The sequence below is a fragment of the Prosopis cineraria genome, unplaced genomic scaffold (genome assembly GCF_029017545.1).
Source record: "Prosopis cineraria cultivar Desert tree isolate PC_DT_omini unplaced genomic scaffold, ASM2901754v1 PC12, whole genome shotgun sequence".
NCBI classification, from domain to species: Eukaryota; Viridiplantae; Streptophyta; class Magnoliopsida; order Fabales; family Fabaceae; genus Prosopis; species Prosopis cineraria.
Genome location: NW_026555343.1, coordinates 34146052 through 34218140, shown reverse-complemented (window position 1 = coordinate 34218140; position 72089 = coordinate 34146052). Strand labels below are relative to the sequence as shown.

At 31.3% G+C, this 72089-nt stretch overlaps 6 protein-coding genes across 11 annotated transcripts; 2 read left to right on the top strand and 4 right to left on the bottom strand.

Moving 5' to 3' along the window:
- The first annotated feature begins 1499 nt into the window (after window positions 1-1499).
- On the top strand, window positions 1500-8744 carry LOC129288803 (uncharacterized). 3 transcript variants are annotated; one of them, XM_054925548.1, is made up of 17 exons: window positions 1500-1577; window positions 1773-1963; window positions 2660-2914; window positions 3031-3155; window positions 3742-3786; window positions 3882-3963; window positions 4039-4107; window positions 4214-4384; window positions 4466-4531; window positions 4999-5067; window positions 5161-5289; window positions 5447-5517; window positions 5733-5963; window positions 6447-6559; window positions 6718-6815; window positions 7685-7750; window positions 8385-8744. In XM_054925548.1, the coding sequence occupies exons 2-16, from the start codon at window positions 1778-1780 to the stop codon at window positions 7709-7711; spliced, it is 1737 nt and encodes a 578-aa protein (XP_054781523.1). In that variant the 5' UTR covers window positions 1500-1577; window positions 1773-1777; the 3' UTR covers window positions 7712-7750; window positions 8385-8744. The 3 variants fall into 3 exon arrangements, 2 of the variants coding, with proteins under 2 accessions (XP_054781523.1, XP_054781524.1); XR_008588070.1 differs by lacking the exon at window positions 1500-1577 and having other exon boundaries at window positions 1594-1963; window positions 7685-7768; XM_054925549.1 differs by lacking the exons at window positions 1500-1577; window positions 7685-7750 and having other exon boundaries at window positions 1594-1963.
- Window positions 8745-21638: 12894 nt separating this feature from the next.
- Window positions 21639-25399, top strand: LOC129289273 (uncharacterized). Its single transcript, XM_054926052.1, has 9 exons — window positions 21639-21837; window positions 22101-22175; window positions 22344-22400; window positions 22502-22659; window positions 22792-22932; window positions 23079-23181; window positions 23308-23407; window positions 23556-24782; window positions 24932-25399. The coding sequence occupies exons 1-9, from the start codon at window positions 21688-21690 to the stop codon at window positions 24946-24948; spliced, it is 2028 nt and encodes a 675-aa protein (XP_054782027.1). The 5' UTR covers window positions 21639-21687; the 3' UTR covers window positions 24949-25399.
- Window positions 25400-28380: 2981 nt separating this feature from the next.
- Window positions 28381-29937, bottom strand: LOC129288707 (uncharacterized). Its single transcript, XM_054925432.1, has 2 exons — window positions 29559-29937; window positions 28381-28873 (listed from the first exon to the last, which is right to left on the bottom strand). Exons 1-2 carry the CDS (start codon window positions 29767-29769, stop codon window positions 28668-28670), a joined length of 417 nt encoding a protein of 138 aa, XP_054781407.1. The 5' UTR covers window positions 29770-29937; the 3' UTR covers window positions 28381-28667.
- Window positions 29938-44631: 14694 nt separating this feature from the next.
- On the bottom strand, window positions 44632-54729 carry LOC129288159 (ribulose bisphosphate carboxylase/oxygenase activase, chloroplastic). Its single transcript, XM_054924582.1, has 12 exons — window positions 54141-54729; window positions 53967-54052; window positions 53395-53404; window positions 52952-53014; window positions 50108-50221; window positions 49653-49714; window positions 48368-48422; window positions 47961-48162; window positions 47536-47642; window positions 47214-47269; window positions 45992-46084; window positions 44632-44948 (listed from the first exon to the last, which is right to left on the bottom strand). The coding sequence occupies exons 1-12, from the start codon at window positions 54454-54456 to the stop codon at window positions 44841-44843; spliced, it is 1272 nt and encodes a 423-aa protein (XP_054780557.1). The 5' UTR covers window positions 54457-54729; the 3' UTR covers window positions 44632-44840.
- A 469-nt stretch (window positions 54730-55198) lies between these two features.
- LOC129288160 (E3 ubiquitin-protein ligase RSL1-like) lies at window positions 55199-56700 on the bottom strand. The gene is made up of 2 exons (XM_054924583.1): window positions 55727-56700; window positions 55199-55534 (listed from the first exon to the last, which is right to left on the bottom strand). Exons 1-2 carry the CDS (start codon window positions 56608-56610, stop codon window positions 55462-55464), a joined length of 957 nt encoding a protein of 318 aa, XP_054780558.1. The 5' UTR covers window positions 56611-56700; the 3' UTR covers window positions 55199-55461.
- A 3245-nt stretch (window positions 56701-59945) lies between these two features.
- Window positions 59946-63282, bottom strand: LOC129287981 (E3 ubiquitin-protein ligase RSL1-like). 4 transcript variants are annotated; one of them, XM_054924283.1, is made up of 4 exons: window positions 63023-63282; window positions 62377-62654; window positions 61406-62139; window positions 59946-60815 (listed from the first exon to the last, which is right to left on the bottom strand). In XM_054924283.1, the coding sequence occupies exons 2-4, from the start codon at window positions 62500-62502 to the stop codon at window positions 60746-60748; spliced, it is 930 nt and encodes a 309-aa protein (XP_054780258.1). In that variant the 5' UTR covers window positions 62503-62654; window positions 63023-63282; the 3' UTR covers window positions 59946-60745. The 4 variants fall into 4 exon arrangements, with proteins under 4 accessions (XP_054780258.1, XP_054780256.1, XP_054780255.1 ...); XM_054924281.1 differs by having other exon boundaries at window positions 61406-62502; window positions 62577-62654; XM_054924280.1 differs by having other exon boundaries at window positions 61406-62654.
- Between the last annotated feature and the right edge of the window lie 8807 nt (window positions 63283-72089).

Sequence of the window (72089 nt, the reverse complement as noted above, 5' to 3'; positions counted from 1 at the left end):
GTACATCAGAAAGTAAGATTTCCCCTCGGCCTTTGATCTTTCTATATATAAGTTATCTCTAGCTACTTATTGAAATTAATGAAAGGTACTTCCTTTAATTCTTAATGTAAGATGAAGTTTAAAATTTTTTCTTAATATAAGATAATTCAAAATAATTAATATTTTTTTAATTTTACTCCCTATTCATTAATTGTCATTTGAGTTTTTAAACAACAACTTATTATGATTATTAATTGCCAAAAAGGATAAAATTGTAAAGTTATATATATATATATATATTGATATAATTTTAAAGTTGTAACTAACATTTCTTATAAGTATAAAATTAATTGACTTTGTCTTATATTAAAAACAAGAATAAGTAGTTAAATAAATTGTTAAAGCTGTTTGAAAATAAAGACACAATTTTACAGGAAAAAATAATAATAAAATCCTTTGAATTATATAAATAATAATATAGTCCCTTAATATGTTATAATTTCATTAAAATTTTTAAAAACTTTCGTGTCAATAAATTTTAAATTAAAAAGGTCATTTTGTCCTTATTGATAAAGTTGTGATTTCTTATTTAATTATTGTAATTTACAAAATAAAAGTTGTTATTTTTTTATGAAAATTGTGATTAAAGCTTATTTTTTAATAATAAAAATTACACTTAACAAGTTATTTTTCAATTTATAAAATAAAAGTTCTTATTTTTTAAGCAAAATTATAATTAGATCTTGTCATTTTCAATAGGAGTGGAGTGGATTTTTTACTTTAAAATTTATTAATAAAAAAGTCTCTAAGTATTTTAATGATATTATAACATTTTGAGAGAGTTAGATTATCATTTATATAACTTAGAGGAATTTTATCATTATTTTCTCTAATTCACAACTTACCCTTGTTATCTTTAAAAATATTTTTTTTTCATAGTAACTTTTTATTCACTTGTAAAAAAAAATAGAAGAAAGTGATTAATGATAATATCAATTATTTTTTAAGAGGTGACTTGTAAAGTATAAAATTAACAGAAAAATGTTAGATAAGTATAGAAGTAATCCAAAATTAGTGACACAAAAATTTAAAAAAATTACATTTAAGAATCACTTAAAAATTATTTACAAATAATAATTAATATAACATAGATTATTATTAAAATGAAAAGGTAATTAATTTTTATTTATGAATAATTTATTTGAGTAGTAATTAAACGTGAATCTCCCATAAACTCTATGAAAAACTTGGAAATCTTCAGTTTGATAAATACAACAGAAATTTGACCAAAGTAAGATTTGCAGTGTTGACCAATCAGAGAGCGTGAAAGCCACGTGCCCGTTCGTTGAGCTTGCCAGCAAACACGTTAACTATAAACTGAGCTCACCGTCCCCTGTTTCTCCGATCTCTCTTCTCTATCTTGATTATCAGATATCCGCGTAACGGAAAGTTTTCTGAGAAATAAATAAAATAAAAATTAAATTAAATTAATTCATGAAGAAGTTTCTCCCCCAATTCTGTTGCGTATGTGCATCTTCACGAGAAATCTGGGCTTGAGACGTCGGCGATAACCTCAACCCGCGCATCCTCATCTCTCCGTATTCACTCACCAATGCTTTTTCTCTCTCCTCTCTATCTTTCTTCCCTTGAGCGTTTTTTTTTTAATCCTTCGTTCTGCTTTTTCTCGTTGGAGAATGAAATTTTTGCTTCTGGTTTTAAGATTTTTACCTTTTAGCTAAAGTGTGATCACTCTCTTTTCAATCTTGTTTTTTGCATCGCTTTTGGATTTGAAGGAAAGATGAAGAAGAAGCATCACGTTGTGGAGGTGGAGAAGAAGAAGTATCCAATTGGTTCCGAGCATTATGAACTCTACGAGGAGATTGGCCATGGCGTGAGTGCCACGGTACACCGTGCTCTTTGTAAACAGTTAAATGAGACTGTTGCCATCAAAATTCTCGATTTTGAACGCGACAATGCTAATCTGGTAACTCATTCTTATTCATTCATCATGATGAGTATTGCTTAATTTATTTACTAACTTATTTTTGTTAGAAATCAGTTGCACTGGTGAAATTAGTCCATTGTTTAATGAATGATTGAATGAATAAAAAGCATAAAGTTGGAATACGGACTATGGAAAAAGCAATTGGTGTTTTTACTGCAACAATTTTAGAGAAGGAAGGCTGTGGCTGGCCATACAGCAACTTAAGTAGTCAGAAAAGTTTTTTCTGGATCCTGTTCTAGTTGGTTGGAGAAAGTTACGAACACGCGTACCATGTCCAACGTGTTGCTGAAGCTTTTGAAACTGCAAAAAAGGATGAACAAGAAATCCAGAGAACGAGATCTTTATTCTCGTCCTTACTCAAGCTTTAGCTTTCAGTATTGAATGAGATGAAGAAAGCATTGAGTCGCTTATATCACCAGAAAAAAACAAGAACATTATAAGAATGACAATCTTATTTGATCTGAGTAACATCTCTCTTACAATTAAATTAAAAATCGTTAGCAATTGAACAATAGTTAAAAGGTTTCCTATTAATTTTGTGTGTACTCTGGGACCTGGGCATTAGACATTTTTTGTCTTGCATGGCTTCAAGTTTCTTATATGTTTATTTGCCTACTACTAACTTCTAAATTGCTGTATAACACATGCCTTTGTTCATTTTTTCCCTTTTTGCAGAATAACATTTCTCGGGAAGCGCACACAATGAACCTAATTGACCACCCTAATGTCCTTAAATCACACTGCTCATTCGTTAGTGATCATAATCTGTGGGTTGTTATGCCATATATGGCTGGCGGTTCCTGTCTTCACATCTTGAAAGCTGCTTACCCTGATGGTTTAGAGGAGGTTATAATAGCCACAATATTGCGAGAGGTTTTAAAGGGTTTAGAATATCTTCATCAGCATGGGCATATACATCGAGATATCAAAGTAAGTACTGATGACTCTGTTGTTTTTAATACTTCAACAGTAATTTCATACTTCATAAAAATTTGCAGGTATATAGTCTCACATTCCTTCCCTTCATGTGATATAATGTCCTATAGGCTGGGAACATTCTAATTGATAACCACGGGGCAATCAAGCTTGGAGATTTGGGTGTAGCTGCTTGTCTTTTTGATTCTGGTGACAGGCAACGCACACGGAAAACATTTGTGGGGACACCCTGCTGGTAAGTTTAAAGTTTCCCCCTTACAGTGAACATTGATCTAATGGTCATATCATGTTCTATTCCTCTTTAAAATGTTGATATGTAATTTAAAATTGTTTTTACATTTTTGAGGAACTTGGTGCACTTTTAGATGTCTTTATGAATTAGGAAAGGCAGTCAATTAGCCAGTAAACATCTTCAATAGCTGTTCTTTCTTTTCAAAATAAATTATACGGACCATCTACTCAAATTATAAAACTTCTATTGTATTTTAGAAATATACACATTAGTCCAGTTTTAATTTTTTTTTTGGTCCAAAATGCCTGTGACCTAAACATAGAAATATGAATTTATATCCAAATATGCACCCAAAAAAAATGAAGAAAAATGTTCTTTGATTGAATTTAACTACAAAAATTGAGTATTAAGATTAATGAAGGGTACTTACAGTCAAAACATCTAAATTGAACTAAAGAGTGGTGCAATTTTTATAAGGGGAAGTCTAAACAATTTCAGCAAAACTTGTAGGTAGATTTGTGTTATTTACTCATTTTTTACTTGTTGCTTGTTGAATAACATATAATTTAGTTTAATACTTTTGTTCCAGGATGGCACCTGAGGTCATGGAGCAACTACATGGTTATGACTTCAAGTGAGTATATTTTTATAGGGCAATATCTTTTTTCACTTCCTCTATGGAAAGCCTGATCTTAATATGCAGTTGAAAATGGCTTTCCCTATTTGCAGGGCTGATATCTGGTCATTTGGCATAACTGCGTTGGAGCTTGCCCATGGTCATGCTCCTTTCTCTAAGTATCCACCAATGAAGGTATGGATGTTATCTTCTCAAACCATAATGGGCGTTGCCAGGAGTCAATTATGATGCAATCTTTTACATAAACAGGTACTGTTGATGACATTGCAACAAGCACCGCCTGGCCTTGATTATGAAAGGGATAAGAAGTTCTCTCATGTCAGTTCTCAAGGATATATATTAACACTTCTTATTTCTATATTTTCAACAAATAAGTATCCTTGAATTCTTTCTTATTTTCACAATCTTTCTTCTCTGTTCTCAGTCATTTAAACAGATGATTGCTAGTTGTTTAGTGAAAGATCCTTCAAAACGACCAACTGCCAAAAAGTTGTTGAAGCATTCCTTCTTTAGGCAGGCTCGCTCAAATGATTATATTTCACGAAAACTTTTGGAGGGTCTGCCTGCTTTAGGTGATCGTATGAAAGCCCTAAAGGTTCCAAATTATCAAAATGACTTCTCTTTTGTCCCCTGTAATTATAGAAAATATATTCATAGAGTGACTTTTCTATTGCAGATTAAAGAAGAAGACATGCTTGCTCAAGAGAAAATGCCTCATGGGCGAATGGAAGAAATATCTCAGGTAGATGAAGCTTATTCCTAATTGCTGAGCCCCTATTGTCACCATTAAGTTATGCAGTTTAAAATGTGTGTGTGTGTGTGTGTGTTAGATTATTTTTCATGCACTCCTTAAATTCAACTGGTGCTGTATCTTCCTGTTAACAACTTTTCAGCTTCCCCCCCCCCCAACAAACCCCCCCCCCCCCCGGTTTTTTTTTTGGGTGAGAAAAAGCTAGCATCTGTGTTCAGTTGAAAATGCTAGGCATAGACTACTGACATATCTAAAAAGCCTACTCATGCTTGTGTTTTGGTCAAGGCCAGGCAAATTCAACCAGAACTAACGTGTGTGTTACTTTTACTTTGAAAAGCTGGAGCTATAAATGAATTAGATTACATAGCTTTGGTTTTCTCCTTCTTTTTGGTTTCTTATTCTTGTTTGATACTGGTTACCCTACAATCCGTTAACATGGTTGTTTTGATCCTCCGCAGGATGAATACAAACGAGGAATTAGTGGCTGGAACTTCAATCTTGATGATATGAAGGCCCAGGCTTCCTTGGTGTGCAAGATGCAGAATCTTTTGTCCCTCACAATGCACATGTAGCTCTTGGAGCAATAGAATTCCTAACTATACTTTCATTTGTTTTTGTAGATCCAGGATTCTGACGACCCCATAGATGATATCTCTCATACAGGATGTTCAAATTCCTTTTCTACACAAGATGAACGTAATAAGCCATCATCACGTCAAAACCAGGATCCTTGTCAAATTGCAGATATGGTATTTACAATTCATTATCTGTACAATAGGAGCACATGTACTGTATGACAATAAATTCTTTTTTTTTTATTTGAACTTTTCCATCAATAATGGAGAAACAATTTTAATTTTTTTCATTTGAGTAGTTTCTAATGGTTCGTTGCCCACTGCTCCACAGGTCAACAATGATGAGGTTCAAAATCTATCAACTTCTGGTCCCACAGTTGGTTCCACACTAAATTGCACCGAGTGTGTTTTCTAGCATGCACTCTTAAATCTAGTTTCTGTTTTCCCCTGTTACTCATAATGTGGGAGCTTTTGAGAGCAAAAATTTGTAGGCTGATGCTTGTTTCTGAGTTGTTTGGGAAATTTCCTTTTGATTTAGAGGACATAACCTACTGCACCATTCACCAAAAAAGGATTGATCAATCTCATCCGATTACTGTCATGTTTTGCCATTCTAGGTCAAAATGTGAGGATCATGATTCTAGCATCACCAGTTCAAGCCATAGGCAGCACGTCTCCCAGCACTCCTCATCCCCTCTTGATAATCAGGTTGATCATAACATGAATGAAAAATCTGGTAGGGAAAATAGTGGGAGATCTGTAGAGGCCACAGCTATTCATTCCCTTCATGGTAGATTTTCAATGAGCATCTCCGACCAAGTTACACCTCCATTTATCCAGGGAGAAAGGTATATATACATATGGCTTGTAGTATTTACTCATAGCTTTTGCCATCATGGAATAACTTGGCACTCTGGTGGTGATTTACAAGCCTGCTCATTCTGAAAATGGGTAGTAGTATTCATTCAAATTTTCTATTTCTTCCTGTTATCTGGTAGAACTTATCTTTTGATTTACCCAAGAGAAACAATTTGGTTATCATTCAACTGGTAAAGAAATACGTAAATAAATGCCCGGTTTAATAAATAAAGTAGAAAGCCAAAATATTATTACCAATTCTTTATTAGGCTTACTGATTTTCCAAACAAAAGATACAAATTTGAAGCATGAACTTTTCTTGTTTCTATCTTTTTCCATGATTGTTATTGTAATTTTCCAAGCAAAACATTCAAATTTTTTAACTAAGATATCTTATTTCATCTGTTGAACCCGCATTGTCATATTTTATCTATGATCCACTGCATGCATTAATGTCAATGAACAAATGATAGGGAGAAGCCGCAACATCAGCCCCAGAACAACTTAAACAACAATGCAACTACAGTTCCCCTATCAAGGGATGATACGCATTCTGACCTTTCTTCTAAAGCTTCAAAATCGTCAGGTACATGCTTACGTTTCTTCTTTGTTCATGTACGTTACTTGTCAACTTCAGGGGACCATCGCAAACAGTTCGCTTTAATGATTAACATAATACTGGCTGAGCTCTGAAAGCCTGCCAGGTGGCTCCTTCCCTCTGGATTAATCAATCTATTCTTGCAGTATCTACTTCTGATGACAATGACGACAAAGCAAAGGTACCAGTTGTTCACCAGAGAGGACGATTTAAGGTTACATCTGAAAATGTGGACTCAGAAAAGGTAACTGATGACTCTGATTTGGCTTACCCACCTTTCTTAAAGGCTAAACCTTCTTTTGGAATGGAAAGAAAATAGGGAGGAGGGAAAACTGAAGGAAAAGAAGTGGGAGAAAAAGACATTTTCCCTTGCTAGCATAAAAGTTTTCCTTTAGTTTTCTCCCCTCTCTAGGGAGAAATTAGGGGAAAACAAGGGTGGAAAATGTCTTTTTTCCTTTAACTTTATCTCCTAATTTTCTACCTCTCTATTTTCTTCCCATTCCAAACAAAGGCAAAGTTTTCTTAAGGGTGGCCCATCGTCAAATTTACTGCAAAATAATCACAGCATGAAGGTTTAATTTGTAGTTTAGGTTTGCACCAAAGTGAATCACCCACAAATCTAGCAGTTCTAATCCAAATTAATTTCTCATACAAGCATGTGGCAAATATCTTTTTACCTTTTTCTTATTTGTGCATTTGTCTTGGGTATTAATGGTGGTTGATTTACATCTCTTGTTGTCAGATGAAAGTCTTCACACTGTTAGGGAATTTATTCATTAAATTATATATTTTGTACAAGTAAAAATATGTTATTGATTAATAATAAATTCGATAAGAATCATATACCAATTGAATCAGAAAAAACACCTCATTCTTAAAGATCTTATGGAAATGAGATGATGCAGCTTCTCTGCCTTTACATTTATCACTTTGCTTTTCATCACTTTAAAAACAAAATCTTTTAAATTTTAATGTAAGGAAATTATTGCTATTAGTTCTATAGGTTCGAGTATGATTCCTTTATCTTTTTTTAATATCTTGGTTGTAGATTTGCTCCACTGTTGTTCAGTATTTAAACATGTATTTCAAATTCTTATATCTGTGAATTTGCAGCCGACAGAGCATGCTGCCCAGCACTGACTAGTCATCCAGGAATAATTGATGTCACTTGGTCGTCTGGTTAAGCTTCTATCACCAGTATCCATAATACTATATACTTACCTCCTCCTTGCCATATTCTTTGGTGCCATTATTGTCCATTAATTCATCCATGTTATATATAAGTTTGATCATATGATCATGCTGTTAAAATATATACTGAATCACAAAAGTGTCACGAATTTTTTAAAACGTCTTTTATTTTTAGCATTTTTTAGAAAATATTTAATTTTCACAAAATGTTTGATCCTATCCAAACGTTTTTATATTTTATTTGAAGGTGTTAAAAAAAACATCTGGGAAAAAAATCACGTTCTAATTTGTCCATGACTATTGTAGTCTGAAGGATATGTGGGCATACATAAAAAAGTAAAATCTATAATGAGCATAAACGAATGTAAAAGTAGTGGGCATGATAACCATTGAGAAAAAGATAATCGAAAATCATTTATAATGATTTGGACGTGTATGGACAGACTGTGTAAAAGATATTAGGAGAGTGAAATATATAGTTTTGAGTCTTGCAAAAAAACGGGCACAGAATAAAATGTAAGTTATTATTAAACAAGATCTTTTGGCTGACAATATATCCAAAATTTTGATTGTTGATAGATCTACCTCACTTAATGGGACTACTATTGTTGTTATATTGCAGTTTGATGAAGAATACTGACATGAGGCTTTGCATAAAGGAATCAAAAGTTGATCCTGCAGAAGTTATTGCTGAAGTTCATTCATGTATAAATTGTTTCAATCTCTCTCTTCAGTTGCTCCCTGATGAACAAAAGCACAATTCCAATTCCTCATTATCGCAAGCCTCGAAATTTTGTTCTTGTTGGTTCAGTACTGTTTCTGTTTCTCTTGATATATGTTTCGTATTTTGGCTCATCCTGCGAGCTTTGGAATCAACCTTGTTTATTTTTGTCATACCCTTTCTTTTAATTTTATACATTGGATTATTATTAAGATTGCTAGACAACATACACTAATAATTATTGAGATAATTTGAGGGGAAGTGAAAATTTTGGGGCATTAGTGACTATTTTTATCCTGACAGAGCAGAATTTCATCAAGTACGAAATAGTTTTATAATTAGCACTGAACAAACGGAGTACATGGCCCGTTCCGTTTTCCAAGTTGGAAGTAGTTTTATTCTGACGGAGAGCAGGGTTCTTTTGATATACTGGTATTTTCGAAAAATGCACTTGTACGCGATTCGTAATTTGTAATTTCAACTATTGCTTTTAAAATATTAATGCAATTTCATCATTACTTTAGGAAATTTTAATTTCTGCCATGAATAATTTTTAAAAAAAAATATTTACTAGGACTAAATTAACAGATTATTTATTTCTAAAGATCTCAAATGTTAAAAGCTTAAGCAGATAGACTCTTGTAAATTTGATTCTTATGAATGTTTCTTAATTTAATCATTTTAAATAAAATTTTCCATTTTTTTATCAGTGATATTTCTAAAGAAATTAAAAATTAAATTTTGTATGCCTCAGAACATTAAAAAAGAAGTAAAGCATTTGGTGCTTATACAATGGCATAAAACTTCTTTATAAATGGAAAATAGCGAATTTTACACCATTTGTAATTTTAAGTTGTTAGTTTCCACTTTTATAATTAAAAAGAAAAAATAATAATATTTTTTTTTTGCTTTCACTTTAGTATCTTAAATCTTTTAAATCAAATTAATTTAGTCTGCAGGCATGTCTTTGAAGGCAGATATGTTTACTTGTACAATTTTTTGAAATATACATATGAGTAAATTTGTATCATACAATAATGAATGACACACACATGTACATATAACAGAAATGCCATCATGAGATTTCAACAATAATATTGATCAAAATATTTTGTGTTATATATATATATATATATATCTAAAATTAGAGACGAGAGTTTAAATCGGTATATATGGTCAAATTTGATAAGCGTGGACCAAGCCTTGTCATTTTCCATCCACAAACCTATCCTCAAAACTTGGCGCTTTCTCACTTGCTACAGAAATAGACTCTCAAGCTCCTTCTTCTCATCACACTCGCGCATGCTTATACCTATAAATATAACACTTCTCTTTCCCTCTCTCTGTGCCTCTCTGTAAATTAATTATTCTCAATCGTTAATTTTTTTCTGCTTCAGCAATGTCGATCTCAGTTTTTCTCCTTCTCTCTCTCTTCTTAATTCACTTCTCTTCTCTCTCTTCTTCCTTCAACATCTCTCAAGTCCTCTCTCAATACCCTTCCTTCTCCACTTTCAGCAACTACATTGCTCAGACTCAGCTCGCCGCCGACATCGACAGCCGCCAACCTGTCACCGTCCTCGTTGTCGACAACTCTGGCATTTCTCCTCTCTCCGGCAAGTCCATGGATGTCATCAAGAAAGTCGTCAGCATCCATGTCCTGCTTGACTACTATGACGTCCAGAAACTCCAAAACCTTAACGGCAAATCTGTTGTCGTCACCACTTTGTATCAGACCACCGGCCTAGCTTCCGGCCAAGTAGGGTTTGTCAACATCACCGGTATGAACACTGGAGCCGTCACCTTCACTTCGCCTTCCGATCAATCTGGCACTGTTATTGGTGCTAATTTGGTTAAATCTGTTGCATCTGAACCCTACAATCTCTCCGTCGTCCAAATCAGCACCGTCATTATGCCGTCCACTCTATTTAGCACCTCTCCTCCACCTTCGTCATCCCCCAAACCAGCTCCGGTCGAATCTCCGGTACCAGTCATAACGCCAGTAGTAACACCTGTACCAGTGAAATCGCCAGCGCCAGTAGTATCACCAGTTCCAGTGAGATCGCCTGTGCCTGTAATATCACCAGTTCCGGTGAAGACGCCAGTGCCGGTACCCGTTCCAGTGAGGTCGCCGGTGCCTGTAATATCACCAGTTCCGGTGAGGACACCAGTGCCAGTGATATCACCGGTTTCAGTGAAGTCTCCGGTGCCAGTAATATCGCCAGTTCCAGTGAGGTCCCCGGTGCCGGTAAGGCCTCCGGTGCCAGTAAGTTCTCCCGAGCCAGTAACATCGCCGGCTCCATTGACTACAACGGCACCGGTACCATCTCCGGCACCGGGTCCGGTGGCCGATAGTGGGGTTACGGCCAACGCCGGGATCAACATGGGCTTAGCAATTATGATTACTTTGTTGTGGGCCATTTACATGCAGTAGTAATTAATCCAAATATATATGAGAGGAATTTGCTTCATGGAGGAAAGATCAAGAAAAAAGGGGTTGTGAAAAAGAAAAAAAGATTGTATTTGATTTTTGACAAATTAAAATTTATGATTATATGTTGTTTAGAATACAATATAAATCATATATATGTATCAACCAAGTTTTGGTGATTGCTTTTGCATGCATGCATGCATGTCGTTATGTGAAAGTTTCTTCGTTGAAATGAAATGAAAGACAGGTTCCTCTTAGATATATACATGTGTTGTATTATTGTTGCACATATTTTTTTTAAAGAATATTTGGTAATCAATTTTAGTACTGTTAAATAAATAAATAATGCATGCATATTAATTTGATAGTACATGTTTCATTATTAAACTCCTTTGTGAAGTTTTGCTCCTTTTTAACATTTTCACTCATTTTATTATTTTATATAAATAAACTTTTTTTTTTTCAAGTTGTAAATGATGCAACTTATTTTCAGCAGTTCAAGGAAAATGCAAAGTGCAAACGCTTAGTCCAGTTTTTATTTAATCAAATTACGTTACATTAATTTTTCTTGAAATTTAATTAAATTAAGTTACTTTTTAATCAAAAGTTCACCTGTTTGTTTTTTAATTCAACTATTGTTTTTGAAATTTTATACTCTCTCCATTCAAAAATATAAACATTTTTAACTGAATCTCACCTTCCAATAAAGTAGGTACCTACTTTTCAACTAACCATATCTTTTTATATTTATCCCTATTAAACACCCTACAATAAATATAAAACCATTATCAATAGGGGTACTTTTGAAAAAAAAAAGCATTGATTACACCTCAAAAACTAAAAATGCCTTACATTTTTAAACATCCAACTCCTCAAAAAGTACCTTATATTTTTTAATGGAAGGAGTATAATATATGTTTTTTTCAAAAAAATATTTTTTATTATGATATTATATTAGTAATAAAATTGCAATATCATATTTGAGACTAATAGGCATACGTTTGTATAACCATTTACTACTCAGGGAAAGATAAAGAAAAATTAACATAAAAATTAACTGTATGTCTAATATTTACGTCTTCATATTACACACACACACACACACATATTTATTTATATTTATTTTACATCAATATCTCTTCTCTTCATATTTTTCCGATTTCTGTTTTCCCTTATCCTTGAACGTAGATGGGCTATAACTAACTTGGATTACACTTTCTTTTCGCCAGTAACTAACTTGGATGACCACTTGGGGTTTGTTTTAAGTGAAAAGAATAGTAATACAATCCTCTAAATTAATTTTGATATATAATAATTAGTTAAGAAATTAAGGATATCTATGTCGGTCCTTGAGTGTAATTGTCTCCCTATATTTGAATTGATGACATATTAAATTATAACATTTATTCTTAAAATAAGTGTGATTATGTTATAAATTAGATTAGAGTAGAGTATTATTAATTAACTGTAAAACCATTCAAGGTTTTATGGATGGTTTCCGTCCATTAACTACATGGAAAATGTAACATCCTAAAAATTTTAAGATTCAAATTTATTTAAAAAAATAAATAAAAATAAAATAAAATATCTATAATTAAATTAAAATTTAGAATAATTTAATAGAGGCCCAGAGTTTGAATTTTACTAAGCAAAAGTTTGGTTTTATTTGATTTTTAACTATAGAAAAAATTACCAAAGTTGACCCGGGCTTTTGTGCAATAATAAAAAATGTTGGGCCATTTCTTGTAATTTTCCCAAACTTTTAGATCAGCTTTTATAAGAGAAAAACCAACCAGAAACGCAGAAAAGAAAACAAGGAAAGAAAGGAAACACGTGAGAGAGAGAGAGAGAGGAAGAAGAAAGGAGAAAGAGAGGGAGTTAGGCTCGGATCTAGGAGTCTTTGCGACCGTTGCGAGCTCGGCTACACGATAGGTAAACTCCTTACTTCAATCCTCTTCTCTTTCTCTTGATTTTCTTCAATTTTTGGAAGAGGAATTTTTAGATTTTGATCCCAAAGGCTATATTCTTGTAAGCTTTTGTTTCTTTGGATCCTAGGGAGCATGTTTTGAGTTTCTATATAGTGATCTAATGTTTTGAGTGGATAATTGGATGAAAAGAGGTGTTTTGGGCACAAAATAAACCTTGAGAAATTGGGTTTTTGCTTTTCAATGGTTTAAGCTTATTGATTTAGTTATAATTTTGCTATTTGAGCCCAATAAGATTTAAATTAAGGTTTGGTTTTCATTATAAGGGCTAATAGTGAAAGTTGGTGACACTAAGTGAAGGTTCTTAATTGATAAAAAAATTATATAAATTGAAAATTAGCCTAGTGATGGCTAATAAATGGTTTTGGTGGTTAAGTGATACTATGTGAATGGTTGGTTTAATATATGGACCATTAGGGTGGATTATGACTCATAGACCCAAGTTGTGTGGTATGAGTTATAGTCTTCATTAATGCTATTTGTCATGATAAGTGATGTGGATCACTTATATGTTGTAGAAAATTGTTGGTGGAACTTATTGAGAAGTAAGGAACAAGCCGAGCCCTATTTTGTACAAGGGGAACCCTTTTGGTACCAAAGGGTTGAGGTAACAGGAGAATTTATATTTCTTATTACTTTGTTTTAGCTATTTTTGAATAAATATTACTAGTTATCATGCATTACATGTTTTAAAAGATTAAATGTGTTTTATAAGGGGTTATGGGGTACTACTTTGATTATAGTGCAAATATGTTTTCTAATTGTTTAATAACAATATTTTTATGGAAATGAGATTTATAAATATTATACTACTTTAGAGTGTTGAATGGTCAATACTCAGGAAAGGTAGACAAGAGTAAAAGGCATGATCTCGGTGGGAGTTCACCAATGAGAAGATGTGGATTTTTGATATTCTATGGCACACTGTCAGTACTCAGTGTTGTCTTACGTATTGTGGGCTCAGTGCACTAAAGTGGTTAGTGTATTGAGTGTTCGACATCTCTCAGTGGGGGAGGGAATCCAATATATGAAGTGTGAGGTTGAGTGCCTAGGCCAAGGTAGCCCTCACATGGAAAGTAAGTTGGGTTGACTCTGGGAGGGAGTTAGCTTCAACTGCTTAGGATTCACGTCGAAGGGGCATAGGAGGTTCGGTGGATTAGATCATACCTTAGATTATGTTTTGTGCCTGTGGAGGTACAAGTAGGTATAAGGTTTACCTGCGAGTTAAAGAGTACCAGGGGGCATTCTGTTGGTCATGAAAGGCCATACCGGCCTAGGTCATGCATTTATGCATTTTAAATGACTAAATTATATACTATGTTGAATTTATTATTCGTTTATTTGATTATGGCTTACTTTGTAATAATCAATGTAGATTTCATTGTTACTGAGACTGTGGTTGTCTCACCCCTTTCTTTTCAATATTTTAGGTCCAGGCGAAAGATCCAGTGGTGGACGGGGAAAGGAGCAAAGCTAGGGGTTTGCTTGTGATTTGTAAAGAACTGCAACCCCTTTCTTTTGAGCAAATATATTGTAATGTATTTAAGATTAGGTTGCCAGTAGGATATGATTATGTGTGTGTGTGTGTGAATATGTGTGGATTGTGTGCTTGTGTATGAATTTTTGTCTGTTTGCAGACTTGTGGCTAGGAAACTTGGTTATGGTGTGTGGTTTTGATGGATTTACTTAGTAGACCAAGTTTCTATTACAAGCAGATCTTTATTTTGATATATATGTGATTTATAAGCAAATGTAAAGTGGTTGCATTGCAAATGGTGTGCTATGGGCAAACATACAGCTTGGATAGAGAGAGTGGGTGCGTGGGCCCCACAAGGAGCTCTGAGCCAAGTGAAAATGTTTAGCATATGTATTTATATAAATACATGGTATTTGGATTGATTTGTGACCACTCTTGTATGATTTGTGCATTTTGGGGGTTTAGGGTCCATTTTGGGAAATGGCACCCGGGTGGTCAAATTTTGATGTATGGGGTTTTTCCATCATTTGAATGTTCTATCAGGTGTTTTTAATCTTATTTGACGTGTCCAAAGTGTTCCCACAGGTTTGTGACCATTAGGATGAGATTTGGACAATTTTGAAAATGGTTTTTACCAAAAAGCTGCACTTTTGCATCCGGGTGTCCAAATCTTAATCCGACTGTTGGATTTCTCTAAAATTTGGGTCACAAGTAAAACCTTTTATAAGCTTCGTGTGGGCTTTGAAATCACATCGATCGGATATCGGACGGAGAAACGACGCACTCCGGAATTTGGTCTGGAGGTGCTGTCATGACAGCATTAAGACAGCTACAGTAGTTATATTGTAACCTGCACAAAATTCAATCCGTCCGTTGGATCTTTTCAAAATTTGGTATGCTAATAGTATTCTTAAAAATGACATGTGGGCTTTGAAATCACTCCGATCAGAGGTCGGATGATGAAATGGTGCACTCCAGAAGTTGGTCCGGAAGTGCTGTCATGACAGCTTTTCATGCTGTCATGACAGCAAAATTGACTAAATTTGTAACATGTTCAATTTTTAATTTGATCGTTGGATCTTGTTGAAATTTGGTACACTTATAGTACCCTTTGAATGTGACTTGTGAGCTTTAAAATTTCTTCGATCGGAGATCGAAGGCGGAACGGCGCCTCCCAGAAGTTGAACCGGGAGGGCTGTCATGACAGCAATTTAATGCTGTCATGACAGCATATTTTTACCCTTCTTTTTTCTAACTTGCTTCCGTGCACTATAGGTAGAACCTATAATTTTTTTTTAAGGTTTTAAATGTTTACTTTGCAATCGTATATTTGTTTAGTGATTTAAATGGTTTGTTTCCTAAGTTAGTTTTAGGATTAACTCCTTAACCACACTTAGTTTATTTGACTTGTGTGATTTTTGGATAACACTCAGGGCAAGTGTTACAGAAAATGCCTTCTTTGAAAGGGAAATAATTTCAAAATCGATAATATATATTTAATTAAATATTAATTATTTTTAATTATATTTGAATATCGCCTACTTTGAATAAATTATAAATTATTCCAAATATCTTGTTTACATATGTAAAAAGGTTTTATTAATTAAATATTAATTTATTTTAGAAAATTTTTAGTTTAATTTTTATATTATCATTTAAAAATTTATCAACAATTAATTGTGCCAATAAATTAGTTAAAAATCATCATTACTTTATTTATACAGAGACCGACATTTAAATCCTTCTCAAAAAAATTTATCACAATAAAAATTCATCAATTTTGTATCAAATATTGTCTTATAGAAACACATTTTGTTATTAAAAGTTAAGCCTTATCTGATATTTTTTATTATTTTGTCTTACAAAATTTAACAAGTTATGGTTAAGTTTTTAACAATAATAATTACATGTTTTCACAAAATAATATTCCATACAAAACTGAAAAGCCATTATTATGATAAGTTCCCTTAAAAATATTTTAAATATTATAATATAATATTTACATTATGTTATATTATATTATAATAATTTGTGTGACATCAAATTAAAAAGGAGAATCACATCCAAAGATTTTTCAAAAAAATTATTTATAAATAAGGACCAATATAAAATTGTTTGTTGTTAAAATAGTAGTAATGACTTTTTTTTTTAAATGATGACTTGTTATTAATCTTTATTTGTAAGCACTATAACAGAATAAGCTAAATACGATGTCTTATATTTGACGGTTATAATTGTAAAACGACAAATAAAAAAGACGCTAAATACTTGACAGTTATTTAAAAACAAATATCAAGTATTTAGTATATATTTGACGATTATATTGACATAACCATCAAATATATATGCATCTTAGATTTAGTTTTTTTTATAAATATATTTGACGCTTGTTTACAAATAACTGTCAAGTAGTCAAGTATGTACTTGACAGTTATTTGTAAACAAACATCAAATATATGATTTAAATAAAAAAATAAAAAAAACTAATTACTTGATGCTTATTCATTAATAACCATCAAGTATATCTGTATTTTATTTGATAGTTATTTAATAACAAGTGTCAAGTAAGGAATACTTGATGGTTATTATAAAATAACCATCAAGTATTTTTTTTTTAAATTTACTCTCTATAACCTTTCATTTTCACATTTTTACAACTTAAATATTTTCAAAAATACACCCAAAATGATTTTTTCATCATTGAAATTACCTAAAAACACATATTTAGACTCGATTCTTCTTGAGTTTTGCTCGTGGGTTTTATTTTTTGGAGTTAGTATGTTGTTCGTTCATCTAAATCTGCATTTCGAGCGTTTTGGGTTCATTCTCTATCCTTCATATGTAAGTTTAATTTCTCCTTCATCTGTTTAATTTGTTTTTAGGTTTAATATTTAGGATAAATTTAACTTAAAATTCCCCTACTTGCTTTTCAATAGTGCAAAATGTGAGTTGTCTTCTCTTTTCCTTCCCCTACCCTTCTTCTTCATCCTCGTGCTTTGCCTCTCTTAAGTAAGTTGGCTTATCTTTCTTCCTTGTGATATTATTGTCAATTGATTGTAATTAGGGAGTTGATTAGAATTAGCGATTGGAATATGAATTTTTTGTTCATTAGAACTATGATTTGTGATTGAATATATATAGACTTTGGTTTTTTATTCTTTGTTAGTTATGAAATTAAATTTAAGATTATATGAAAATTAATTTACTGTTGGGTATTATATGAATTTGTTGAAAATTTACTTCCCTTATTGTGGTAATGGTAATAATTTTGTTGTTGGATAACTTAATTAGATATGATTAAGTTATATTAAATTTTTAGGATAAAATTTTTGTATTGATTGTTGCTGTGGATAATTTGATTGGGTATAAGTATTATATGAGAACTTGTGAATGATGAAATTTTTGAATAAAGAGAGGGTTTAAAACCTGAAAAACTCTCTTTTTTAAGCTATTATGCTATCGAATTTTTTAGGATAAAATTTTTATATCAATTATTGTTGGATAACTTGATTGATTATAATTAAGTTATATGAGAATTTGAATGATGGAACTTTTTGTTTAAATTGATTAATTGTGTTCTTTTTATTTAATTGACTAATGTTTGAATTAATTGTATGAATTTTGTTTAAGTTGATTAATTGTGTTATTTTTATTTAAGTTGATTAATGTTTGAATTAATTGTGTGAATTTTATTTAAGTTAATTAATGTTTCATTTAATTGTCTTCCTTTACAAATAAATGGCTTCTGATAGTGAGTCTATTAATACCCCTTCATCAATTTTAGTTACAAATTCGATTAAGGTTCCAAGTATACAAAAAAAGCTAGAGCAGGAGTACAATAATATTCAACAGGGTCTAATGATAATGGAAGAGGTGATAAAGACAAGAGCTGCAGGAAAAAAATTGATGTGCAATGGAACATGAAAGGGCAAGCAATTAAATCCTCAAAATTCATAAGTTATATTAGGGTGGTGGCAAAAACTACTATGCCTATCACAGTAAAATCATGGTGCAAAGTAGATGAGGCCACGAAGGCTCTTGTTTGGGGTACTATAGCGGTAAATTACACTTTACTAAGTATATTATAGTATAAACTATTTTTAAAATTAATACATTTGATATGTTATTTATTTTATTTTATAGTCAGGATTTGACATTGATGAGTGCAAGCAAAATTTTGTCCTACAAAAGGCTGGAAGGGCGCTACGGTCTTTCAAATATTTCATCACACAAAGATATTTGAAAGATCCTGATGCTAAATTTGTACCTCGAGTTCCTCCTTTATAACAGCCTTTTGTAAAACAAGAAGCCTGTTTGAAGTTGTCCGGGATGAAATTTTAAATGAAATTCTCGAGCAAAAAATGGCCAATACTAATCTGATGAGCTTCTATATGAGGTATTTCTTCTATAATGCTCAGTTAATTACTTAAATTATATATATGTGTGTGTGCATGAGCGTGTATTAACTTGGTTATTTTTTTCACCTAACCACCTTTATACCTCATTTATGGTTCCTAGTGGCCTTGAGTCGAGATTCAAGCTGATTAATTTCCACAATGTCTCTGCCTATAATGGAATTATAAAGGAAGCTCTTGAAAATTAAGCAAGGCAGCTTTTGGATCAATTCAAAGATAGAGGAGCAGGTAATGATACTTTATTTCTTGCTTCTTATTGCCAAGGGTGAGCCACTTTCTAGCTATTTTTGGTACAAGTAAATATTTTTTATATTTACGTATTTGATAACACTTATTATTTTTTATTAAGAGGTACTGGATGCTTATTATGGTTAACTCTGTTGCTCTAAAAATTTGATATCTCGATCCTCTTAATGGAGAACTAAGCAACAAATAGGCCAGATATGTTAGAACTTTTTAATAAATAAGTTAAATTTTTATCAATTGTTATTTTAATATCCATATATATTGAATTTTTGAAATTTATTTTTTACTTCCTTCTCAAAGCTATGGTCTTGTATTCTACTGCAACCAACACGACCTTATCCCCCAGCTTAAGGGCATTGAACTCTTGTGAGACATGGGTCATAGTTAAGGTAAACCTAATGGGCTGAGTTTTTAATCAACAAATTGTGATCTTTTAACTATTATTTTATTAATATGTGATTTTTTTTTCACGGTGTCCACTCCAATCAGATCAGAGCAATGACTGTGGCTATTACTTGATGAGATTCCTGAAGAACATTATCACACATGTCCTTACCACATTACATAACAAGGTATATATTAAATGTAATGACACTTAAATTATAAATTTTAACAACTTTTGTTAAATAGTTATTAACTTGAATTTGTTGTAACTCTTTGCACACAGTATTTTTAGGATGCCTACTGTGTTCGGTATGTAGCTGCAAATATAGAGAAAACCTTGAAGAGGTAACTCAGGCCATGTTTAACATGTGGATAGCAGCAATGATTAAGCCCAATTAGTTTTGGCATACATATATATATATATATATATATTTTTTTTTTTTTGCCAATTTTATGTCAGAGGCAAGTTAGTTTGGAAATTTTAACTTATAAAGTAGGCAAAGTTATAGATTTTTTATGGCATCAGGTTTAGGGTATAGGTAGATATAGAAAATTAAAGATATTTAAATTGTAATTTTAATATAAATAATGATTCAATTATTTTTTATTGTCAACTGACAGGTATATATATTTAATTACTTTGTATTTGCAAGCAGCCCTCAATTTTTAAAAAAATACATCATAAATACTTAACGATTATTTAGAAAGAAATGTCAAGCATAAGTTTACTTGACAATTATTTTAAAATAATCATCAAGTATGTATACTTATTTGATGGTTATTATGAAATAACTGTCAAGTATTTGGAATATGTAATAAAGAATTTGCCAAAATATATTCGACAATTTTTTTATTATAATCATCAAATAAGTATGCATACTTGACGGTTATTTAAAGTACTTGACTATTCTTTCTAAATAACCATCAAGTATATTCTTGCAATACACCTGTATTGCTAATATTTAAGTGATTACTTGACGGTTATCTTAAAATAATTGTCAAGTAATCTTTAAAATGTTTGATGATTTTTAACCGTTAAATTAATATATGGCGTCTCATTACTTGACAGTTAAAAACTATCAAATAATTTTTAAAATAACCATCTAATAAAGGGATATATTGTAATAGCGAAGGTCTTTGGATGCAATTCTCTTAAAAGCTATCAAATCCAACGTAAAATAGGGAATCAATCACATTAACAAAGGATTTCATACTAGGAAAATTAACTTAAAAACATTTTATATTTTGATGAGAAAAATTAAATCAATCAGTCATATTAAAATTAATATTCTGAAACCAATTTCTAAATTTGTTGGGTCCCATTTTTAAGGAATATATATTGTTTGCAATTGGTACGAAAAACTTGAAATATTGAGTACGCAATCTATAATTTAATACATGATGATTGAATGAGCAGTCTTGTTAATTGAGTCATATTATGTGAGATTCTAGTAATCTAATGATATTTAACATTAATTTAAAATGTTGAATCTATCAAATTAAATTTTGAGCATCCAATTTAATATGTGTCCCAAAAATTCCATTTTAATTAGTACATCAGTAAATTGCTAAATTAAATCAATCAGCGATGTGTGACTTAGAATTTTTTTAATAAAAAAAAAACATGTCACATTATGTCAATTAAAAATTAATAAATTTATCTATCCATTATATATATGATTTGAAAATTGAAGTTGAGATTTTCTCAAATCAATAATAAATATTTTGAACACGATGCGACGATTTTCTTTTTCTTTTTTTATTTTTTACTTGTATCTAAAAAGCGTGATGATTAAATTCCATTATAGTTAAATTAGAAATTAGAAATTATCCACTACACATAATAATTGTAAATCAATCACACTAAAGAAGGAATCGGTATTAAAAAAAAAAAAAAAGTTGATCTAAAGACATATTTATACCATTAAATAACATAACTTTAATTTAATATTTAATGTGTCTTCTCATTCACCATTGCTACAATTCTATAGCTAGGACGATAAACGACTCAAGATGTAGTACGTTGAACAACAAGTTCTCATTCTTTCTCTTCTTTTCTTTTCTTTTTCACGTTTTTATATAATTTTAATTTTAAATTTGCATGTGGAAGGGACGTAACTGAATCGGTTATGCATCTCACTGCTCACTCCATGAGCAACAACAACGCCATAAATAGCGAAAGAAACTATCCGCAAAGGAAGTTGGCGATCCAATCAACAAACAAAGAAGCAGTGAAAGTGCAACGAAGCAGTGTGATCAGTGGAAGATAATGGCGAGTTCAAGTTCAAGTGCAAGTGCAAGTACAAGTTCAAGTGCAAGCGCAAGTGCAAGCGAAGAAATAGTGTATGTGGAGCAGTGTAAGGGAATCTTTGGCCTCGACAAGTTCGTTCTTAGAGAAGTTGGTGGACATTCGGCTGAAGTATGTAATCGATTTCTTCTGATTCTTTTATATATTTTCGATTTGTTTCTTTTACTGCATTTTCTCTTCTGATTCCATCATATATTTTCAGTTTGTTTCTTGGAATGTCACTGCATTATTTTTCTTCTGATGATGATGATGATCATTCCATTTTCGATTTGTTTCTTGGAACTTCTTACCGTATTTTTCTTCTCAGATTAATTCTATTTTCAACTTGTTTCTTGGATATTCAATTTGTTTTTCTTTAAATGTACCTGTCACAGGTGTATCTGTATGGAGCGCAAGTTTTATCTTGGAAGAATCATCATGGGAAAGAAATGCTCTTTCTGAGTAAGAAGGTACGACATGTTATCTTTTATGCATCAGCATAATATATATCTATATATATATATATATATATTCATGAACACTGTTTGATCAATCTCACAAAACAATGCTATAACAATGCTGTTTGAAAGATTGATTCTTTTGTACTGTATTTATTATAAACTGAATCATTATTGCAGGCTGAGTTCAAGCCTTCAAAACCTATACGTGGTGGTATACAAATGTGTTTTCCTGAGGTATGTGTGTGTGTATAATCTTCATCTTCCATGTATTTATTTCCTTCGATTATTTCCTGATCCTAAAACACTACTTACCCTGTCGTCCCTCATATGCACAGTTCACGTTTCGAAACGTTGAACGCTATGGATTTGCTAGGACCAGGTTTTGGACTGTGGACCCTTCTCCCCCACCACTTCCAAATGAGAGAACTCGTAGAGCTTTCATTGATTTGATTCTTAAGTATTCTGATGAAGATCGATTTGTTTTCCCTCACAAGTATTATAACAACAACTTTCAATACTTGCAACTGTTTCTTTTTCATTTTCTGTTCCAACAGCCAAAAAGTTTATATAATTTTCTGTTTCTTTTTTCTTTTTTTTTCTTTTTCTTTTTTTTTTTTTTTTGCAGATACGAGTATCGTCTTAGGGTATCTCTGGCACCTGAGGGAAACTTGACATTGATATCTCGTATTCGAAATATTAATCGAGATGGGAAACCTTTCACTTTCTCGTTCGCTTATAATTCACATTTTCTTGTCCCTGATATAGGGTACGTTTTCTTACAATGCACATTTAATATACTTAGTCGTCAGCATGTGAAAATTTGTTAATCATCATCTTCTCTGGCCTAATGTGTCGAATTGTAACTAGTTCACATGGTCAACTTTTTTCTGTCATTTGGTTGCTGTTATTTAGGGAAGTGCGTATAGAAGGGTTTGAAACATACGATTATCTGGACAACTTAAAGAACAAAGAGCGATTTACTGAACAAGGGGATTCATTAACCTTTGAGGAAGAGGCTAGTAGTTGTTATTCTCAAATTAGTTTCAATTTTCATGATTCTTTAATTTCTTTTTTTTTTTTTTCAGGGTATGTTACAACAATGACTATCAATCTTACATCAGTTCATTTCTTGATAATAAAGATTGACAGGGTATACCTAAATACTTCAAACAAAATTGCTATCATAGACCATGGAAGGAAGAAAACATACGTATTGCGCAAAGATGGACTTCCTGATGCTGGTATAGGATTAATTATTTCCGAAGCTATGTGTTTGAATTGTTCATATTCTGTGGTCTAGTGTAAAAGTTGTATACTGATCTATATAATATATGATGCTGCATTTATAAAATTTTCAGTGGTTAATACTAGTTTCATTTTCTTCTACAGGGGTATGGAATCCATGGGAGAAGAAAGCCAAGGCAATACTGGGGAAGGATGAGTATCTACAGATGGTGAATGTCCAGCCGGCCCGTGTAGAGAAAGGAACTACTATAAAGCCTGGTGAAGAATGGAAAGGGAAGCTGGACATATCTTTATCTCTTTCCAGTTATAACAGTGGTCAACTTGATCCACAAAGAGTATTGCAGGGTGCTGCTGCTGCTTCTAAGGCTGGTGCAAGTGGGGCAAGTTCTAGTCCTTCTGATCCAAAGAAAGCATTGCAGGGTGGGGCAAGTTCTAGTTCTCCTGATCCAAAAAAAGCATTGCAGAGTGTTGTTGGTTCTACTTCTGCTTCAGGGGGGGTGCAAGTAGGGCAAGTTCTAGTTCTCCTGATCCAAAAAAAGCATTGCAGATTGGTGGTGGTTCTACTTCTGCTTCTAGGGGTGGTGCAAGTAGGGCAAGTTCTAGTCCTCCTGATCCGAAAAAAGCATTGCAGATTGGTGGTGGTTCTGCTTCTGCTTCTAGGGGTGGTGCAAGTAGGGCAAGTTCTAGTTCTCCTGATCCAAAAAAAGCATTGCAGATTGGTGGTGGTTCTGCTTCTGCTTCTAGGGGTGGTGCAAGTAGGGCAAGTTCTAGTTCTCCTGATCCAAAAAAAGCATTGCAGAGTGGTGCTGGTTCTACTTCTGCTTCTAGAGGTGGTGCAAGTAGGGCAAGTTCTAGTTCTCCTGATCCAAAAAAAGCATTGCAGAGTGGTGCTGGTTCTCCTTCTGCTTCTAAGTGGTGCAAGTGCAAGTTCTAGTTCTCCTGATCCAAAAAAAGCATTGCAGGGTGGTGCTGGTTCTCCTTCTGATTCTATGGGTGGTGCATGTTCTAGTTCTCCTGATCCAAAAAAAGCATCGCAGGGTGGTGCTGGTTCTCCTTCTGCCTCTAAGGGTGGTGCAAGTTCTAGTTCTCCTGATCCTAAAAAAGCATTGCAGGGGGGTACAAGTAGGTCAAGTTCTAGTTCTCCTGATCCAAAACAAGCATTGGAGGGTGGTGCAAGTAGGGCAAGTTCTAGTTCCCCTGATCCAAAAAAGGCAAAGCAAGGTAGTGCTGGTTCTACTTCTGCTCCTAAGGGTAGGGCAAGTTCTAGTTCTCCTGATCCTAAAAAGCATTACAAGGTGGTGCTGGTTCTACTTCTGCTTCCAAAGGTGGTGCAAGTGGGGCAAGTTCTAGTTCTTAATACTTGTAACTCAGGTTTGATAGAAAGTGAGTTTTGTGTATTCACCTGTCAAAATTATATACATAATGTTAACTTGAAGATTGCAAACTACATTGGCAGATGGCAATTTGTTTTTTCCTGTTTCTAGGCCAACTTTGACATTGTCTATATGTGTTTCTTGCAGGAAATATTTTGGCTTGATGGATGGCAGACTCAGTATTGGCAAAGCTGTGAATATGGATTAAGAGAGGGAGTTGATACTTAGAGATTTGCAGGACTTTTTGCTCTAGGAGAATTGAAAAGAGGCATTTGTCTGTACAACTTAATGTTCTTAGAAATATTGCATACTGGATTGGTTTGTGTTTCCCTTTTCCTTCAACTGACATCAATGTCCTTAGAAATATTGTACTTCTTTAGTTTGTAAAACATATGTACAAAACCCTTGTATAACAGCTTTCATCAATTTACTCGAGAACAGCTGTTATATAATCATATCTCTGTCCCAAGTCTTGAACTTTGAATGTTTCAATTTGATGTGAATATAAGCATAAAGGCTTGATGCGTGCTTCTTTGTTGATACTGAGATCTCACCATCCATGATGAATATGCAAATATTTGTATTTTTCCACACAAAAATGTTTATATTTTTTCATATTGTGCGGCTGATGCAAATATGGAGAGACGTTTTCAGATGGCAATGGCTTTGTTATTGACCTGTCATGGGAGACAAGCTTCCTTGTCCATGCTCTGTCCTTTGTAATTTAGAGATCATCTGATAGGGTATTTTCTGTACAAAACATGGATTACAAGTGTCCACTCCAAGTCCATTGTAGGCCCCACCTTCAAATTTTTCACTTTTCAAACTTAGCATATGTCGGTCCACAACCTTAGAACCTCTCAATGGACATGTCATCTTATCTGATAAATAGATGGGTAGTTTCAGAAACAGAGAGAGAGAGAAATACACCCTTGTTCAAATTTAACTTTATTCTTCATTCCTCCTGCCTTAAGCTTAGCTGATACTCTTAACCAACTCAACACAAGTTGAGATTATCTTTTGGCCTTTCTGAATTGCTTGATTCAGAAACAAAGAGCAGTTCATTTCATCGTCCCAAGATTTCAATTTTATGCTGATGGTATGAATAATTATTACCCAGAGGGCATTGTAGATTAACACAGATATTCTTGTCAGTTAAAAAGAGAAGCAAAAATCAAGTTAACCTGAAACCAGAAGAAGCTATTCCTGAAAGCCTATGGGTTGGTTGTTGACAATCAAATGGTGTATTTGCAAATATCACTGTCTGACACGAAGCAGGTCTGCAATCAGTGTGAGACACAAAGAAAGTTGCCTCTGTACTACTGTTGGCAATCCAAACATGAACAGTTAAACTGGAAATTTTATCATGTTTGTTCAAGCTTTAGAAGGTTGGAAACATGGTATTATTTGGATAATTTAAAGAATAAATTTAAATTGTTAAAATTATTTTTTTGAAAGCTTCTGGGATTGGCTATTGACATTACTTTAATAATTTTAATAATTTAAATTTATAAAATCTAAATATAACTCACATAACTATTTAAAACTACGTATTATATAACACACATCATTTAATTTTAATCTGAAAAATCTATATACTTTATTTATAAAATAAAAATTTATATACTTAACATCGTATACTTAAGAATTTGTTTTCATCAAAATCAAGATATATGAATTTTTTTATACATTATTTATTCCACATATTAATATGATTAATACTTTATAATTTAAATTTATAAATTCTTGTTATTAGTATTATTAATATTTTAAAATCTAGTTGCTCTAATTTAATTGGATAAAAATATATTAAGCATATAAGACTTAATACTAAAGTCTTCTCCTTTTAATTTTGCTAAAAATCTTTTGATGTTTCTAAAAAAACATAACATACTTTAACTTATTCTATTAAATACTATTTATAAGTCATTTTCAATACTTTTCATTAAAATCAAGAAAAAATATCAACTCAAATAAAAATTAGTAAAAAAAATTCTTAAATTCTTAAAAAATTTACTACTTTATTTTTTTAATAAAATCCATAAAATATCTAAATATCTAAAAAACCACTTAATTTTTTAAATTTAAACAAACGAGGCTAAAGCTCTATAGCTATTACCCACAATGTTATGTTATTACCTCAAGATTTTTCTTTGAAACTCGACTCAAGTTTTCATGTACTTTTTTTTTTTTTAACAAAAAGTTTTCATGTACTTGATAATATTATCCTTGTTAACCAAATCATGACTATGTCCCCAGTTTAGCCTCATATGTTCCAATCTGATGTAATCAAGTCATCATCACTTCCTTCTGTCCATTAACATTTCATCATCAGATTCAAATAATTGATAAATGCTTCTTTTTTGCTACAAAAATCTCACCATCCATGATGAATGGATGAGAACAGATCTTTCAGAAAACTAGATTTAAGACTGTTAGTATTTGTCATTAGTTCAAAAAATCATGTTTTCTGAATAACCCAAAATCATGTTCTGCTGATAACAAAGCCATAAACTGATGAAGTTTAATTTTTATGTATGTTTCAAAGTGTGTGGATGATGCAGATATGAAATATGCAGACATGGGAGTAAGCACCGAGTAGTAGTTTTCTGGATAGGTTTGTTATTGACGTCTCATAGGAGACAAGCTTCCTTGTCCATATCCTTAGCCCTTTGCAATTTAGAAATCAACTGATAGATCGGTTAGTTTCTGTACATGCTGGAACTTCAGGGATGCATTGAAAGTATCCCCTGCAAGTCCATTCAGGGCCCCACCTTCAAATTCGCATTTTTTCAAAGCTAGCACATGTAGGGCCCATAAGACCTTGTCCTTAGAACCTCTCAATGGGCATGCCATTCTATCTGATAAGTGGACTGGTAGATTCAAAAACACACACACAGAATATATGCACCCCATCTTCCAATCTAATTTTTCATTCTGATCTATTTAGGAGGGATTTTGATGCGCTGAATGTCCCAAATCTTCTCACCCAGTGAGTATTGCACATGACACTATAAAGATTGTTAATTCAATCAAATGAGAGTATACAACCCATCTTCCGATCGAACATTGTTCAGCCTATTTAGGAGGAATACAGATTTAGTGGTTGTTAGCTTATAGTTAGACCCAAGCTTGTTTATAAGTTGTTTTACATGAATAGGCTCGATGTGAGTAATTAGAGTCTCTTAAACTCCTCACCCCCACGGAAGAGTTGAGATTACCATGTTAAAATTTGATATAAATATGAATTGGATTTTAATTATACCATTGTTTGGCTTTACATAGTTTTCTCTTGTTTGGTTAATTCGTTCCATTTCACTGTCAAAAAGGTCTTGAGATTTCTGTTTTAAGCTGATCAAAAGAATAATGATCAGAACAGGAAAAACCTTAGAATTGGCCATAGTGGACATTCAGAGATTATTTGGGTGCCTGGTTTTCCGATTGGCTGTCTTAGAATGTTTTCAGAGGACAAACGTTATGCTTAGGCTTTGATCTGTTTGTTCTCTTTTCCTTTTCCTTTTTCTTTCTTTCAAGCTTTTGCTTGCCTTTGTACCCCAAAAAAAAAAAGGACAGGAAAAACCTTAGAATGGGATGAGTTGGAAGCAAGTTAGCCTGAAACCACAAGAAGCAATTCCTGAAAGCTTCTGGGTTGGCTATTGACAATACATTGATGTATTTACAAATATCACTGTCTGTCACAAAGTAGGTATATATATATATATATCAGTTGTAAGAGAGAGAGAAAGCTGACAATATGTTTGATGTTATATGCCTCTGCACTGCTGGTAATCCAAACATAAGCAGCAGATTTTATTAGTAAAGGCTTCTTCTTCTTCTTTTCTTCATCATCATCATCAAACATGAGTCTGCTTCTCTTCAACAACTATGAGGACTCGGAAGATTCCGATGAAGCATCACTGTGGTTAGCATTAGAAGACAGTACAAAGACTCCCCAGAATGGCTGTTGCTTCCTCTTCTGATGGCTGTCCACAACCTCAGTTTCTGTTCTTCTAAGCATCTCCCACATCACTTGAACATCTTGATACCCACATGTCTGTACATCATCTTGAAGCTTCAGCAGCCCATCCCCTGCAATCAAAAACAGGGGAAAAAAAATCCAATGTTCAATCACTTTGTACAGTGACCAAACCCAACAAACCTGGCTCTGGTGTCACAAGTCATTCATTGGGCTGTGTGTGGTGGGGAAGCCACTTTTGAGGCCATTATGTGTGGGTATGAGGAAAAAGTATTGGTGCTTATAAAATAGACTTTGAAGTTACAAGACTAAAGTAACAGACAAGGGCATAAAGTTGCACTGAAAAAGATGTCGATCCTATCTAGACTCTTCTTCTCCTTCGGTGGCAGAATAAGATCATAGGTTAGGTTAGGTTAGTTACCACTTACAAAGTTTTAAAAAGATTCATTCATTCATGGTTAAGAAAAACATCAATTTCTCAATCTCTCAGTGTGAGTGTTTGTGTGGTGATGTGAAAAAGTAGGAATAATAGCTGAAGATTTATGCAGTTATTTAAAAGACAGAATAAAAGTGCTTCCTTTTGCCTTGAAGTGACCTGCTTAACGTAAAGCAATTTACGGACGAACAGACGCACCCACCGAAACCAAAAAAAGAAATATGGTTGAATTGTCCGTACACGCGTCTGTTTCCATGAACCAACACGCTTTCAGAAGAATGTGCAGAAGAAAGTTGCAGACAAATCTAAGACATGAATCTGAGGGAAAGAGAGAGAGACACAGAGAGGGAATTGAAGCGTACCATTGGGGCGAGCTTGCTTGAGGCGAGAAGAGAGAGCAAGCCAGACACGGCGAACAGGAAAAATCATCTTGTGCCAGAAATCCATTAACTTGTCTTTGACCTTGGGGATCTTCTTCTTCCTGGTCTTCCTTCTCAGCCTGAGTGGCACTGAGATTCTTCGTAATCCTGCCAGGCTTATTGAAGATGAAGACGAACAGCCCTTGTAGTTCATAAATTTCAACACTGCTTGTCTGCAACCATCAGAATCACCATGCCCTTCCTTCAAAGCTCAAAGTTCCTCTGAGACCACAGACACACGCGCGCGCGCGCACACATAGAGAGAGGGAGGGAGGGAGGCACTTGAAGTTTGTTTGCTTGGGGGTTGAATGGCAAGGGACCTGTGGACGGAGGCTTGTGAGATATAAAAGCAGAAGTCAGGTCACCGACACGTGAGGTTAATATTAATTATTGCTATATATTATTGCTACCCATATTTGTTTTTATTTGATTTCAACCTATTATTACCATTTTTTACTTGTTTAACCTCAATGTTTAATAGGTAAACAACATATTTTTTAAAAATTAAAAAATATTTCATCTGTTTAAAAGTATAAAATATTTTTTAAAAAATTAAATATTTAAAAATATAAATATTTTTAATGTTTTAAAGTGTAATTATTGTATTTTTTAAAAGCCTTTAATAAATAAATTATTTTATATTTATTTAAACAAAATATTTTATTAAATAAGAATAAATATAAAAATGATATAGAAGATAGTAATTATTTTATTAAAAATAAAATTAATTAAAAATATTTATATTTTAAATGGAGAAAATAACACATGTTAAAAAAATACTTTGATTATATAGTATTAAACATGTAAATAGTGTTGCTTATCTCAATATTTTGCTAGAATAATACGAAATATTGCAGCCCGATATTTTAATTAAATTATATTCTCAATAATTTATTTAATTATCTTTAAGATTACATATTTTTCATACTTTATTTAATAAGGTATTTTCATTAAAAATATTATTAACTATACTCCTGATTGAGAATATTTAAATAAAAAATTATTTATCATACTTTAAAAATTTAAAATTTTATATTTTTTAACATGATACTTCAATAAAAATGACTTGTAATATTCAGGGAGGTAGTATTATTTGACCTATATGCTATTATTTTGTCACAACGTTCTGGTAGCTAATTTTATTCCTTCAGTTGATAATTTAAGGTCTAATAACGTTTTCTTTTTTTTGGGTATATAAGCTTCTTGCTCATTTGAACCTTAACCTTGCTTTAAAAAATAAAATAAAATAGCAAAAAAATAAAATATTTTCGTTCAGGTAAAACGATCATTGTAGCTGAAATATAACTTTAAAATTTATGTCTTTAAAATCTAATCAATATCAGAAAATTTATAAATTATATGAAGTTGTATTTCTCATAAATTATGAATCATATGAATTCTCTGTGTAATTGATTATAACTTTTATAATAAAAAAGAACTAGCAATAATTTATGTGGGAAGATTTTTCAAATATTATTCTATTACAAAATATAAAGGTCGAGGATACTATCTTACTTTATCTTTTTATCCCATATAGATTTTACTTTATAAGAATATATTTAAGATTGAGAAGTGATATTTCCATTAATTGTAATTACTATAGCTTAATTACCAATATTTTTAAATTCAATATAAAATATTAGTTCCTTTGATGTGACTGCAAACCGGAAAATAATTTAAAAAAAAAAAGTGGGCACCAACTACTACCCTTCATTTTCATTGTCTTGTCCTTATATTCTTTAATATACTATTTTTAATATATAAGTATATATTCCCATAGGTGAAACAAACACGTGGTTTAAAATGTCTCGCTTGTTTTAAATTAGAATTTGATTAATTAGAAACACAATCATCCGTCTTTATATTTTATTAAATTTTACATTTAATTTTATAATTTTTTTCAATGTATATAATTTGAGTAAGATTAGATGAGATTTTTTTTGTTTAAGTTCCTATGATTTTAATCTTTTTAATCCTCATAAAAAATGAAAACATTAAAAAAATTACAATAAATAAAAATAAAATTTTATAAAATTATATGAATCAATAATTTTTTTCTTTTGATCATTATATACTAAAAGTATCAAGCATCAATCAACTATATATTAGCCGTAGTATTTTCTCCTAGTTAATATTAGTAAAAAAAGTATAAGTACTTATTATTTGCAAAAAAAAAATCATTTTAACCCCTCCATACACATTTATTAACCTGATTTTTATGTATGTGAATTTATAAATTTCTTTCCCCTCGTCAGAAATTAGAATTAAAGATAAAAAACATATATTTTCATAAAGAAAGATTTTTTTGATATGTAAATTATTGTTAAAAGTTATTTACATTTGGATAAGGGGAGTATAATGTAGAAAAAATAAGTTGCAATTTTTTATAATTTAATTATATATATCAATACATATTAATTTTTTTCAAGGGTTAAAAGGCCATTTGGCCTATAAACTATAAATTTAGAACATTTGAGACTTAAACTTATTTTTTGTGTAACTTTTTTTTTTAACTTTGAAAATTCTCAATGTTAATTGACTAAAAATATAGAAAATAATCAAAAATATTAAGACAGGATCAAAAAATTACATAAAAGAATAAAAAATTAACATTTTTATAATTTTTGAGATCTTTTTTGTCATTTATTAATGCTAAGATGACCTGTTTTCAAAATTAAAGAAGAACGTTATCCAATAAAAATAAAAAAATTAAGTTTCGGATATTCTTAGTCATTTAATTTGAAGGTCAAATTGACATTTAATCTTTTTTTTCAATGTCATTGAACAACAGTGATCATTTCTGACGTTGATCAGGAGAAGCACTAACACTGATTTGTTCAATTATTTTTTAGGCAACTTGTTAATTAATTCTAATTAAATAATGTTAAGTAATAGTGTGAAGATGAATTTGTTGAAAAGTGATAACCTAAAAAAATACTAGTAAGTGATAATATAAAAAATATCCCTACCTCATGACTAGAAACATAGGCAATGATTATCTGAAGTGATAAACAAGAAGAAAAAAAAAACTTAATTAATTAGTGTGAGGATCTGATTTGTTGAAATGTAATGAAACAGATTAAAAAGTAATGATGAGCTTGATGAATTTTCTATGTGACTAAATAATATAATTAATCAAGGATTGGTCCACGTGGTGCATTAGGGTAGGACATGGAACATTCAACGTAGCTAGGTAGGTCGTAGGTTTATTTTGTGAAACACATCTCTGAATTCCGAAGTGAAGACTGAAGAAGACGTCTTCTATTTTAATTTTTGAAGTTTTGTATCCTATAACTCTGACATTTGTAATCTCATTTAATTAACATTCCTAATTTTCAAACCTAACCCTAACGTCTTCAAATTTTTCTAGAAATACTGCGTGCGTTTCAAATTCCGTTTCTGACTGGCACATTGAAATTAGGTGTGACTTCAGAATTAGGTTTAAATAATAATTATTTAAAATCAAAATGTCTGAAATTAAATTTAAGATCATTGCCTTTTTTGTAATTTTGAAAATAATATTTTAACAAAAAATCCTTCTTTTACTCGTGTCTTGGTCTAAAATATCTACGGGCAGACATTTTATTTTTAATTTACCTAATGGTAACTCAATATCAGGACGAGCATACTATTTTCCAGAATTGGTGTTTATTTAAAAAAAATAGAGAGGAAAAACAAAAGCTTGACAAATGTATATCACAACTATGAAAAGATCTCCGATCAAGAATCATATCCAAATAGATCCAAAGGGGAATCAATAACAAAAGTAAATTAGCATCATCCGAATAAATTTCATCACTGAAATTACCATCAGAGAAGAAATTAATAAATAAATAAATACAATTTAAATGCATTGCCCCTGCCTATAATTTCATTTTTTTAATGAAAATTCTATCTTAAAAAAAAAATCAAAGCCAGATTCAGAGACTAACAACAATCAAAAGCAAACCATACATGTATAATCGTAGTCCAGATCTACTCTTTGAGATGCAGAAACTGTACCAAGACATAATAAGCATCGAAGCGACAAGGTTGTGAATGGAATCCAACATGCCAATATGGAAGCAAGCATATATATCACAAAGATAATAACAATCACAAATCAATTACATACTTCAACCGTGAGAAAGGGAAAGGCACTATAGAAGAAGAGATATGCAGATCATCCATTCAAATCACTATAATTCCTCCAAAGAGCTGCTCCATGACACAATTTCAAAGACACCCCATTTCGGATCTAATTTTCAAAATTTAGAGCTAAGTTCCATGCTCGTCCTCAGCTGGTTGTGACTTCAATAATCATGTCCTCACACGAATGACCTCTATATTGACCAGTCAATACAAGACTAGCATTCAACACGAGAATAGAGAGGTAAGAGGTTCTCCTCTCACTTCTACCAATCAAGCGATTGACCAATTATGGCAGTAACTTCAATCTTCACAAAAAATATTTATTTCTACCAAAGATTAAAAAAAATTAACATTAATCCACTAGTTAATTGAATTTAAAATAATTAGGTGTTACATGGTGCAGAGTCATGTAGCCGAAGCGGCCAGCTTTTTTGAATATCATGTTCTTTGACTTGTCACAAGGTTGATGTTAGCTATGTGGGCGATGGAGGGGTCACAAGTGACTTCGATCTAGCCGAGTCAACAATTTGTATCGATCCAAGAGTTGAAGATGTCCAAGTAGGGCTCTGTTAGTGCAACTTTGTAGGCTAACAACATCGTCTAATTGAATGACAAGCAAGAATGAATAAAAAAAGAATGAGAAGAATTAAAGTTGAAAAGAAGACAAGGCACAAGTATGAAGGAATGATATTTTAGTCAAAGATTATTTTTAAAACTTAAAAAAAGAGGTTCATGATCCTAAAATTAATTTCAACATTTGATGGTCCTGAATAGTAATTTCTCATTTTCACATGTCCTTATTTGTGATTTTCCCTCAAAAACCTACTTTTGTGGGTAATGAAACATGAGAATCTTGATGAGCCTTAAAAGTCAATTCATCCAAATTTTTGTTAATATAAAAAATTTAACCCTAACTCCATATTCAATATCAATAGATCATGTGTGTGTATTGCCGGCTTCAATCAAAAGTAATTCTTCTATAGTCACGTTTTTATCTACAAGGTTTTTTGCTTATTTTTGGCTTGACTATATCTACAAGATTACGGTTGACTTTATTTAAAAAGGGTGGAATTTATTCTGTTAGTCTTATTCTTGCTGATAAGAGAGAATTCATTATATATAAAAATTAACCATAGATGAAAACATCAATTCATCATTTTATTTTATCAGAAATTAGTTGTGAGTCTTGTATTACATATATGGTTAATTGTCCGAGACTGAGTAAAATTTAACAGCACAAGAGATGAAAGAAACTCAATGACATATATCATTTGAAAACTTAGAAGGACTTGACCATATATTTTCAAAAATTTGTGCAATGATGACGATTAATAAAATGGGGTTAGCTGATATTTTCACGTAAGAAAATCCAAAATATGATTATGACTTTATATAACTAATTTGTTAGTGACAACTTGACATTTGTTGTTTACTTTTTTTTGAAAATAATAATTATGTAGCTTGACAAAGAAAATATATTGAATTTTCAAGTGGAGATTAATGATACGTTTGAACGTGTGAATGTATGTAGTATCCCTTCAATTGTGAACTTCAGTGTGTGACCACAAAAGCATCCACAGAATACATTATAGTGGTGGGTGACTCACTTCCAAGTTGGAGTTCAATTCTTAAAATTCAATTTTTTTATAAAGAATGTAAAAAACTAGTTGGTGGATTGAAATTTTAAAAAACAATTGGGTTGTATTTTCCATAACTTACAAATAATTGATCTCTTACATATTTTATAAAATAAATAAATAATAAGTATTAACACACACAACACATATATAAAATCTTTGGATCGCTTGTGATTAGGAAAGTGTATCGATAGATGCTAAATACAGTCTCTTTATATATATATATATATAAAGGTTAAGAGTTTTTTTATCTTGAGCTATATACAAAAGATCACAAACGCCCTAAACTTAATTATGGGTTAATTTTATTTCTCAACTTAAAAATTTCCTTTATCGTCATCTTGCCATTTTCTCACTATAGTTGATTGTTAATAGACCCCACATTATATTTTTTAATATTTGTTATTATAAAATATTTGAGTTTAGGGGAAAAATGACTTTTTGAATAGAAGTTGAAGGGAAAAAATAATCCTTAACCTAATAAAATCTTAAAAAATAATGAACCTACTGATAATTAATGGACGTTAATGTTTTAACGTTAGGGTAATGATAGAGGAAATTTTTAAAGTTTAGGGGGCATAATTGACCTATATAATAATTTGTTAAGATATTTATAACCTTTGTGTATATTTTAAATAAAAATGATCTTAACCGTAAAAAAATCCCTTTGATTTAATAAAATATTATAAAGATCTACCCCAATCTTGTATTTTATTTTGAAAAAAAGTTTGGATAAAGTCGGATCTTGGAGGCCACCAAAGCAAAAGACAATGTCTTTATGCTCAAAAGAACATTTTAGAGATACTTATAGATCCGTCCATCAATAAGCAGGCTCTTTACATCAATAGTGGGATTTGATCCCATGACCTTGTAGACTATGGATTGAATCCTTATTAATTAAATTAACTTTAATTGGTCTCTTAAACCTTAAATCAATATATATAAATCAATACATTAAGTCCAATTATCTATAAGCAAACATAGGTTCATTTAACACTTCGCTTAAATCATATAACTTATAGTGTAGCTGGTTCAAATCTTAGTTTTGTGTATATAACAATTTAATCTGTAGAAATCTATTGTTTGTCCCTAGTATTTTAAGGGAGATAATTTTTGCTATCGATCATGTCTACTCTTTGTGCTTACCGAAAATGGGCTCAAAGGAGATGTGGGGCATAACAATGAACATGCCAATGCAATAAAATCTACTATTTTAATAAATCAATTTAAGTTATTGTAAATGATAAGACTCTTACCATTCAAGAAAGTGATTGGGAGCTCGAACCTCACTCTTATATATATATATATATAATAACTTATTGGAGAGATATATCATTTTTTTAAGTACTTTGAGAAAAATAATTTCTATTGTCATTAGAGGTTACTCATTGTGCTCACAAAAAAAATAGAAATTAGCAAAAAGGAAAAAAAAGTCTACATATCTCTTACTTTTTGAATAACTTTCCAAAATTTCCTCAATTTCCAACTCGTCCATCTTTATCCTTACCTAATTAATTATAACCAATCAAATAATAACAACAATTAAGAATAAAACAAACGTCTTTCTATTATTATTAATCTCCTCTCTCTCTCTCTCTTCTCTCACAGAGATTGTTGTCCTTCATGTCTATCCTACGTGGCCCACTTGCTTTTCTTGGTTTGTCCATTTTCAAATGGAAGATGGTAGCCACACTAACTTGTGTTGTGAAATTTCTATTTTCTTGTCATGCTTTTAGAAATAATAAAGTTTCTTAACTTCCTTTAATAAAAAAATCAGCAGTGAAAAACTAATATATGACTTAGTCATGAAGTATCTTCCAAAAGGAAGTTGATTAAGAGTTACTATTAGCATCTTAAAAACAACAATAAAATGTCTAAAATAAGTTATTTTTTGTTTGTTCAAGGAAGGTTCATGAACATAAAAATTTCTTTAGATTGTCACATTGCATCTGGTCAATTTTAAAGACAGTATATACCTTTATTCTTTTCATCCTTTATGTGACTTAAATTATTCGATTTTTTTTTTCCTCTTTCAAGATTAACTTGGGGGGATTGATCAACACATATTAACTCATGCTTTGACTTTTTACCCCTAGTGAATTGAGAATCTGGATGGAAAAAAAAACAGAGAGATGTTTGTGGGTCACGCATGACACGTGGATCCTCTTACACTAATCGGAGTGGATTCTTTCTCCATTAATCCAACCTTTTCTTTTATATTAATTATATGTTTATATGTTACACTAGCGAAAATACTGATTTAATGACCATTTTTACGTTAGTTGTATAAGGAATTATAGTATAATAATAGATTGAATGATAAATCTGTATAAAAAATAAAATATAATTTATTATTGGTCCTTAATATTTTTTATTATAAGTATTAATAAATTAAAAAGCACTGATTTTTATAAATATTTTATTATACTGAATCTTCTTAAAGTTTCTTATAATTTGAGGTGAAAGTAGTAATATATTTGCATACATTTATTTAATATAAATTTAGAAAATTTTATGATAATTTTTTATTGTACTTAAATGAAATTTTAATTTTTATTGCATTAATGATGCATGATTTTTCTTGAATGCATTAATAGGTCCACCATTGGAACAGTCTCCCTAATGCAATAATTCTTTGAATTCAAATTTTATCAATAAAATATTTTTTGAATTACAGCATCTGTTCCCCAAAGAAACCAACGCCATAATTATTTTTTAAAAAAATAGAAAAAATTCTATATGGTCTCATACAAAAAAAATAATTATTATAAGATCTATTAATAATTAAAATAAATCCATTTACAACACAAATGGCCTTGTTCAGTTGATGAATCTTGCAATAATTAATTTTTTATATGAGTTCATTGTAATTCTCCAAAAAAAAAAAGAAAAGAAAACAGCATGCACACGCCCTGCAGCTCCTTCTTCAGCACATTTTTTAAATTATTTCCGGTTTCAGTGTTATCAAATAATCTACATTCAAGTTGATCACCTGAGCTTCAAATATTCAAAGGTTTTTTTTACCATAAATATTCAAAGGTTAACTCTCCCAACAATTTCTTTCTCTATCAATAAAACTTTAATTTAGAACCTACGAATATCTTTTAGGAATATTAATCATTTTATCATCCACCATCATTAGTAGAGACCAACTTATATGTCAATCTTAGTTCTCTCAATTTGTTTTCCCATGAATCATATATATATATATATATATATATCCCCAAGACCCTAAAGGATTTGGATAATATATTTCTTAAAAAAATTAAAAAAAGTTACAAAATAATTACATAGAATGTTCAACCACACCAATTACAACTTAAGGGTACAATAATTTTGTTGGTAAGGAACGAATCTTTGTCCTCTTTATCATGATAAAAGTTGATAATTAATAATTAAAAGGGCAAATGTGGAAATGAAGATAATGATTTCTAACAACCATCATTCACTTTTGATTTGAACTCTAAAATGGGCCATACTTTAGTCTGATTATCTCCATTTTTTATGTGTAAATAATTAATTAAGTTTTTACATATCAATAATTAAATAATTGTCCCACATGAGTAATGATTAAGGCAAAGAATTAATTAATGATGAGACTTAACAGATTAAGAAGAGAATTATTGTTATAGAAGATTTGAGGAGGTAGTCAATGCAGGATTAATGAAACACCTTTATGTAGGCCATCAATTTTATTTTATTTTTTTTTAATAAATTCAAATTTCTGGATCCACTCAATTCAATTCCACTTTTCCATGTGTGATTCTTTTCTTTGATTATGAATTCATTGTGTCACATTTATGTCATTATTAGGTTAAACACAAATATATCAATATATAATATAAAATCTATATAATATCCCTAATATTCATAATACAAGTTAATATTCTTTACACTCTATGCTCTGCATAAAACTTATAATTAGTTCAATGTTCAAATTCCAACCCAAATCATCAAACATTAATATATTTATAATAATTTTAAGAAGTCTTATTATTCATAAGTTATGAGTCGTGCAAATGTACGAGCTTGCCCTAATTATGATGCAAATACTTAACATAAAAGTGATTAAATATAGTATCTGTCATCTATAATTTTGCTTGTGATTATGTACTTAATTAAACTAAAATTTCATTCTCATCTTTTATTAATGAAGTACTTTTCTAATTTTTACTTACTTATAAAAATTGTGTTCTCCATTTAACATTCCCATATAATTTGAACATCTTTAATCAATTTATCATAGAAAAATATTTTTAACTTAATCTCTAATTTATATACTCTAATTAATTTGATCCCTGGTTTAAAAATATTATAATTAATCTCATACAATGATGTAGTCATATCACTTCATTAGATATAAAATTAATAAATGCAATAACATAGAAAGTGTTTCTTAACAAAAACTTTCATATAATCACTGTTACATAATATATAATTTGACTGCTACTTTGGTTAATAAAAATAAATTATTAATAAAAATTATTTCACTTGATTGAAATGTATTGATGGATTAAAATAAAATATTATTTTTATTATTATAAATTTTTTTAAAAATTTATTATGAATCAAAAGTTTTCATTGCTTTTGAGGCAGTTAAAAAGTATTAGTTTCTTAATTCATTAACAAGTAGAAGTAAAGTTTTCTAACATCTCATTTTTTAAATAAATTAAAAGTAATCCGATTCATCTAGAAGAAGCAAGCATGTCCAACTTTATCAACATTCATTACTCACAAAATGTCAAAAAAGATTTGTTGGGGATAATGGAAATGCAAATTCCTAATACAGGTGACTAGATATTAAAAGCGTGAATTAGTTTTTTTTTATATTTTAAGAAAAGCATTTTACACTTTAAATGATGTGTCTTCCTCCAAATTGTTTAAGAGTTTACCTAATATCTAGAAGAAGCAAGCATGTCCAACTTTATCAACATTCATTACTCACAAAATGTCAAAAAAGATTTGTTGGGGCTAATGGAAATGCAAATTCCTAATACAAGGAGTGGTGACTAGATATTTAAAAGCGTGAATTAGTTTTTTTTTTTATTTTTTAAGAAAAGCATTTTACACTTTAAATGATGTGTCCTTGTCTTCTCCAAATTGTTTAAGAGTTTACCTAATTAACCCCCTTTTACTTGAGTTTATCAATGATTCATTCCTACTTACACCTTTCCAAATATACATTTATTAATGACAAAGGCATAAGGGATTGAGCACTTAAAAGGGAAAAAGAAGAAGGAATCTTAGGACCAAAAAAGGTTGTTAAAAATGAGTTGTAACTCATGAACTTTTCAAAAAATTATCCCAAGTTTTCAAAATTACCCTCATCAAATGGTAACCTCATCATAGTTATTTCTCTCTTAATCCCTTTCTCCACCATTTTGATTGCATATAGCATCATAATTCTTAACGAGAGACAAATTTGGGGGGGGGGAGGGGGAAATTAATTCAATGCCGCCAAAATTTTAGAAAAAATAAAGTTAATAGGAAAATGGAATGAGGACTATTTGAAGAAATTTTATCAGATAAATTGTTGTTAAAATTCAAATGAAAAAAAGTGTGAAGGCACTGGGTGTTAATTTAAAATGAGTTGTTGTTAAAATTTAAATATTACTTATTAATAAAAGATCGACATTAATCAATAAGTATCTATTTGAGTTTTAACAACAAGTAATCATTAATTGATATGAATTATTTTTGTCCTTGATTGATATTTTTTCCTAAAAGTTAAGTCCCAAACTAACATTAATGATAGTTAGAATTCTGATAACTAAAAGTTGTTTAAAAAATAAATTATGAATATTAATTCAATAATTGTAAATTTAGAAGTTCTAATTGAGTAAATTAAAATATTTAACTAAACTAAATATAATTCACAGTTAGCAATTAGGATTTTTGTTACAATTAGCTAAATTGATATTGTAACTTTTAAAAAAAAATGCAAAGACTTAACTATTATTAATTTAATCTTTTGGACTTTACTGTCAAGTTTTTTTTCAATTTAATTCATAACGTTACTTATATTTTGAATACCAAAAACTTCTAGAATATACCTTGGGTATGAAACCAGACAGAATAGTTAGTAAATTAAATACTAGATCATTTGTTTAAAAAAATGCAAGTATATATAATGGAAGTGGCATATCTTTGTCTCTCGATATTCCTTTTTCTTCTGCCCCACAAAATTTTTTAATAAATTATTACATAGAGAGCCAAATAGTGACGACACAGAAACTTCACTGAGAAAATCAATTGGATTGATGCCTCAACTTGGCTTACCCATTGAGATCATTCTGGCTTTGAATATATATATGTATATAGAGAGAGAGTGTGTGTGGACATTATATATAAGAGGAAACAAAATGGACATCATGAAAAGAACCATTAATATTGTCACCAAAATGAAACAGAGGATGCCACCCCACCCAGTTTAGAATAGGAGAATGATAGAAAGGTGAATTAATTTGAATTAGATCCAAAGTATCAAATTTTAAGAATTTATAAATTTGACTTTTAATTTTATGATTTTGTTGTAATAAATTTGTAACTTGCATTTCAAATTTTAATAAAAAATAAATTTATTTATTTTTTTTAATCATATTAAAATTTAAAAAATAAATTATAAGTTTATTATAACAAAATTACAAATTAAAAGATAAATTTATAGATTCTTAAATTTAACATTTAAAATTTAATTTAAATTAATTAATCCTCTTAAAATTTACCGGTAATTGCCCCTAATTTAGAATATTGCTTTCAGTGTTCAAATAAAAAAGTAACCCAGCATGGGACCCACACAGCATCTCTGCTTGAGTCAAACAATCATAACCCTTCTTTAATTTCTTAATCCTCAGCCTGTGTTTGGCACTCAAGAATATGATTAAAATTAACATATAGAATTAGCATTGGAATGATGACCAGAAATTCTGTTTGGCAATGAAACCGGATCATACCAAACATAATTCGCTTATGCTTACTTATTTTTTTTTTTTTTAGGACATGTCTACACTCAAATTCTTTTGTTGAAAAAATAGTTTTTTATTACACATATATATTCTTATATTAAAAGTAATCTTATTCAAGAGGCATATGCTAAATGTAGAGATATCTTTCAGCAAAGATTCAAACTTTATTTATCATGTTGAGAGAGATTAGCTTCTTTTACTAGATCCATTTGTTCATCAGTAAAAAATAATTGTTAATATTGTATACCCTCATGTCTTTATAAGACACCTTCTATAAGAGATTAATGGTCCTTTAATGCAAGGCATTTGGTGATGTATTGATTACATCCTTCTAATATGACCCCAATTTAAATTCATTAATTATGAAAGAGAATGTAATATAAATTTAAATTTTTTTATTTAATATGAGTAAAATTAAAAGTTTATTCTTTTTCAAACAAATTTAATGGTTTGACTAACTTTCCTTGGTTTTTGTAAGATGGTCAAAGATCTCTAATACTCCCTTTATCCTAAATTATAAGATATTTTTAGATAAAATCTCACATATCAATAAATCTCATTAAATACACTTAATAACATTATCTTTTCAAAATAAAAATATAAACTTTTAAAATATCCATCATTTAATATATTGAAAAGCGAATGAATGAAAATTAATTAAAATTAATTTTAGAGAGAGAAAATATAATATTAAAATTGGTGCATTTAATGAAACATTAATCTTCTCAAAATGTCTTATATTTGGGATAAAAAAATTTTTAAAAGTGTCCTATAATTTAAAATGTAATGAGTAATATGGATCAGAGGGAACATATTATAATTGTCAATGTATAAGTCTAAGTTAAAAAGAACCTAAATATAAACAAGTCCCTTATAAGAGACTTAACTATAATTCTTCCTATAATCAAAAGCAATAATATTGGGTTCTGGTATTCTTTTTTATCATACTTTTTTTTTATAAGCTTTATCACACTTTCTTTATTGAGCTCTGTGAATGATAAATACTATGTTGGGAAAACTTTTCCTCGTAGATTCTTACTAGTTGATGATGTTGAATATTGAATGGTTCACACGTCAACTAAAACAAACAACCAAAAAAAAAAGTGATCTCAACCTGGGACCCACCATTCATTTGTGCTTAAGTCAAATAAAACATCTTTAAGTCTTCTTTATTAAGCTTTAATTCTTCTTAGCACTAAGATCTGACATTCTTTTATTCTTCTTTATCACACATTTTCTTCCTTTTGGCCAAAACCAATTAGACAAGAACTACGACCAATGTTTGTTCTTCATGTTTTAGAATATCTAAAATTTACCTAAGTGTTTGATATTCCAATCTATAGCACTAACTTGGACAGAAATTGTCAGTACTGATACAAAATATATATCCCTCTTAATACTTGGAATGGTGTAACAGAAAAGTTCTTTTGGCTGCTTTATTCTTGTAATCCAAGTTAGTATCACACAAAGTTGCAACTTTTAAAGTTATTCAAGCATTGGATTCCAACAATTAAAAAGTAAATGATCCGGATTCCTCTGGGATATGTTAACTTATATGAATGGATGACTTAGGTTCATACCCAAATAAAAGAAAAAAAGAATGATAAGTTGTGACCAGAAAGAATCAGAGTCTCATTGTTATCCTCTGTTTACTGTGCAAAGATCAGGACTACTTTTGTTGCCACAAACAGAGGAAATGCCATCCCCTGTCTTGAGGGTATATGGATTTTTTATCTGATGATTGAAATAGGTAAATGGGAATGTGTGGAATTAGTTCCATACCAAGAATAAATTTCGTAGCAGTTGATAGTATTCTAGAAAACAACCAATGGAGCAGCACATGGGTTACCAGGATTATCCAATTCTGTTTGTTTTCTTTTTCTTCATTTAAAAAAAAAAAAAGCGTAAAGTCCAAACCATTTTGTGTGTGTCAGATTTGCATATATTCTTTTTCTGTGATAGCCAAATAGGTCTCATCCTGTGGGCCCAGACGCGCAATGACATTTTGCGTGGTATAAGACCATGCCAATATGCCACATGCCATAGTCAAACCATTCTGTTGGTGGGCTGCTTTGTCCCAATTCAGATCAGTGGTAGACAGAAACAGAGTCAAGGCTGAGATGACTTGTGTAATATTAAATCTTAATTTGATGAATGGGCCTCAAAACTTCAAAGACTACTTAAAAGTTTCCAATTGAACGGTGCTCATTTTTTTGGAATTTGAAAATTTTCTGCAAAACACTCACACCATTATCATCATCATCGTCAATCAGGGATTGGAAGTTAGAACTCTGAATGTACAAATGATTTTGAATTATTTACTTTAATAATTTCTATAAAACAACTGTAAGCAAGCTGTTTAGCTTGCACCTCAAGATAAAATTTCAGAAATTACATTGTTATTGTACAAAATTTCACACTTTCTTCATCTGAAAAATGGGATATGATACAAGGGAAGCAGCCTGGTTGAAGCATACTACATATAATGAATTCTAGTCATCTATATTTTTCATGTATTCCTTGGAAAGTTTAGTTTCCATTATCAACTTTTGTTCTTTGATGAGTGAATAACCTGACTCCAGCAAAGCCTCCACTGTTTGCTATTCAATGACACACAAAACCAATTAGTTTTAACTTGACATCCGAATTTCACAAAAGAAATCAATGTGACAGAATGAAAAGAAAAGAAGGGTCGAGCATCAACCAAGTCCAGATAGTATCCATGTGAATTTTCTGGTCTATATATGAATGTGCTTCAAATATTAAAAGTCTGACTCCAGAGATGTTTGTGTTTGGTATAAAAGAGAACACCCCAATATTGACAGACGAAGAAATTGACGAACAGGGGTCAGCAGTATCTATGTTGTCAATTTAAGAAAGCATTAAGAAATACTGAAATACTCCCTCCAGTTCATATTATAAAGTTCTTTCAGTTACTTCACTGAAACTAAGAAAATGACAATTAACTTATTAAATATGTCTTAAAGTGAAAATTTTTTCCAGCTTTACCTTTATTACAAATAAGAAGAGAGAGATACACAATACACAATGAACCTAAAATTAAATTTACAACACGAGTAAAATTAAAAAATGATAATAAATAACCCTTCATTCCTTATATTAATGACCAAAGAATCTTTCTAGAAGATGTCCTATAACAGGGACTGCAGGGAGAATAAGGTTGAGGTTCTACTCTTGCCATGACATGGGTGTGGGTGTGGTAAAATAGTCATTAACCCCTTTAATTTCAGAAATAAGTTTTAAATGTGATATTGAATACCGAATTGAAGGCATCTAAATAAAAAAAAAAAAAGTGTTTTGATCTCCTATAAATCAATGACAAACGACAATCATAAATACATACACAGGATAGCATGATATCAAGGATTATTCATAACTAGTTGAGTTTTAATCGGATCAGTTGAGTCGATTTCAAAAGTACTGAAAATTTAATGATGTGCGTTATTTTTTTAATGTTTAAATTAGCTGTTATTGCTTCATGTTCAATTAAAACTGATAAGTGGACTAAAGTAACAATTCATCAATAATTGATCCGCTGCTAATTTTCATCAGCTTGAACAGCACAAGCAAGATAAAAAATAAAGGGAGAACCAGGAAACTAGGGTTGCTTATTAATATATACCTCTGGAGGAGTAAATGCAGGAAGGTTGTTGTCCTTTCTCCTACTGAGAAGCTTCTTTCCAAAATTTTCAACACCTCCAATGTCATCAACCCACTAAATGGATACAACCCACCACGAAGTTACAATCCGTCGTTAATAAAAATCCTTATTAGAAAATATAAATTTGAATATTTTTTTAAACTGCATTCCCCATTATCCTATATGGACGAAAACAACAACGAATGGCAGTTGTCCTGACACAAACCATTGATCAAACTCCCAAATGTATTATGTAACAGAGGGAAGACTGATGAGGCAAGTGTGCAGGTAATGATTTGTCTATGCAGATGACTTCATCTGACTATTTATCCAAAACCCAAAATGGATTACAAGTTCACTATTATTTACTTCTTAGGAGTTCATCTGGAAGCATCTTAAGCCACATGAAGTCTCTTTTCATAATAAATATTTTCTTCATTTGCTAAATGGAACAAATTCAAGAGCTGCATGGTGAAGAATTCTGTTTGGGATACTATATAATACCCACAGTTAACTTTTAATGTGTTAGAATATTATAATTTAATATGTGGATATTCTGTAATTATGATAGGGATATTATACTGAGAGCATGAATATGTATACAAGAGGGAGGAGCTCCCTGGATATTTATTGAAGAAAGTTGGCCTCAAAACTTCATTACCAGCTAAGTTACAGTGTGACAGTAAAGCAGCGCTACACGTAGCATCAATCTAGTGTTTCATGAATGCTTTTAGCACATCAAGATTGATTGTTTGTGACAAGATTCAGGAGATCTTCATCTCCATGGGACATGTACACACTGGAGAACAACTAGATGATCTTTCTACAAAAGCTCTTGATATAGCTCAGGTTAAATGTCTATGTGACAAGTTGGGCATGCTTAACAACATCCACGCTCCAACTTGAAGGAGAGTGTTAGAATATTAGAATTTAATATGTAGATATTATGTAATTATGATAGAGATATTATTCTGAAATTATAGGTCATATGAGTCAGTCATAAGAGCATAAATATTAAGGCTTGTCCCTCTTGTATATATTCATGCTCTTAGAATGAGTAAAATTTACTTTCAGATCCAAATTATTTACATAATGAATAATATGCGAGAAGATAATGGAAATTAATAATTTCACTACATGAGAATGAAACAACTGGGTGTGAAACAAATTGTTATTTTCAAGCTAAACAAAGGCTTCTTTATACCTTCAAAATTGATCTGTCATACGTGCGAGACCTAAGAGCTCCATAAAAGTCCAGAGCTGTCAATAACCAAATCATCAATAGAACTGGTATATCAGAAAGGATGCCTCCATACTTTTATATTAAGCACCATATTTGATAAGAAACGCATATTGATGAAATGCATTCAACAGAGAATATGAACAGTCTAACACAGTAAAATGGACTACCGATGGGCAGGCATATCTAAACCTTACCAGCCCAAGGTATGAATGAGGTAACTATAACATGTTCTTTCAGGTTAATATCACTGTACTCTTATCAAGAGAATGAAAAATTCTTATACCTTGATTAGGAAAAGTGTCCACAACTCTCAAAACTTCATCCTTAGAAATACCATCTTTTTCATACATTCTGTGAACGATATTGACAATATCTTCTCGATTAGGTTGCCTGTTTCACATTCATAGACTACATCTCAGAGAGGAGACATGGTTCACCAAAATGCATGAAATAAGAAAATTTAAGGAAATTGCAGAAGCCATATGACATATAATGTAACCGTGATAAAAATGTGAAATATACTGCTAATTTGACATTGATCAAGAAACCACTAACTTCCTTATGGCTTGTTACTGTTGATGCCATCACGTATAAGAAGCATAATGTTAAAATACCAAGGCACTATTATCTAGACATCACCCAAAAAAAAACTGCTCCAAATTTAAAAAATGGGAAGTTCTACGGCCATAAGAGTAAGATACTACTTACCAGTAGAACTTTTCCATCCTTCCATCTCGTATCAGTGGAGCATAAATCGTAGAAAAATCATTGCCTGTTACAATTATTGGAACTCTATTTGTGATATCTGTTTCTCTCCAATTTTGGCCAACACTAACTCTTGTAGGATTGTCTGCTAGATTCATAAGAGTCCCAACAACAATTTGATTGTTGACTGTCATTTGAGTATTGCCTATGTCGAAACAGAAAAATTATGTTCAATGAGGAGATCAGGTAACCGTGTAATTGAAGAAATAGAGCATGAAAAGACATACAATCACATGAAAACACGCCCAAGAATAATGAAGAAAAATAATGGGAATAATAATAAAGACGTAATCATATTTCTCTAGTTTCTATATTTTCATTTCTCTGACTGTGATCATATATTAGCTCACCAAATCTACCAAGGCCAGCATCAATATCATTGATCATCAAACAGCTCGTTTTTCCCTGAATCAAGCAGGAAACAGCTATAATATATTAGCCGATGAAGGAAAAGCAACAACATTAGTCGAGAAACAAAGATTGCATCTAGCTATAAAACAGATATAAATAATTTTATTTCAAAAAATTACCTACATTTTTTTTTTCCAAATAGATAAAAAGCTTTATTAGATAGGAAGACAATTAATGAGAGGACGATAAAAACAGCCCCCTAGAGCAACAAAAACCAAAAAAGGAAGTGTAGAAAGGAAAGAGAAACATGAAGATTTATTTTTGGGGGGATTTTTATTTTAAACTGTCTTAGCCAATGAGTGTCTCTTAGGTGAACACTAAACATATTGGTCATCAGCATCAGAAAACCTAATGTTTTTACACAGCAACAGTCCACTAAAAGGCAAAGCAGAGTGAGTGAATCAACCACTGATTATATTAAAGGTAGAAATCTTTAGGGAAAACATAATTTTTAGTCCCTATAGTTTCATTGGCTTTTACTTTTAGCTCTTGTAGTTTTTTTCAGTACTCCATTGAAAAATAGAAACTATGAGGACCTAGAAAACAAAGGTCACCCAATCTTTTTAAAACTATAGGGACTGAAAACACTAGAAAAAAACTACAGGGACTAAAAGCAAAACCCAATAAAATTATAAAGACCAAAGATTATGTTTTCCCAAATCTTTATATTTCCCTCACATGTGAATTGCCTTATATTAATGGTAAAGTTGAATTAATAAAAATCAATCATTTAGCACATGCCAAGGCACAAGACACGTTCTACAGATGGGAGGATAGTGGTAAATAAAAGAAGAAAAGGCACAGAACAAAAAGATGTAGTAAAAAAAAATCTTATTGTGAAATTCGAAAACTAAAGTCACTTTATAAGTTACAAAAGATATTTCTGATACAAACATTACTTTCTGTAGACGGCATAAGAGGGTAGTGGAATAAAATATCTATGCTTAACCTTGAACTGTTCCAGAAGTTTTCTTTTTCGATATATCTTTTTTATATTTCCAGTCTGTTCATCATGGAATGATAGCTTATTGCTGCAGAGTTCCATTAAACATCAAATAAAGAAGACAGAATCATAATGCTCATCTTAAAACATGAGGGAATCTTCTTACTTCCATATGGTCTTTTTCCAAAATAAATGTCATGTAACTGATAATATAAAGTAACACTTTTAACTTCCAACCAAGACATACATATGTTAAGAACGAAAATGATAAAACTCCTAACTTGATTCTGGACCACTTGAGATGCTGTCCTATAGCGCTCACGAATCAATTTTCCTGGCTCTCCTGCACGTGAAATTTGCTGTATGGTGTGATTTGACCAGATTTACAAGAAGCTGTTCCTTAAAAAAAAATCACAGGAAAGGGTATATCCATATATGCATATCTGGCCCAAGAAAAACTATATAGGCATATAATTAGGGGTCAAGATTGAAAAAGAAAATAGAGGGGTGCGTAGCTAAATTACAGTTCAAGATAGGTAAAAACTTGCAACAAAAAGAAACAGTTACAACAATTTTTGAAGAGTTCATTTTCTAAATAGTTGACACGTGAGACATAACATTCATTGACATGTTAATATATCATAATAAAAAGGCATTTTTGTGTTTATCTTTCAATATTAGATTTTTTTCCCCTTGAAACAACAGCATTGATGGAAGGAAACCAATTCCAACTTACCAGCTCTCTCTGACTCTAATTCTCCAGCAGACATTATCACAGGTTCAACTCCCATTGCCTGAAATATTAGTTCTGTTTGAAATGATTTCCCCTGCCCTTTTCCTCCCCAAATACCTTGGAAAAAAAAAAGTAAAATTATAAGTGACATTTTAAACCAACTGCATCAAAATGTAGCCCTACAACTGAAGGGTTCCTTGTCTTTGTTTATTTTTTCTAGCCAGTTTGACACGATCCAAGATGGGTAGAGAGAAATAAGGAAGATAAATCTTTATTAACATATGAAATCAGAATCTAACTTCATAATATTAATAATAGAATATAAAACTGATAAAAGAAAATGGAAGAAATAAATCTATCAAGATGATATAAAATAAGAATCTCATTCTATACTTCTCTCAATAACCATGCTCAGGAAAATCTCCAAAGCGCCAAAAGTCTCAAAAGTCTGTTTTATTCATGACATGTCTGCTTCTAAATTGCTAAGCATATTTATAATGCTAAATACAATCTGAAATAATGAATAAAATCTACATAACTAGATAATTAAATAAAACTTAATAAAATCTCCTAGAATCTATATCTATATAAATTACTAAATAAATTTAAAGAACTAAATATCTGAATAAAATCTAAATAACTAGATATCTGGATAAATATATAGATATCTAAATATCTATATAAAATCTAGATAACTAAATACCTAAATAAAATCTAAACAATATTATTAAATAGAAAATATCTAAAATAAATTAAAAATAATATATATTTATAATATCTATCTTCCTAGATCACCCATTATCTTGAAACTCTATCAATACTCTCTCCTAAAAAATTCGCCTTATCCTCAATGCGAGACATAGGCAATAGCCTTCTTGTGTATCTAAAGGTTGAGATAGGAATAATAGATAAATAGCAATATTTCCAATGTCGATTCCAAAAGGTCGAACAAGAGGCTACATGGGAACTTCAAGGATAAAGTTGCAGCTAGACCCACTATCCACTAAGTTTAGGACCTAGCATTCAAAGAAGCTCCTTTGAAGCTTCTTTGCAGATATTTTGTTGTTATCCAGAATAGCATTGAGGGAAATTTCAACCCCACTAGGTTTCCTCTCTATGGTTTTGTCCTCTTCAAGGGAAGGAACAATTTCTTCACCCTCCTCTGTAACTTCCAGCAGTGAAAAAGATCCCTTACAGTAATGCCCCGGTTTGATAGTCTCACCACAGCTGAAACACAGTCCCATCTCTTGTTGTCACTCCTGTTTGGCTTCCATAGAAGCCATTCTAGATGCTGGCTTGTGAGGAAACAAGGTTGAAGTTTCTGGCTGAAGGGAGTTTGAAGTCGATGCTGATGTCTCTTTTAAGTCACATGCTGTTTGATAAGGGACTGAAGGAAACAAGGGCTTAGTTTGGTTCTGCTGCGCAGTTTCGAGCCCGCAAGAGTTTTGGGCTTTTAACTCATAATCAAGGGCCAAACTAACAGCCCAATAAACTGTCTTAGGTTTACAAATCCGAACATCATATTTGAGCTTCTCCTTGAGGCCTTTGATGAAGACTTCCAAGAGGCAATGTTCCGGCCAATTCTTCACATGAGCAAAGTGCCTAGCAAATTCCAAACGATACTCCTGCATAGAACCAATTTGCTTGATGCTACATAAGGACTCATCTGGGTTCTGATATTCTAGAGGCCCATAATTTTCTAGTAACACCTCTATTAATTCTTTCCAATAGAGCATTCCATGTTAATAGAAGTGAAGAAATCACAAGAGCGTCTCCCTCTAAATGCCTCAATGCAATATCAACTTTGAAGTCTTCAGAAGTGTGATACTATTGAAAATAATTTTCCACTTCTAAAATCCATGGTTATGGATCTCCACCATTATACTTGGGAAAATGTGTTCTAGAAGATGGATGATAATAGGATGGGATGGGCGGTGAAAATGTGCTTATGACAAAGGCGTGTGGAATAGGTAGGTACCATCTTTGGATCGAATGGCTTTGATGCCAAATGATAGGATCCTAGATGGGTAGAGAGAAATAAGGAAGATAAATCTTTGTTAACATATGAAATCAGAATCTAACTTCATAATATTAATAAGAGAACATAGAACTGATAGAAGAAAGCAGAAGAAATAAATCTATCAAGATGATATCAAACAAGAATTTCAGTCTATACTTCTCTCCATATCCACGCTTGGGAGAATCTTCAAAGGGCCAAAAGTTTCAAAAGTTTGTTTTACTCATGATATGCTTGTTTCTAAATTGCTAAGCATATTTATAATGCTAAATACAATCTAAAATAATAAATAAAATCTAAATAACTAGATAATTAAATAAAATTGAATAAAATCTCCTAGAATCTATATCTATATAAAATATTAAATAAAATCTAAAGAACTAAATATGTGAATAAAATCTAAATAACTAGATATCTAGATAAATATATAGATATTTAAATAAATATCTAAATATCTATATAAAATCTAGATAACTAAATACCTAAATAAAATCTAAACAATATTATTAAATAGAAAATATCTAAAATAAATTAAAAATAATATTTATTTGTAATATCTATCTTCCCAAATCACCTATTATCTTAAAACTCTATCACAGTTTACATTTCATTATTAAATTTGTATTGATATTAGACCAAAATGATCAGGGTAGAGATTATCAACAGCCCTGTCTATTAGAAAGATAAACATTTTACAACTATAGCAGGCATCACAGAACCTTACAACCACACACGCGCGCACGCGCGCACACTAATACCTAATTTCAATGCTTTTTCTTTCTTCAGGGTTTAACATAAGCTTAAAGGATTAATTTGTTGTTAGTTTATACCTAGGATCAAGGGAACTTTAGTGTTGAGGAGATGAGCAAGGTAGTTCTTCACAATGTGGCAAACTGCATTCACAGAAAACATTTACAAGAACATGCAGCTATTAGTAACATATCAAAATTTAACATTAAAAGGCAGAGGCCATCTCAGAAAAATCATCACAGTGACATGAATCAAGCAGATACAAAATTAACCACTTATACAAGTTTTCACAGCAGATTTAAATAATTGCAACTGCATTAGTTACCTTTAGACTTAATATAACCATTAGCAAGCAAGCATGTGAGTTATAATTGATAAACACAGCATTTAGAGCAAGAATTTGACTAACATTACAACCACTTCTATAACATGGCAAAATAAATCAATTTTACCAAGCCCTGTTACGTCTTGAAATTGATTCATCACAATTTCTTCACATTAGCCCATTTTCCAGAGAACTTACCAACTTTGTCCTGTCAAAAGAGTTAAAACAACTTGAAAAATTAAAGTGTAAAGAAAGAAAGAAAGAATATGCAGAATAAGTTTACATGGTTAAAATGGATTAAGAACTTTAAGAAAACATAAGGAATAATGTTCATATCACCCCAGGCTGCAGTCACCCAAATGAAACAAATACTGTCGTTTAATCCTCTCCTTTTCCTTTGCTCTCAGAAAATGACCATGAAACCAACCAAAGCTATAAGGAGCCATAAAATGATGCTCATGTGATGCAAGAAAGACTATGGAAACCAGATCAGTTCTCCAAAGACTATGCTGTCTCCAAAGGAATGCAACGCATGAAAGTCTTTTTAAACAAGATAAGTATGATATCTACGCAGACCAAAATGTCGTTTAATGGGGCCAACAAGTCTCACACCATCTCTCTACTTATCCAAAAGTTACAACTCTATCCCACATTGTCATGGAGCATTGACCTCCGTAAACTAAAATTATATCAAACAGTTTCTGATAAGACCCTTTTTTGTCCAATTTGCAAGCGAGAAATGAACAGTTTTTAAAAGATTATTTCCTTACCATGAAGACGGGAGCGATGTAATAATCACCTTGAAGGTATTCAAATGACCTCGTCAATTTCTGACGATAATCAAACACAATGTCCGCTGCAAGAAAAAGGACGAATAAAATTACGAGCGATGAAAGCAATGGAAGTAAAAAAACTATACGAAGTAAATCTAAGAAAGCTATTACAATCTTTCCCGAGAAAATTGCCAGCAAAAAGGTCATCGATGACGCCGGCCCTCTGGCCAACAGCGATGTTCATATTATCAGCTTCTTTGCCCAGCCTGTAGAGATAGTCTCTGCCTTCGGCGTCTTTAGCTTCCCACGAAGACTGATTAGAGAGCCTCTTTGTCTTCTTGACCTCGTCTCCGTCACTCTGATTAGCGCAACGGACAGAAAATGGGGATGAAGAGAAATTGGGGAAAGCAGGGTATGAGGCCTTGAGAAGCGATGAAGGTGAGAACTTTGAGAATTGAGAGGCAGAGCAACATATTGAAGAAGCCATTGAAGGATTGCTTTTGATGATGCTTAGCTTAGCTCTCTCAGTGATTGTCCACAGTTGGTTTAGACAGTTGCCCGCCACAAAATGACATACATCACACGCGATTTTGTTGTTTCAACCATCTCGTCTATTTAGGTATTTGCCCAATAACATAGGTTAAGGATATAACTGAAATTTAGAGTACGTTTCAATTTTTTTGAGACTAGTTCCTGACGATTAAATTGTGGGGGAAAAAAATGCTTCTCTCTCGAGAGCTTTTTATCCAACTGTACCAACAAATATTGTTTTAAAAACCGGATAATTAAACCCATTGGATTAGAGCTATTAACGGCTCAATTTGAATTAAAAAACTGATTTCATGATTGTATTGTGTTGGATAGAAATTAAGCTGAGCCGAAAACAAGATCACCTACCCAAAAAAAGTTCTACTAATTTGATTTTTCGGACTTGTACTCATAAATTTTTGACTTTCTAACTATATTAATCTATTTAAGAAAGTCCCATAACCCCATTCTGATAATTGATTTGTACAGAATTATGCCTGGTATTATAGATTTTGGAGGTGGAGAAAGTGTAAGGCAATATGATTCAAAAACAAGCGTTGGAACTGATTACTGGTAAGTTGCTTCTGTTTCTGCATCAGGAAACTAAGAACATCAATGTCTGTATATCATGTAGTTTCATATTCTTATAAGCAAAAGCACACAAGTGATATTATCAAAAAAAAAAAAAAAAGGCGCACAAGTGATTTGGAAAACGTAAACACATTTTGAAGTTGAACATACAGTCCCAGTGTCCCTTGTTCTTCAAAGCTCTAGACAAATCCTATAGTCATCTAGTGAAAAACACTATTGCCTACAGGCACGAACCTCAAAATTCTCAAGTAACTTTAGAACAGATGTCTTGCAAAGATCAACCTATCAAGTCTATCATTTTCTTAGCTGCAATACAAACAAGACATTAAATGATAAGGAGATATGCTCGTCACGAAACATGACATTAAATAATCTAATTTGTTTGGCAGCCTCCGTGAGAAGAAGTCCATTGTTCTCCACACGCATAGCAAAACTCATAGTGGCACCTGCAAAATCAAATTCTATTCACCAGCACATTCATATTAAGTAAAAGGAGACAAACACATTCTGATCATGTTACTGCTTACTTGTTAGTTATCTGTAAATCAAAATTACAAAGCCAGAGGCAAGAACTTCTCATATACAAATAGGTAAAGTGTGATTGTTTCAATAAAGTAGCAGCAAGCTAAGAAAATGACCTGCAAGTGATGTGCACGCATCCATCAATCTTTTCCACAAAGAACCTACACTGGGGACACCTTCTCCATTTCTTCTCTTTAGCAATCTCTCTCACAATCAGATCTTCCCTAACTCTCTCATTCTCATTCATATTCTGAAATTCCTCACATTCAACTCCAGGATGCCATGCCACATTACATCTTGCACAGAACAGTCTGTGGCAAACAGGGCACTCCGCTTCCCTTATAGCTTGTTGATCTTCTTCCCCATTCTCAATTAGCAACATAGCTGAACAATCCTTAAAGGGACAGTAATATTTAGGGGCTGCCAGAAACAGACCTTCACACAAAGCCTGATCCCACCTGTCAAGCAAGTCCTTGGGAAGCCATGGCCGACAAGCATCAAGCTCAAGATCACTTTTACAATCCAAACCAGGACACGAAACTACTGCTATGTTGTCCTGAATTTTTGTGGCCACTTGTTTTGTAACACAATCAGAGCAAAACGAGTGGTGGCATCTCTGATTTCTGAACATCTGGGAAGTCTCTTTAGTTTCTGCACAGATCTCACAGATGACTTGCGACGATTCACACGCTTCATTTGAGGATTTCACTTGCTCGACTTGTGGGGTAGGGCAAGTGTCAGCCATTTTCAAAGGAGAAGACGATGATGCAGATAAAGGTAAAATGAGCAAAGAAGAAGAAGAAGATGACGACGACGACGGATTATTTTGTGGGTTTTGGGAAGTGATCAAGGAGGAGTAGAGGGTTTCCTGAAACTGCAAGCGTTGGGCTAATTTATCATCGGTAAAAGGGGCGTGATCCTCGTCTTCATCCTCGTGAAACAGAGCTGAGAGGAGAGAATCATCCAAGCAGAGAAGATCAGAGGCAGAGTCTTGAGCCATATTTTTTAGTGATGGATGGTGCGAAAAGGCCAAGCGATTCAGCTTTACTTTGGATGCGTTCGTTTTAATGTTTTGTGAGTTAATAAACGAAGGGTTGCGTTGCTTCGGAAGTACCTTCGGCAACAAGGTTTGACTCTTTATCTATCTAAAGTCCTTCTGGGGCCATTTTTTTTTATCCACTCAGTTCAATTCTTTTTCTAAAGTATTGATATTGATATTGAGTATATTATAAACATTCGAAACCATAAAAAAAAAGATATAATAATATGAACAGACAGGAGAAGTTAGAAAAAGAGAATAAGATAACTTTATTATATTTTTCTTGTCACAACTCACAATACAGCTGTTGGCCAAATACTCACAACATAGCTGAGATATTTTCTATGCATAGGTTTACAATTTCGGTCTAACCAAAATCTATAAATTTAATGATAATAGAAGATATTGTGAGATATTTGAGATATTAAAAGATACAATAAGGTAATAACATGATATTATAATATTCATAATAAAAGAATATTAATTAATATATCATATGAAAATCATCAATCAACTATTTAATTATCTAATATATATTCATCTCTTATTTACTGATCATGTTTTAAAAGGACATTTTTTTTTAAATGCACATTACAGGTGTTTTGTTTTCGGATTATGCGGTTTTATAAAAGTTTGAATTTTTCTTTTAATAAGAAACATAGATTTTTTATAAGGAAAATGATATTGAAGTTTAAAGAAAAAAGAATTTATGCCAATTAGATTCTTGATAGAATTTTTTAAAAAAATAAATTATATATATTAATTTATACAGTTATAAATAAGAATTTTAATTATAACTCTAAATTATAATTAAAATTCAAATACTTTATTTACAATTTTATTATAATACAATTGACGCGTTGCTTTGGAAATGTGAAAGTGGGAAGCAACTTGATCAACAAGGTTCCACTAGCTATCTAAAATTGAAAGTGGGGTCAATTTTTTAGTTCACTCAGTACAATTCTTTTTTAAAAGTATAAGAAAAAATAATCGTTTAGCCTTTTTTTTTTATATTTTTATGATAAAAATTTAATTTTTTTAAAAATATACTTTTAACCCTCTAACTTTATATAAAGTTTTAATGTAGTCACTTAATTTTATAAAATATTTTTTTAGTCATTTAACCCTAAAACTATTAATTTTAAATGATTATTTTTGTATTAATCATTGTAATTTTTAAAAAAATTAAACTTAAGATATTAACATTAGAGAATGTTGTCAATAAAAGTTCATGTGAAAATTTGTTGAGATGAAATTAACGATATTAGAATTTTAAGATTAAAAGAACACTTTATAAAATTAAGGAATTAAAATGAAATATTGTATAAAGGTAAAAGACTAAATGCATATTTTTAACCTTTAATTTTTAAATTCTAACTCCTTACAATTCAATCTCTATAATTTAATTCAATTATACTCAGCCTCTAACATGTAATTCAATCCATATACTTTTAATTGTGTATTTAAAACATGATTCTCTAAGTTTTAATAATAACTTTATTATTTATAATTTTATTTTTTAAAATATAAGGACTAACATTTTAAATGGATAAAAGTATATAATTATAAGGATTGGATTGAAAAAGTTTTAATTGAATTAAAACTATAGATATTGAGTTATATCAAATGAAAGTTTAGATACTGAATTTTAATTGAATTAAAATTATAAAAATTAAATGATTAATTTTTTTAAAAAATATTAATGTTGATATTAAGTATGTTATAAATAATCGAACCCATAAAACAAAGAAACATAAAATAATATAAGGAGGATTAGAGGAAGTTAGTTGGATAGAATAAAAGAGTTTCTTAAATTTCCCTCATCACAATGAAAGCCTAAATATTTTTAGGATAAAACTTGTATACTTATTATATTTATATACAATTGAATCAGGATAAGTGAATCTTAATATGTTAATAAAATTAATAACAATAATTTATTATAAATAAATAATCTATAAAAAATTAGTATGTCTTAATTCAATTGGAATCAAGCACATTAAATATAGAAGATTAAGTATATAAGTTTTTTCTCTGTACATAAGTTTACAACTCTAATCTAATCAAAATTTACTATCTAGATGATGATAGGAGATATTATGAGATAATTGAGATATTAAAAGATAAGATGAGATAATGAGAATTCATGAAACATTATAATATTCATAATAAAGTTATATAAATTAATCTACTATATAAAATCAAAATCATAGTTCAACTATTTAATTATCATCTATTAATATCTTATTTGTTCATGATAAATGCAAATACACTGTACTTTTTCAATTATGTTTTTTTCGCAAATTTAAATATTTGTTCAGGCCTCGGGCTTTAAGTTGAAAATTTAATTATTTTTTGACTTTCGGCCCCACCTCTCCAATTTTTCTGAATTCCGATCCACAAATTGTTTGGGCCTAAATCCACGAGTTTACAACTCAATCTCAGCTTTGTAGTTTATACATCAGACCTGGGATTGAGGTATGTAAATTATAAACACATAAGTTTTTTTTTTTTTGGGTAAACATAAGTTTGCATTTACTTCTGAACACACCATGACTTGCCGTTTTTTTTTTTTTTTCTCCCTTCCTTTTCAGTCAAATATCCTAAATCTTTAACTCAAACAGTCAAACTAATCCAGTCGATAGTTTGCAAGTACTTCTTTGAAAGGATAACTTCTATTGAAAATTTAATTAATGTCGCATATTCATATAATTTTAAGTGTATAAGTTTTTTTTTTAATTGCATATAAATGTCTTGTTATTGAAAGCAATTATGTTTGAGCGACAATTGAGCACTGATTGCGAGTACCATCTAGAGGAAATTCAAACATTAGTTAGCTAATGTTGTAAGGTAGTGCTTTTTTTTACTAAATCCAATCCCTATTAATTAATTGGCATTGAAAAAAAAAAACAAAGAAACAGGGACACCTTTTCTTTTGAATTTAAGGCGATTTACACTAATCCAAAAACATGGGATCCCTTAAGGATTGTTCATTATCTCGAATGAGGAAATGGATCATCCATTATACACCAAATGAGGCCTCAATAGATAGAGACTACCATTGATGCCCTGTCAGAATTTCACAATTTAATAAATGGAAACTTTCTAATCTCTTATTATCCACAAGATATGCACAGATTGATCGTGCTTACTCTATTAACATATAATTTGCTAAACAGATTCTACAGTCATGCAGTGAAACTCCATTGCCTACACATGATATTATATATATATATATATAGAGAGAGAGAGAGAGAGAGAGAGAGAGAAAGTTAGTTGAATCAAGTCATGAAGACTTGTGAAGACAAGGGTATGCCCCTAGACTCAAAAAGTATTTACAAAGATATTCTCACACCATATACCAACAAGATCATCACATTAACAGTGGGATTTACATGCACAAATTTTTAAATTATAAGTCAAATCCTTGCTAATGGAACTAACCTTTATTGGTTACACATGAATTTTAATTGTCAAGTAATTTCAAAACTGATATGATCTTGTGTTTGAACAGACATTTCAATGCACGTTTTAGAAAGCCCCCTAGGCTACAAAGAAAAGCAGTGAAAACAGAAACTATCATCCATCAATAAATAATACCTTATGTCCTTATCTTATGTTTGGATCAATGAGATTTGAATTTTGACCAAATCTACTTTTTAGATACATAAAATTGTATGCATTTGGATTTTATATAAATCCCAGCAAAATTTTTTTACAATTCCTTTAAAATTTTAAACACCTAATCTACCCTAATTATTTCAAATCTTAACCATCCTCTTTCAATGTTATCCAAACATGTGAACAAGTCTTGTAAGTAGGACAACTCATTCTTATAAGTGTTTTTTATACTACCCAAATAAATGATATGTATTTTAAATATGAGATTTTAAATCTAAAATTCAAATTAAAATCCTTCTATCCAGGCACGGTCTAAATATTTATTACAAGATCGCGCTTGTGAAATTTTCTTGCCGAGATCAACCTCAATCTGGACAAGTTAATGTCAAGTCTTCTACACAAACAAACATATCAAAAATTACAGAGCGATAACTGATGATTATATGCTCTTCATCAAACCTTGGCATTAAATAATCTAATTTCCTTGGCAGGCTCGATGAGTTGTCCATTCTTCTCCACATGCATAACAAAACTGATATTTGCACCTTCAATAACAAATAAATCATTTAATTAAACCATGAACATTTGACTCTTTCCTCAATCAAAATCCTTTCAGAAACAGATATTGAAAGCATGATTGCTTAAAAACAAAGTTGAGATATGACCTAATGCTGTGTTTGGACTAACAGAAATTTAGATTTAGATTTGGACCAAATCTTTCAATTAGATATATGAAAATCTATGAATTTAAAAATCAATTTTCTATCATAATTCCTTTGCAATTTAAAATAAAATTTCATCAACATTCTATTCATTTGAAATTTCAGTCATTTCATTCTTTTTACATTTTTTATTGTTGGTGTCCCTAACACTCTCACATCTTCTCTCATCTCTCACCGATAGTTATCATCTCCAATTTTATGTTTTTGCTTTGAATTTCAACTCTCTCTCTCTCTCTCTGTCTTCTCATCCTTTGATATTTTTTTACACTGTCCAAATAAAAAATTTTAAATATACAAATCTTAAACATCACATGAGATTCAATATAAGATTAAAATTTAAATCCAAATTCATCAATCCAAACAGACACCTAAAAGTACAACCCTTCCATATAAATTTGTAGAAGAAAACTGACCTGCAAGTGATATGCAAGCATCCAGTTGTCTTCTCCACATAGAACTTACACTTAGGACATCTCCTCCATTTCTTCTCTTTAGCAAGCTGTCTCACAAGCAAATCTTCACTTCCTCTCTCATTCTCATTCAGTTTCTGGTATTCCTCACAATCGACTCCATGATGCCATGGTACATTACATCTTGGACAGAACAATCTGTGGCAAACAGGGCACTCTGTTTCCCTTGCAGCTTGTTGATCTTCCTCATTCTCAACCAGCAACATAACTGAACAATCCTTAAAGGGGCAATAAATTGTTGGGAGTTGCAGAAACAGAGCTTCACACAGAGCCTGATCCCACCTTTCAAGCAAGTCCTTGGGAAGCCATGGCCGACAAGCTTCCATCTCAAAAACACTCTTACAATCCAAACCAGGACACGAAACTGCTGTTATGCTGTCTTGGATTTTTGTGGCCACATGTTTTGTTACACAATCAGAGCAGAACGAATGGTGGCATGTTGGGCTCCTGATCATCTGGGTTGTTCGTTTAATTTCTGCGCAGATTTCACATATGACTTGCAAGGATTCAACTGTTCTGTTAGAAGATCTCACATGTTCTGTTACTTGATTAGGCCAAGAAGAAGAAGATGATGACGATGACGATGACGATGACGATGACGATGACGATGGTGATGGTGACGGTGACGGTGACGGTGACGAGGGAAGGTTTTCATGCCGGATGATGAACTTCCGAAACTGCGAGCGTGGATGACAATGATCATCAGTCAATGGGACATGTTGATCATGTTCATGTTGGAAAAACAGAGCAGAGAAAGATGGGTATTCAACGCAGAGAAGTTCAGTGGCAACAAAAGAGAAGAAAGAAGACAAGAAGAACAATTCGTAGAGAAGATCGGAGAAAGAATCTTGGGCCATGGAGTGTACAGTAAGGTCATAAAGGAGTGAAGAAGACAACGTAGTGTTCAGCCCTACTTTACTGATTGTATATAGAGGTAGAAATGCGTGCTTTCGAAGCAACAAAGCCAAGAAGGAGGGGTGCCTAATTTGCTCTTGGTGCTGCCCCCTCTTGATGGTCCTTACCCTATCAGTCCACTTCATCTGATGACAAGAGACAATTCATTAATCAAAACTACGCCGTTTTATTATAGTATATCCTGTCCGTACATTCTTACCCCCAATCCTAACCATTCAGCATTTTCAGCTTAAGCCCACCGTCTTCCTCGTTATGGTGGCAGAAAACATTCGCACCCCTGACCAGGCAAAAGATATAAATAATGCATCTCTGTTTTTTTTAACAATAATGATGATGATGATGCATCTCTGATTTGGTCCATGTTTCAATTTAACAGATTCTCTTTACTGAAAATGACAAATCACAAAAGATGAATTAAGAAGCTCCAGTATCCACTGCACTAATGCAAAGGTGCCGTAAGGAATTGAGACTAAAAAGAAAAAAGACCAGAAGAGTAGAGGAGCTTGATGAATTCAAAGACGATCAAGCAAATTCACGCCAATTGCTATATAAATAAATATATATATATATATATATATAGACAAAGCAACCCCAAACGCACATGCAGAAACAGACCTCATCAACAAATAAAAACCAAACGCTTACCTCCAGCACCTTCAATGGCGAAGAAGCAAATTAAGCCCTAAATCTAAACCTGAAAAGCAGAACAATTTCTGCCGCTTCAACATTTTCCCCGTCGCATCCGTGACGGAAATTGTTGTTTCAAACAACGGTCTCAATCCCACTAATAAGAAGAAGAACGCCAATCTCCTGCTCGGCTGGAAGTTGGAAAACTGGGGAGGAAGATGGATTTGGGAAAAAGAAACTCCATGGCTGAAAGGAACCCGGAAAGAAAGGACACACGACTGAGCTCCATCAGTGTGAGAACCGGGAGGAAGATAGATTTGTAATTAAAAGAAACCAACGACTAGGATTTATTTTGTTAATAAGCGGTCAAGATTTTCTCCATTCCAACGACGTCATGTTAATCGGTGAAATGTCTCTTGCCGTTGGATCAAATGGAAGGCTAAGATTTGGAGCATCGGAAGGCGGTAGACAAGGCACAGCAGAGTATCCTATTAAAACGGTGAATCCGGATTCCTCAAAAAGTTTGATCCAGTAAAAGTGTTTAAGAATGATGGTCCTTTTTCCAGAATAAGAAAATGTGAGCCAAGCAAAATGCTCTTTAATGATATATTTATTCGACTAAAGAGTATATTAAATAAAATAAAACATTTTTCATAGTATATAAATAATATCTATACAAATTTAATTTAATTAAAATTTGTTGACATGCTATTAATAACTAATTGAATCAATCTATACTATGATGTATCTTATTTATTAGTCATTTTAGATTTTTTTTTAAACAACCCAATGAAAAGAAAATCTAAAAACTAAAAAAAATCTAAAAACTTACTTGAACCACATTTACAAATCAAAACTTAGGTCTCGTTTGATTACTATAAATGAATGGCATGAAATGGATCAAGAAAATCAATAAAAAAAATAAACTAAATCACCATTTGATATGTTAAAACTGAACTAAATATGATAAAATTCATTAACATATACTATAAATGTAAGAATTATTATACCTTTTAAAAATATTATGAATCATGATTTTCAATTTACAAACTAAATTATCCTTCTCTCTCATAAATGCCATTCACTATCCTTTTTTATTATCTCATTCTTCAATACATTCCATTTTATTTCTTTTCAATAACTAAACGAGACCTTACTTTTGTTTGGTGTGTAATCATTTTATTTTATTTAAGATTAATGAGCATTTTAAATCTTAAAATATTACGCTAATAGCATCTTAGATCCTGAATTTTGAAATATGTAAAAATTTCTTTAATTTCTAAATTTTGAGTGCCCCTGCCATTGAATAGGAGAAAACGGCAACTCAATTTCAAGTTGATATAGCACTCATTTTGACTTTAAAAAATAATGACAATTTTTTTCAACTTAATGGCAAGATTTAAAGTACTTAGAATTTAAACATAAAAGAGAGTTTTTGCATATTTCAAAAGTTTAGAATTCAATAAGCTATTTTCATAATAGTTTTAGGATATAAAATGCTCATTGATCCTTTTATTTAATATATATATATATTTACTTTATTTCAAAAAATAATAATAAGTTTACTAATTTTTTCATATTATATATGTCTATAAAAAAGGGAGAATCTCATCTAGACTCCCTAAGGGAAAAAGAATTACATTTAAGGGGCCAATGCAATTTGAAATTATTCTGCAGCCTGAGGTCTTTTTTGCAAACATGTTTAAAAAAAAATGATACAATTGCCCTTAGTGAGAAAAGACAGCAAATATAAATTTTGATTTTTACAACTATATATTTACAAATTTATAACTTTATGATTATATATTAATAAGTAATTGTCCATTGAAAATAAAATTCTTGTTTAGAGTTGATTTGTTTGTTTTGGCCAACTTAATAAATTTACAACTTAAAATTCAAATATTCATAAGTCAAAGTTTAAAATTTTTGACTTTTCATATATTTAAAACTAAGGTTCATTATGCTAATGCACTTTACTAGTGTATATATATTGTTTGAATTATGTGTTTTTATTGAATTTTTCTTTTAATAGAAAGCATGGCTTTTTTTATAAGGAAAATGATAGTAAAGTTAAAAGAAAAAAAAGAAATTATGCCAATTAAGTTATTGATAAAAATGTTTAAAAATAAATTATAAATAGTAATTCATGAAGCTATAAGTAAAAATTTTAATTATAAATTTAAATTATAATTAAAATTTAAATATTTTATACATAATTTTATTATAATATAATTGCGGTGTTGTTTTGGAAGTGTGAATGCGGGAAGCAACTTCCGCATCAAGGTTTGACCTGCCGACCAGAATCAATGGGGGTGTCCATTCTTTAATCCACTTAGTACAATTCTTTCCTAAAGGTATCAAAAAAAATAATCATTTTGTTTTTTATATCAGTACAATTCTTTTTTAAAGGTATCAGAAAAATAATCATTCATTTTTTTATATTTTATTAGATTATAATTTAATTTTTAAATTTTAACTTAGTACAATTTAACATCCATAATTTAATTTAATTATAACTTAGTCCACCTTACAATTCAATCCATATATTTTTAACTATGTATTTAAAATATTATTCCCTAAACTTTAACAATAAATTTTTATTTATAATTTTATTTTTTAAAGTATAGGGACTAAGATTTTAAATAAATAAAAATATGAAGTTATAAGGATTGGATTGTAAAAGTCTTGAATTTTTCTGAAGCTTCTCTATTTCACTTTTATAAGAGAGAATGGCAATTAGGTCTCTATTTCACTTTTTCTAAATTAATACTAGTTTGTAACTATTTGGATTTTATCCATAATCAATTCTAAAGGCTAAAACTAAAATTTTGTAAAAATATATCCAAACACTTTTGTTACATGTGAAAATTAATTATGAATTCAAAATTAAATTTTTCTAAAATTATCCAAACACTATTATATTTGGCAAAATCAATTATGAACATGAAATCATAGTTTTGTTAAAAATATCCAGACACCTCTATAAATTTCAAAATCAATTATAAACCTAAAAACATGATTTTTAAAATAGCTTGTAATATTTTTTAGATAAATTTTTAGATCAACATAATTGAAAAGAAGGTAACAGTAGCTTATAAGATAATCGTGGTTTTGAATTTATAATTAATTTTTGAAATAACCTTGTCTACTAATCAGAATTAACCCTTCAAACTCATGATAATCAAAAGATTAACTTATTTAGGAGATTACCAAGTTTAGTTTTGAAATAAAGGATCTCAAGTTTTCTTAAGTTAAAATATGTCCAAATAATTCATTGACCCATCATTCAAAATAAAAACAAGTTATGAAAGCATGAGATACTTTAGAGGAGTGAAAGAAATTGAAAATAGTTAAAAAATAATTTAATTGCTATACAACAGGGCAATGTGTTGCGGCTTGTATACGCCATGCCGCGGTGTGTTCCTCCCTGTGTCACACACTGCAATGTGTTGAATGTTTTCTTGACAACTGATTCTACTATCATTTAACAGCAAAATTGGGGAACTTCCAACGGGCCTTAATCTTTTGTCCGACGCCTGAATGACATGATTAAGTATTTACAAAAAGCTCTTTTCATAAACTAGTTAATGACAGGTTCTACTTCAAAATAAGTCACACTAGAGAATTGGACACCGAAACCCATTTTTATCACTTTTCATAACTTTTCACAACAAAGGGTGTTTAAAACTTAAAACAAGTGCCAAAAACTGTTTCTAATACCCAGACCATATCTATTAGATCTAGGACTATCAATACAACACATCATTCACACTCAATTATCAATATAACACAAAATTACTCATCAACCCTTTTATACTAAAAATAGAAAGAGGAGGAAAATTGACTTGCATTGCTTCAAAATCAATCATAACATGTTTGAAACATCATTTCTACACTTGCATTAGTATTTTGACTTTATCAACATATATAACTCATTGTATACAACTACGCAAGGCCCAAAATACAATTCAAACCATTGAAACGACCTATAGTGCAAGTATGAACAAAATGCAACCTAGAATTGGAAATAATAGTTTATTGCACAGAATAAACAAATACAAGAGGCATACAAGAGAAATACACAAATTCTTAGGCCTTAGTAGCTTTGTCCCTCTTGGTACCAGAGTTAAAGCCTGTAAAATATTAAAGAAAAGGAGTAAGTCTAGTCACTTAGTAATCAAGGTAAAACTTACCCTATGTAGTTATATATTATTTGTAATCAAACACATGTATATAAAATCAAGTTATTAAAACATGCTTGTACACATATCATAACTTATCATTTTACATTTAACTCATTTCTATCTCATATACACTAGGTACATTGTCATAAGACACTTAGATATGTGATAATGACCCAATATACACACGACTTGCCACATCACAATCATGTGACAAGTCATATAATTTCATAGGTAATGATCAACCAACTTTATATCCTTCTTATTTCCTCCAACTAAAACCATGAGCTATAACACTAAATATGCTTTATCCTTGTGACTAAATTATCCAAGCTCACTAATCATGAGGTGTGACCCAACTAAAAATTACATAATTTACTTTTGGACCACATCCTCTCCCACTATCAAATCTTTGGAGTATTGTATACCCTAGGCTATTATCCTCGATAAATTAGTGAAAAAAGCTAAGTTCTAGTTCCTCAACAAACTGTGGGACAGTTCTTCGACAAACTACAAGACAAGGCTATACCTTGTGCACTGGAGGGCAGCTTAAGTAGCATATGAATTTTCCTCTGCTCCCAATCCCTTTGCGAACTCTCGCCTACTAATCATGCCAAAAATGATGCTTACTCAATTTTTACAATCTCAATTATTCAATTTTAAAATCGACATGTTGGGCTCACAACCATGCGCTACTCAAATGAGCATTAATTCTTATTTTCACTTACATCACATAAAACTCATCATTTTCAATCTCATATATTCATCTTATCAATCACATTATCAATTACCCATCCAAACCACATTATAAAAAAGTAAATTATTTTACAATCATTTTTCGCATGTTTAATACATATCAAAGCAATTATGTAAACACTAAGTTTCATTGCATGTTTCATCATTCACAAGTCACAATTTGCATGTTAAATACATAATTCACCTCATATTACAATTAACAAACAATTACCCAAAGTAAGGTTCCCTAAGTTAATTCAAACATTTGAGAGGTCAAAGGTTTACCCCTTAATAGTATAACTTCCAAGCTTGAATTCTCAAGCCAAAATAGTGTCTAAGAACTTAATCTACAATCATCAATTCTTTAACTTATCAACATTGCCAAACACACACATTCAACTCTCATCTTCTACTTCTAGATTACCCAATGTCTATTTTATATAAGTTTGGCCCTACCCATTGAGTTTATTAATTTTCTTTAGTCTTCAATAACATTAATGAGCTATTAAATTCTCATTAATGGCATTGCATTCTTTTAACAACCCTCATTTACGTCATTTTTGCATAATAATGAGGCTTAACCACCAAAAATGCCAAAACTCAATATATTTAGGTTTAGATACTCTAATCTACTCATATTAACTTTATTTGAGTAAATATATTCAGATCTATAACTTATATGTATTGAAAACTCATCTACCACTATCAAACCCTAACCATCTACTCATAAATATGGAAGAAAATGGGATGAATAAGGTTTAGGATACTTACCTTAAGTGTTTAGTAGCTTCAAAGTGTCCCAAATATTCTCCAAGGATGAACCTTAGCAGAGCATAACTCGTCCTCTTCGTTTTATCCTTTCTCTTCTTTTTGTTTCAATCTCAAATCGCAACTCTTAATTTGTAAAAAATGACCATACACCACAACGAATGCACAATCCTGCCTTTGGTGCATGGCACAAAAAGGTCTCCTCTCGCTTCAATATCTATTTATGCACTGTAGCAAACGTGATTCATGCTGTGGTGTGTGGCACATCAATACTTCCTCTTTATTTTTTTCTCCTTTTGAGGCCCAATTGGCTCAACTCTTCATCAAACTCATAATTAGGGCTGAAACACAGCCTAAAGGCAGTCATTAGATCTCTCTAGCCACACACCACTATAATTTATTTAATTATCATAATTAAGCTTAATTAATCAGGAGATTAAAATTTGAGATGTTATAATTTTGGCATGTATGAGGTGTCTGGGTATTTTTAAAAAAAAAAAACTATGATTTTGGGTCCATAATTAATTTTGGCATGTATAATGGATGTTTAGATATTTTTTGAAAAAGATAGTTTTGAATTCATAATTAATTTTAACATGTAACATGAATGTGTGGATATATTTTTACAAAATTATAATTTTATTTAATTTTCATTTCTACTTTTCAATTTTACTTTTTAATTTTGATAAAAATCAATCTTATTAATCAATTTTATCCAATTGAAATTCAAATATATCCTTAGTTTCTGCACAAATTTCATAGATGACACGCAACGATTCACACATTTCATTTGGATTGTTGCAAATGCTACAATCCAAAGTGATATTTATCGATGAGAACCATATTAATGGGGTTCTTCGTTGCTAAGCACCAGGGTGCTCACTAATAAAAAAAATGGGCCATCCATATTTTAATTTGGATGTAATTCTAGATGGCCTAGAATTTTTTAAATTTAAATTTATTAAAATAAAAATTTATAATTTTTTATAAATACGTTCATCATCAGTCTAGATAATATTAACTTAATTTAAATGGTCTAATTTAATATTATAATTTTTTAAATTGACAATTTACATGTACTTTAGACTGCCTAGTTTCAATATTAAATTTTCATCTACAAGGTCCAGATTTAAATTTTTTATTTTGATAAATACAATATTAAAAAATAAAATTTATAATCTTTTAACTGTAAATTTTTTAAAAATTACAAGTTAAAATTTTAAATTTGAACTATACAAAATACAATTGAATAATCAATATATAAAAACATATAAATTATAATATTAAATTAAATCCTCCAAATTAAATATAGACTAGATTAGTCATAAAAAAATTATTAAAACTTTCTTATATGGATCCATATCAATGTGATATATATATATATATATATATTTGGCGTAAAAATATCAATGTGATATGAGTGGTAAGGATATGAGTGTTTGTATTTTTCTTTTTGTTTTTGTTTTGGTGAGCAACGGGACAAAAACCCAAGCATTTATTTAACTAACGGTGGAAAAAGGGCCATTAGGACCCATAGAATCTCGATACAACCACTCACCGAGCCCTCTAAAGGGTTCAAGAAGAATACGACTCTCGTAACAATTATACAAGGTTGACTTAGCCAACCAGTTAGCACTAATATTCTCTTCTCTAAAAGACATGCCTAACTTGAACAATACAATCCTCGTGAATAAGGCAAACTGCTTGGCGTATTTGCCAGTGTTTTGCTTTAATGTCTTTAAGGGCCGCTTGGAACTCGTTTACAACAGTGATGGAGTCACTCTCTACAATAAATCTTGTGAGCTTTAGTGACTGTGCCACTAGTATCCCATGGTAGAAACTCCAGGGTTCAGCCTCTTTTGCTGTGCAAACTCCCAAGCCACAGGCAAATCCTCAAATCCTCCATCTACTTCCCTTTAGAGTTACGGAAAATACCACAACAACTAGTGGCGCTTGGGTTAGCCCTCGAAGCGTCATTGATATTGAGTTTGGTCCAACCATTAGGTGGAGATTACCAGCTAGCATGAGCAAGCCTAATAGTCGCCCCCAGTCTTGCATCATCTTGTATGCTAACCTACACCACTTGGGCAAAATCAATGATTTTCCTTTTGAGCCCTTCTGACGAAGTACTATCTCTGTTAAAGATCCAATTATTTCTAGCTTTTCAAAGGTACCAGATTGTAATTGCAAAGAGGAAATCCCATTTAATGCCATTGTGATGTCCTCCATTCTGCAAATTCCAGTTGAACCAATCCTTTTTATTAAGGGAATAGAATCGGTTTATTTCTTCAGCAGCTACAAATGCACGCTAGACTCCTCTTGCCATGGTGCAGTCATGAGTTACATGTAGCACGTCTTCAACATTGTTATGACAAATATCAGAGCTACTACAAGCTTCAAAAATTTTTGTTTCTTTTTTATGCCGTCATTAACCTCTCGTGCATAGCCAACCACAGGGAGATTTGTACTCTCTTAGGACCTTTCCAATGCCAAATCAACTTCCAGATAGGATCGGGACTACCGCTAAGGGCTTCTCTCAAGGTTGCATACATTGAGGAGACCAAGAAAACGTTGTTACTTTCAGGACCCCACCCAGTTTTATCTTGTCCCTCATTCTGTCGAGGTGGGTGGTGACCCACAATCATCCTGAGCTTATTTTCATCAAGATAATTAAGAGAGTATAGGTAGATTCCACTCCCCCAAATCATTCACAGCTTCAGAGACAATCATATTTACCAAGTCTGAAGGAATTTGCTGCTTGCAGTAATTAATTAGGGCCCTTCTATTGCTTAGCCATTTGTCTTTCCAAAAAAGAACCTCACTTCCATCTTGAATGTCCCATTGAAGTAAGTTAACAACTTTTGGCCATTACTCAACTATGTTCCTCCAGAATGCAGAATCACCAGATTTAGCTGTGGCACCTTTTGATAAATCAGCTTTCCTCTTATATTTACCTCTCAAAAGGGAAGCACAAAGAGTATCAGGATTAGCAATGATACTCCAGACAGATTTACAAAGCAATGCTTCATTCATTACTCCCATATTGCGTAGGCCGTACCCTTCATGCTCCTTAGGTTCACACAGGGTCTTTCAACCAAGGGCATGAATTCGCCGTTGTTCGTGACTAGAATTCCAAATAAAGTTATGCTATATTTTCTTACCACTAAGCTTTCCAATGCTCCATACCACAGCCAGCTTGGGATAGCCTCATCAATTATATTTCACCTTGCTATATACTCTTAAGACGTGTCCATTAATTTCAAATAACATCTTTCTTCTCTTGATTCTCTTCTTTTATTAATTAACTCCCTAGTTCGTTTATATGTCAATATTATAATGATAATTAATAAACAAATATATATAGTTAATAAACAAAGCAAAAATACACATAGATATATACA

Bases quoted from the DNA above. Each gene is read 5' to 3' on its own strand.
- LOC129288803 (XM_054925548.1), top strand. From the start codon at position 1,778: ATGAAGAAGAAGCATCACGTTGTGGAGGTGGAGAAGAAGAAGTATCCA. The intron at 2,915-3,030 runs GTAAGTACTGAT...AATGTCCTATAG, and splicing joins ATATACATCGAGATATCAAA to GCTGGGAACATTCTAATTGA. The intron at 6,816-7,684 runs GTAACTGATGAC...GTGAATTTGCAG, and splicing joins AAAATGTGGACTCAGAAAAG to CCGACAGAGCATGCTGCCCA.
- LOC129289273 (XM_054926052.1), top strand. From the start codon at position 21,688: ATGGCGAGTTCAAGTTCAAGTGCAAGTGCAAGTACAAGTTCAAGTGCA. The intron at 22,660-22,791 runs GTATTATAACAA...TTTTTTTTGCAG, and splicing joins CGATTTGTTTTCCCTCACAA to ATACGAGTATCGTCTTAGGG. The intron at 23,182-23,307 runs GCTAGTAGTTGT...TTGATAATAAAG, and splicing joins CATTAACCTTTGAGGAAGAG to ATTGACAGGGTATACCTAAA.
- LOC129288707 (XM_054925432.1), bottom strand. From the start codon at position 29,769: ATGAACTACAAGGGCTGTTCGTCTTCATCTTCAATAAGCCTGGCAGGA. The intron at 28,874-29,558 runs GTACGCTTCAAT...TTTTGATTGCAG, and splicing joins CAAGCAAGCTCGCCCCAATG to GGGATGGGCTGCTGAAGCTT.
- LOC129288159 (XM_054924582.1), bottom strand. From the start codon at position 54,456: ATGGCTTCTTCAATATGTTGCTCTGCCTCTCAATTCTCAAAGTTCTCA. The intron at 49,715-50,107 runs GTAAGTTGGAAT...TTTCACGTGCAG, and splicing joins ATTAGAGTCAGAGAGAGCTG to GAGAGCCAGGAAAATTGATT. The intron at 46,085-47,213 runs GTATAAAGAAGC...GTATCCATTTAG, and splicing joins ATGACAGATCAATTTTGAAG to TGGGTTGATGACATTGGAGG.
- LOC129288160 (XM_054924583.1), bottom strand. From the start codon at position 56,610: ATGGCTCAAGACTCTGCCTCTGATCTTCTCTGCTTGGATGATTCTCTC. The intron at 55,535-55,726 runs GTCATTTTCTTA...TTGATTTTGCAG, and splicing joins TGCGTGCACATCACTTGCAG to GTGCCACTATGAGTTTTGCT.
- LOC129287981 (XM_054924280.1), bottom strand. From the start codon at position 62,502: ATGAAGTGGACTGATAGGGTAAGGACCATCAAGAGGGGGCAGCACCAA. The intron at 60,816-61,405 runs GTCAGTTTTCTT...TTGTTATTGAAG, and splicing joins TGCTTGCATATCACTTGCAG to GTGCAAATATCAGTTTTGTT.